Source organism: Triticum urartu, chromosome 1 (genome assembly GCF_003073215.2).
Source record: "Triticum urartu cultivar G1812 chromosome 1, Tu2.1, whole genome shotgun sequence".
Taxonomy (NCBI): Eukaryota; Viridiplantae; Streptophyta; class Magnoliopsida; order Poales; family Poaceae; genus Triticum; species Triticum urartu.
The window spans coordinates 505,482,861-505,554,393 of record NC_053022.1 but is presented as its reverse complement, the minus strand read 5'-3'; the positions used below and the strand labels follow the sequence as shown (position 1 = coordinate 505,554,393).

At 45.7% G+C, this 71,533-nt stretch overlaps 3 protein-coding genes across 4 annotated transcripts; 2 read left to right on the top strand and 1 right to left on the bottom strand.

Annotated features, from left to right (window-relative positions):
• The first annotated feature begins 27,871 nt into the window (after positions 1-27,871).
• On the top strand, positions 27,872-31,151 carry LOC125523245 (WEB family protein At2g38370-like). Its single transcript, XM_048688299.1, has 2 exons — positions 27,872-28,195; positions 29,502-31,151. Exons 1-2 carry the CDS (start codon positions 28,025-28,027, stop codon positions 30,981-30,983), a joined length of 1,653 nt encoding a protein of 550 aa, XP_048544256.1. The 5' UTR covers positions 27,872-28,024; the 3' UTR covers positions 30,984-31,151.
• Positions 31,152-32,943: 1,792 nt separating this feature from the next.
• On the top strand, positions 32,944-38,503 carry LOC125523218 (DNA replication licensing factor MCM3). The gene is made up of 16 exons (XM_048688274.1): positions 32,944-33,122; positions 33,218-33,330; positions 33,422-33,630; positions 34,203-34,333; positions 34,423-34,661; positions 34,750-34,986; positions 35,069-35,223; positions 35,296-35,504; positions 35,595-35,757; positions 35,852-36,057; positions 36,579-36,638; positions 36,711-36,803; positions 37,008-37,201; positions 37,806-37,877; positions 37,978-38,119; positions 38,215-38,503. The coding sequence occupies exons 1-16, from the start codon at positions 33,057-33,059 to the stop codon at positions 38,269-38,271; spliced, it is 2,346 nt and encodes a 781-aa protein (XP_048544231.1). The 5' UTR covers positions 32,944-33,056; the 3' UTR covers positions 38,272-38,503.
• A 292-nt stretch (positions 38,504-38,795) lies between these two features.
• Positions 38,796-42,742, bottom strand: LOC125523228 (CBL-interacting protein kinase 28-like). 2 transcript variants are annotated; one of them, XM_048688290.1, is made up of 3 exons: positions 42,170-42,384; positions 41,971-41,995; positions 38,796-41,722 (listed from the first exon to the last, which is right to left on the bottom strand). In XM_048688290.1, exons 1-3 carry the CDS (start codon positions 42,218-42,220, stop codon positions 40,305-40,307), a joined length of 1,494 nt encoding a protein of 497 aa, XP_048544247.1. In that variant the 5' UTR covers positions 42,221-42,384; the 3' UTR covers positions 38,796-40,304. The 2 variants fall into 2 exon arrangements, with proteins under 2 accessions (XP_048544247.1, XP_048544241.1); XM_048688284.1 differs by lacking the exon at positions 42,170-42,384 and adding an exon at positions 42,432-42,742 and having other exon boundaries at positions 38,796-41,995.
• Between the last annotated feature and the right edge of the window lie 28,791 nt (positions 42,743-71,533).

Below are 71,533 nucleotides of genomic sequence, written 5' to 3'. Positions count from 1 at the left end.
CAAGATGGTTATTTTGTTATTGTTGTCTGATAACTTATTTTGATGAACATTGATAACTCAACTTTACCCCCCTGATAATTTAGAGTTACCAATCTTTATAGGTGTATGTGCTTGTAACATTTGGTTATTTTTTCATTCAATGCACCTATGAAACAAGTTGCTGCTGCAAAGGGTTCACCAAGTGTATCAGGAAAAAGGTGTTCACATACCTTTCTAGTTTGCAGTTATTCAAAACTAATTGCTGGTTTTTTTGTTCATATCATTTGATAACTTTATATTTATAGTCCTTGATAACTCTGTAATTTTTTCCCTGGATGCTACTTATACATGAAGTATGTGACATCTTTTTTTGTTTGAAACATGTGGTAACTTAGGTTTGACAACATGTGTAATCTCACTACTACCCTTGTGTACCCATTTTTCAGTCGTTCAAAAGATAAAACTGCTGTGACAAAAGTGAAATTTGCCAAGACCAGATCCTCTCCACGACTAAGGGCAACATTGTCGCAGACAACGTCATCAGAGACAACAGAAGTTATCCATCTTGATGAATCACCCATGGCGACATCTCCGTCTGAAAAAGTAGCAGGATCTAGCAAGGGCGCATCTGATGCTGTTGCGGCGACATCGGCTGGTGTTTCTGATAATGCTGTTTTTCAGCTTGCTGCAGCGGCAACTGTTACTACTGTTGTTGAAGATATCGCCAGCGTGGCTGTGGCTGTTGAATGTCAAAATGAAGTCGTCCCAAATATAGTGCATGATGGAGGTGAAGCTATTTCTGTTAGCCATCGCCTTTGTTTTTTTGTTTCTTGTATTTTATGATGTTTTATGTTGACGATGTGTTGAATCTTTTTCCGCTGTAGCCGTTTGTGACACTGAGAAAGTTGTGGGAGGTACCCCAGTCAATATGCCTATTGATACGGCTACAGCTGGAGGTCAAGAGAATGATGCCCATAATCCTGTTGGCACAGGTTGGTAACTTAACTTTCTTATGTTGATAACTTGTCTATTTAATCCTTGATAACTCAAGTTAATGTTCTGGCACTAACAAATACAATGTCCTCTACATGTTGTCCTGATGCATTTTTTCCTTATTTGTGTGTTACTTGTGGTGTTTGAAGCAGTAGCTGACCCTACGTTGGAGTCGAGCACCCCTGGAGCTGGAGAATACGATGGTAATTTTACGCCATCCAGCTGCTCTATTGGGCTTGATGCCATCTTTGGTGCGAGTCCACAAGTGCCACCATCTACTGAAGCAACTCCAACGGCTCAAGCTGCACCAGCATTGGCTCAAGTACCACCTGCAGCACCACAAGCATCGGCGGCGGTGCCATCTGTTCAAGTACCATCTGCAGCACCAGAAGCACCTGCGGCGGCGCCATTTGCTCAAGTACCACCTGCAGCACCAGAAGCACCTGCGGCGGTGCCATCGGCTCAAGTACCATCTGCAGCATCAGAAGCACCTCCGGCGGCGCCATCAGCTCAAGTACCACCTGCAGCACCAGCTACTGGCCCTGTCGCCGTTCTAGGGCTCGCATCTCCTGTTGATGCTGGCTCGAAGGGCAAGGCAGTGGTGAAAGTTACCAAGGCGCAACCGGTTGCTTGGGCTCCGCCACCCAACTCTGGTAAGTGAAGACCTTGTGTCTTTGCTTTTATGCAGAGAGAGTGATGGATTGAGATATGTCAGCGTACATCGTATTGTTTGTGCCTTGGTGTGCTCTTTTTATTTATGTGTTTGGAACTTGCTATCATTCCGTGTGTATGGATGAATGTAATACCACTTCTATGCTTTTGTGTGATGTAATTTAACACCTGTGCTTTCAGTACCCGGAATGTATAATTCTGTTGTGCCCGCTACAATTTTTTGTACGATGCTAGCATAGACGATAACCTCATCCTCTTTCCCCCTGGTAACTTTGTCAGTTCCGAAAGCCGATGTTATCCGTTACTGACTTTTAGTAGGCGCGTGATACGTACATCTCCTATCATTGCCTATTTATTTTCCTTAATCGATTGTCATGCTTACAAAACAATACTGCACTTTTAGTAGCAGGTGTGTACTCTTATTCTGATAAGTCTATATGACACTATCTTGATAACTCAAATGTTCAAATCCTGACAATTTACGAACCATTGACACCATAACTCCAGCCACATATGCATTCTTTACCAATTATGGGCTATACAATTCTTTTTGGTCTTCTTTTTACATGTTATGATGATTTGTTGTGCCGGGGTACTGATCCACGGGCACCTATAGGACCGGCGGACCGGGTCCCTTTCGGTTCGGCGGGGGTGGAGGTCGCGCAAAGAGCAAATCGAGGCGATGCATGCGAGCGATTTACCCAGGTTCGGGCCGCACAGATGCGTAAAACCCTACTCCTGCTTTGTGGTTTGTATTGACTTCTTGTTCGGGAGCGTGGAGTGCTACAGTACACACCAGCAGCTAGCGAGGCCGAGCGTGAGTGTGTTTCGAACCCCCGTCTACGTTGCACACGGGCCTCCTTTTATATGCTCAAGGGGTCACCGACAGGTGGCAACGGAGGCAAAGGGTAAAAATGGAAAGGTGCTGTGGTAGGTACAGCTACCTGCTACAGTGTATCGTACCTAACCCTAACGGCAGGGGACAAGGGCTTTAAATGCCCGTTTGTGTCGCCTAAACAGTGTAAAAGGGACCGTCAGGGACGCCACCGCTCGCCACGATGGCAAACTTGTCAGCGCCGCTTGCCACCGCACGCCCCTGGCTGCACAGCCTTCCGCCACGTGCGCCTGGAAGGGCCCCAGAGCGACACGTTGGTGGATGTGCTGGAGCGCGGGCCCAGAGAGGTGGTTTGCCGCGGCAAGCGTCTTGCCGTTGTCGTTGTCTTGTCGCGTCCGGGAGCTTGTCGCTCACCGGGCCTTGCCGGGACGCGTGGTGCGCCGCGGCAAGTTCCTTGAAATGCCTTGGGTGGCCTTCCCGGCAAGCTCCTCTTGCCGGGGTCTTGGGATGCTTTTGTTAGCCTTCCCGGCAAGCTCCTCTTGCCGGGGTCTTGTCTTCTTGGCCTGGACACTTTGTTCTTGAATGGCTCCAGAGGAACCACGGAGGATCTTGGCGGTCACCCAGCAAGCCTTGCCGCGGGATGCTGCGACTGCCCGTGCACAAGTTCGTGATACTAGGGTACCCCTACTCTAGTACACCGACAGGAGCCCCCGGGCCTGGGCCATACACGGTGCCGAGCGCTGTTGGGCCAGGCCCAAAACAGGGTACGGGCACGCGCGGCCTAGGTTACGCCGTATCTCACTCCGTATCTACCGCGCCCTCCCTGAACGGCACGCGTTGAATGCGGCGTCGTGGGAGAGATCGTGGGTGGTTTCTTTATTCAGAAATGCGGAACGTCCGCTCCCTCCCTCTTTATAAGCAGGGGAAATAGGGGCAGTTCGCCCACTTGCCCGTTGCCGTTTCAATCTCAGAAATCTCCGCCGCTCCCTCGCCTTCCCAAAGCTGAGAGAGAGAGAGCAGCGCTCCACCCCCCATCGCCACCAGCACCACCAGCGCCGTCAACCTCCTCCACTGCTTCCGCCATGGCTCCGAAAGCCGACAAGGGGAAGGCCGTGAAGTCGACCGAGGCGCAGCGGCTCGCGGCGCTGCGGAAGGAGCGGTCCGTCTTCCCCCCCAAGCTTGGCGCAAAGGAGCTGAGGGAGAACTATTACCTGTTCTGGTCGGCGGAGACGCGCGCGCATCCGCGCACAAAGGTACTCCCCGCCGCCGCTTGGAAGAAGGCTCTGAATGGATACCCCTTTTTTGCTTTGTTCTTCTACTGCGGGCTCTGCCCGCCTTTCTCTGATTTCTTCTGCGACATCATGAACACCTACGGATTCCACCTCCTTGACTTCACCCCCAATGCTGTCCTGACAATGGCAGTTTTCGCACATCTCTGCGAAAACTTTGTTGGAGTCCTTCCCAACGTAGCCCTCTTCCGCCACTTCTTCATCCCCCGAGTAGAGAGAGGAGAGGCTCTATCCGGTGGAATCGCCTGGATCTCAAGGGCCAGCAAGAAGGAAACCTATCTGGAGGGAGAATTCCGCAGCAAGTGGGAGGAGTGGAGAGCTGATTGGTGCTGGATTGACGAGGAGAGCCCGCAGCCATTCACCACCCGGCGCCGAACCCCAGTAACCTGCGGCAGCGATTGGAGTGACGTGGCCCCGGAGGACAACAAGCTGAAGATTGCTGTCACCAGGATCTTGCGCCTCAGGCTTGCCGGGCTTACTGTTGGCGCTGTTGGCGCAGACTTCCTTCGCCGCCGCATCGCCCCCCTGCAGGAACAGGGGAGGCCCACTTGGGAGTTCAAGAACGCGGCAGATATCATGAGACTGCGGCCGGGCCTCAACTACAACTTCACAGTCCTGGAGCTCAACGCGATGCTGCAGGAACTGTTCAAGTATGACCCCCAACATCCCGAGGTGTTCAGGTTGCCGGGGGGCGTCGTGCCGTTGTGCAACAATTCCGTGCTCGACCGCATCCGTGCAATGATGCCGGAGTGCGACTCGCACGGGATTGTGCCAACTTGGCAGGAGCCTGCGGACGAGGTCGTGCAGCAGTTCTTCGACGACTTGATGGAAGTGCCGATCCGCGCCGACGAGAAGGACGGCCTCACCCGCGATACCACGGATGCGGAGATGGCGCTCATCGCCACTAGGCTGGAGGAGGCAGCGGCAGCCGCAGCTGCGGGTGAATTTGGGTTCACTATGGAGGAAGCAGATGCAGCGGAGGCGGCAAGCCGTGCCGAGCGAGGGGAGCCCGCCGGCAAGAAGGAGCTTGCCGGGCGTGGCGCCGAGCTGAGCGAGCCCGCCAAGGACACGAGCGGCTCGTTGGAAATCAACTCCTCTTCCACCTCATCTTCAGACAGCCCACCGCAAGCAGAGCCTCCATCCCCACCAAGAAGGCGTCTCCGCAAGGTCGGTGACGTGGCGGAGCGGCAAGCGGGTCAATAGTCGCCACGCCGCGTGACACGCTTCATGCTGCGACGGCAACTGGAGCGGAGTCTAGCCGGACCACCGCTTCAGTTCCTGCCGCTGCTCACGCCGCGCCGATAGCCGGAGCGGGGTCGTCTCAGACCGCCGCCACTACTCCCGCCAAGCGGCCAAGGGAAGCTTCTTCTCCGCCTCCTCGCGCCGGGCGCGCGCCGGGCTTCGACTTCTCCGCGTTAAGCTCTGACGAGGAAGAGGAAGAAGAGTAAGCTTCTCTTGCTGTACTTGTAGTTCTTCAATTCTTGCTGTTGGTCTTGTTTCTCACTTGCTTTTGTTCTGAACTTGTTCCTCTTTAGGACTCTGGCCCAGAGAGCGGCAAAGAGAGCCAAGGTCCCGGTGATCATCATCGAGGACGAGCCTACTGCGACAGCAGGTGGCGCGCCCGAGACAACCTTGCCGGACCCGGCGACTTTTCTCCAGGGCAGCCCCCAGCGTAAGTGTTTGATTTGCTTTCCGCTGCGAGGCGCGCATGGGTACTTGTCTTTGCTGATATCTGCTTGTTGACTTGTGTAGGAGCCTAGCAGCCCCACCAGGAGCCAAGGGAGAATTCCCCGACAAGGGAGAACTCTCCGGCAAGGGAGGGCTTCCCGGTAAGGGAGAAGTCTTCGGCAAGGGAGGGTTCTCCGGCAAGGGACAGCACCAGCGGCCCCCCGACGGCGGAGACCACTACTGCAGAGCCTGGTGCAGGTACTCCTCTTGCTTCAAAACTTCCCTTGGGTTCTTCTTCTTTTGATCTTCTTGAGTTTTTGCTAGATTTTGCTTAACTCTTCTCCCCTTGCCGGCTGTCAGACCCATCTGCTGCGGAGCGGATGGAGACAGAGGTCGCCGCCGAGGACGTAGCTGGCGCGGGTGATCCCGCCGGCGCCGAGGCCGCCAAGGCTGGCGCCGCGGCGACTGGCGAGGGATCTGGCGATCGTACTGACGGCCCAGAGGCCGTAGGAGCGCCAGACGCTACACCGACCGCCAACCCGTCCGCCGAAGCCGCAGCGCCAAGCACCGAGGAGCCCCTGCCGGGCGTTTACTTGAAGGCCGGCGAAGGCGTCTTCATCAACCTCCCCTGGGCGTCAAGCTCCAGGGCGCCGGTCGAGGGGGAGATCTTCGACGGAGAAGTGCTTGCCTCCGCGGGGTTGAAGCTGGTCGACGCGCCAAGCAGCAGCAACGAGCCCGAAGAAGAGCGGCTGCTGGGGAAGTTGATGTCGCTCTACCGCGCGCGGCAAGCCAAGCTGGAATCCCGCGAGGCGCTTGTCGCGAAGGCGGGAGCAGACATTGAAAAACGTGCGGAAGAGCTCGGGGGTTTCCACCGGGAAGCAGTCCGATCCCTAGCGGAGGAGCGGGAGCAGCTCGCTGAAGCGCAGAAGGCCTTCCTCCTTGAGAAGGCCGAAGTCGAAGAGCAGCAGCGACTTGCCGCTGCGAAGCTAGCCGCGGAGGAGGGCGAGCTGGCGCAGCGGAAGGTCAATCTCGACTCCCACGAGGAGGAGCTTGCCGCGCGTGAGGGAAAGTTCGGTGAAGCCCTCAAACAAGCAGAGGACGTCGCCGCCGCCGAGGCCGCCAAGGAGGAGTTCAAGACGAGGGTGGCGCAGCTAGAAGCCGATCTTGTCAAGAAGGGCAGAGAGCTTAGCGTCGCCAAGGTCTCCAACGTGGATCTTGAGTTAAAGCTAACCACTTTGACCAAGACTCTGGACAGCGCCAAGAAGCGAGAGGCGGCCTTGAAGGAGGAAATAAAGGCCGACAAGGCGCTGCTGGAGAGTGCTGCCGCCGCCCAGAACACCTTCAGGGAGACCGTGACGCACTGGACGGAGAGTCTGGTGAACGCCGCCACAGATATCGACAAGGAGCTGGCGCAGCTAGGGATGGAGGATCTTGGGTATCCCTCCGACGACAACCTCCAACCCAGCGCCAAGCTCGTCTTGTTCTTCAAGGGCGTGGCGACGGCCCTCCAGCAACTCCGGGAGAGGATCCCCAAGCAGCTGGCCGACGAATCACGCAAGATCTGCGCAGGAGCCCTCCAGAAGGTGTTGATGAAGGTGGCCTTCCGCAATCCGGGCCTCCGCCTCACCAACATCCTCAGGACCTTGCCGCCGGAGGCTGATCTAGAGGAGCTCAAGGCCCTTGTCGCACCCATTGTGGACAAGGTGAGCGGGATCAAGCGGGTCGAAGGCGATCGCGTAGATTAGGCCACCCATTTCTTCTTCCCTTGTCGCTGTTTATCATGTCATGAAAACAATCAGTTAGAGCTGCGACAAGCTATCTTTGTAATATAGCTTGGTTCTATGGAATGATTGCAATGTTATTCTCTTTACTTGATTCCTTCCTTTGTATGTTTTTGCCCTACGCTTTTAGGGAACTTCCTGGTGCAGGCACCTGAGCCGCGAGCACTGAGTGCGGAACGTCGGCAGCCTACTGGCGGTGCCGCTACCGGCAAGAAACCTTGTCGCAACTAGTTGCAGCTCACTTAAGTTGCTGAGCGGACTCGAAACAAAGTAAGGGCGCTAGCGGCTCACTTAAGTTGTTGAGCGGACTCGAAACAAAGTAAGGGCGCAACTAGCTACGAGTTGGTTCCTCCGCGCACAGGTTTTCCATACAAAGTGCGGTCGTTCAAGGGAGATAACTTAAAAATTCTAAAAAATTTGATTGCTCAAACTTTGGCAACTTAGCTTTTTCTGTTGTTTGCTTCCCGACAAGGCGAAACTCTTGAACGGCGCCTGGTCCATACCATCGTCTTCTCCTTTCCTCCCCGGCAAACTTGTGGGCGAGGGGAACCTTGCTTTCAAAAGAAAGAAGAGACAATACAGATATGCGCCTTTACGGCTCGTTATTGCTTACCGGGGTTTAGGTGATGCACAAAGTGTCAGATCATATATGCCAGAAAATAGAAAGCATAAAATCGACAAAATGTGCGGAGCACATGAGCTTTACTTATGCACGGGGTCTGCGCCCGGCTTTGTACAAAGGATTACATGCAACAGCGGCAAGACTCGTACAAAAGGTGGTTGCCGGAACAGGTTCCGACAACCGCGCCTTACGGGTAAAACTTACGAAGATGCTCAATGTTCCAGGAGTTGCTCACCGGAATGCCATCTTCGGTCTCAAGGCGGACAGCGCCAGGCCTAGTGACTCGTTTCACCCGGTAAGGGCCTTCCCACTTCGGCGTCAACTTGTTGGAATTCTTGGCGGACTGAACTCGCCGAAGAATAAGGTCGCCTTCCTCGAGACTTCTGGCGTTAACTTTGCGGCTATGGTAGCGGCGCAAAGCTTGCTGGTAGCGAGCAGCTCGCACAGCAGCCTGAAGACGATCTTCCTCAAGGAGCAGCGCGTCATCTTGTCACAGCTGCTCTTACTCAAGCTCATCATAAGCGAGCACTCGAGGTGACCCGTATACGAGTTCCGTGGGGGTAACTGCCTCTGCTCCATAGACTAGAGCGAAAGGTGTCTGTCCAGTGGCTCGATTTGGCGTCTTTCTGATCGACCAAAGAACCACCGGCAACTCCTCGATCCAGTTTCTTCCGCACTTGTGCAGCCTGTCGAAAGTTCTGGTCTTGAGTCCGCGCAGCACTTCAGCATTTTCCCTCTCCGCTTGACCGTTGCTTCTCGGGTGAGCAACAGAAGCGAAGTAGACCTTGGCGCCAAGATCTTGGACGTATTGCATGAAGGTGCGGCTCGTAAATTGTGTACCGTTGTCGGTGATTATCCTGTTAGGGATCCCGAAGCGGCAAACAATCGACCTGAAGAACTTGACTACTGACTGTGCTGTCACCTTCCTCACTGGTTCCACTTCCGGCCACTTTGTGAACTTGTCGATTGCAACGTACAAGTACTCAAAGCCTCCGGCAGCTCGGGGGAAGGGGCCGAGGATGTCGAGCCCCCAGACCGAAAATGGCCAGGATAAAGGGATCGTCTGGAGAGCTTGATCTGGCTGGTGTATCTGCTTGGAATGGAACTGGCACGCTTCACACTTGGTTACTTGTGCAGTTGCATCCTGGAGGGCTGTTGGCCAGAAGAAACCTTGCCGGAATGCTTTGCCGACAAGTGCTCTTGCGCTAATGTGGTGACCACATATGCCTCCATGTATCTCTGCCAACAGCTTTTGTCCATCTTCCCGGTGAATACACTTCAATTTCACGCCGTTGAGTCTTCTTCTGTACAGTGTCTTGTCGACAAACTGGTACATACTTGACTGCCGGGCTACTCTTTCCGCTTCTTCTTGCTCTTCGGGAAGCTCTCCTGTCTGAAGGAAACGGACAATCTGCTGCACCCATCCTGGAGCTTGTGGCTCGACAACAAGGACTAAAGGCAAATCTACGGCTGCGGGAACATCCGCTTCTACGGCAAGAACCCGTGGGTCTGCCGGAGCTTGACGTTCCCCGGCAAACTTGCCGGAGCAAAACTTGCCGAGAGCTTCTGCTTCAACGGAACAAACTCTACGGTTTGCCAGAGCAGACTGCTCCTCAGCGCTCTTGGTGTTGATCTTGGGGACTGCTGCGGGAACATCCGCTTCTACGGCAAGAACCTGCGGCTCTGCCGGAGCGTGACGTTCCCCAGCAAACTTGCCGGAGCAAAACTTGCCGGGAGCTTCTGCTTCAACAGAACAAACCCTAGGGCTTGCCAGAGCAGACTGCTCCGCAGTGCTCTTGGTGCTGATCTTGGGGACCTTCTTGGCGGCGGCTTCGGGAAGGTCTGCCGGCAAATAGTCACCAGAAACCAACTTCCTCTTCTTGCTCTGTCCTGTTGATGGCGTCACGGACGGTTGAGTCAGCTTGAGCACAAAGATCCCTGGTTCCACAGGTAACTTAAGTGCGGCGCACTTTGACAGGCCATCTGCAATGGCGTTTTGAGCTCTTGGAACATGCTCCATCTGCAGGCCGTCAAAGTTCTCTTCTAGCTTTCTCACTTCGTCGACGTAAGCTTCCATCAACGGACTCTGATAATTCTTGTTTACTTGGCGAACGACAAGCTGTGAGTCACCCCTGACAACGAGCTTCTTAATCCCAAGGTCTGCCGTGATCCGGAGACCGGCAAGCAAGCCTTCATACTCTGCAGTATTGTTTGTCGCTTGCTCCTTAGGAAAGTGCATCTGGACTACGTACTTGAGGTGCTCTCCGGTGGGTGCGACAAGCAGCACACCAGCGCCGGCGCCTTGCAGCGAAAAGGCACCATCAAAGTACATCAGCCACTCTTTGCTTGCTTCCTTGTCGGGGATGCTCGTTTCTGGAATTTCTTCATCTGGCGTTGGCGTCCATTCTGCTATGAATTCTGCCAATGCTCTGCTCTAGATAGTTGAAGTGCTCTCAAACTTGAGGCCAAAGCTTGACAGTTCCAGTGCCCACTCAACAATCCTGCCTGTCGCTTCTGGATTCTGCAGTATCCTCTTCAGCGGAAAGCGAGTGACAACTGTGATCTCATGTGCTTGGAAGTAATGGCGCAGCTTTCTTGAGGCCATGAGAAGGCCGAAAAGCAATTTCTGCATGCCAGAGTACCTTGACCTAGCCCCCTGCAGAAGGGAACTGACAAAGTAAACTGGGCGCTGCACCATCTTCTTCTGTATCTCGTCATGCATCTGCGCAGATCCATCTTTGTCGGGACCAGAGCTTGTCGGGGAAGCCTCCTGCTTGTCGCTGGATGCGCTTGCCGTGGTTGCTGGCTCATCATCTGCCTCCCTCTCTGCTACTAACGCAGCACTAACCACTTGATTGGTTGCCGCTATGTACAGCAGCAACTTCTCTTGTGGCTTAGGTGCGACAAGTATTGGAGGGGAGGACAGGTATCTCTTCAAGTCTTGCAGCGCAGCCTCCGCTTCCGGAGTCCATTTCATTGGACCTGCCTTTTTCAATAATTTGAAAAATGGCAGGGCGCGCTCAGCAGACCTAGAGATAAACCTGCTGAGAGCAGCCACGCAACCGGCAAGTCTTTGTACATCCTTGACGCGCTTGGGTGCTTCAATCTGCTCAATGGCCTTGATCTTGTCGGGATTGGCTTCAATTCCCCGCTGAGACACGAAGAATCCGAGAAGCTTGCCGGAGGGAACTCCAAACGCACACTTCTCTGGGTTGAGCTTGAGGCTGATCTTGCGCAGATTTGTAAAGGTCTCGTCTAAATCTTGTATCAGGGTTGCTCTGTCCTTGCTCTTGACCACTATATCATCCATGTATGCTTCCACATTTCTGTGTATTTGCGGCTCAAGAGCGACATGGACTACTCTTGCAAATGTTGAACCAGCATTTTTTAATCCGAAAGGCATCCGTATAAAGCAATACATGCCACATGGAGTAATAAATGCGGTCTTCTCCTCATCTTCTTCTGCCATGAAGATCTGATGATATCCTGAATATGCGTCAAGAAATGAAAGCAAATCACATCCGGCTGTGGAGTCAACAATCTGGTCAATGCGCGGCAAAGGAAATGGGTCTTTGGGACAAGCTTTGTTAACATCGGTAAAATCGATACAAAGTCTCCATTTCCCGTTTGCCTTGCGCATGACTACAGGATTGGCCAGCCACGTGGGATGGAGCACTCCTCTGACAAGGCCTGCTGCTTCCAGCTTCTTGATCTCTTCTGCCATGAACTCTTGGCGCTCCACTGCCTGCTTCCTGACCTTCTGCTTGACGGGCCGCGCATGAGGACAAACGGCAAGGTGGTGCTTAATTACTTTCCTGGGAACACCGGGGATGTCAGACGGTTGCCATGCGAACACGTCGACATTCGCTCGCAGGAAAGCAACGAGCGCGCTTTCCTATTTAGGGTCGAGAGTGGCACTAATGGTGAAGGTACCACCAGTGTCGTCCTCCTTGGCGGACACCTTTTTCGTCTCTGGCGGAGCTGCCATCGTCTTCTTGCACTTGCCGGTGGAGCTCGATGGTGCGTCCTCGATGGCAGCGCAGCACTCCGAAGAGGTGCGCTTGCCGGAGTGGGCATCAAAGCTCTTGCCGGACTTGGTCTTCTTCCCCCCGGGAGCTTCAGTGGCAAGTAACTTGTGATCTGCTGCGGCTACTGCTTCCCGGTAGATCTTGTCGGCGCAGATAAGAGCATCCTTCTTGTCGCCAGGGACAGAGATGACGCTTATCGGGCCTGGCATCTTCAGCATATTATATGCGTAATGAGAGGCTGCCATGAACTTGGCGAGCGCTGGACGGCCAAGTATCCCATTGTAAGACAATGGAATATCGGCAACGTCAAATGTGACCCTCTCAGTCCTGAAGTTCAGCTTGCTGCCAAATGTTACTGGCAGCGTGACTTTCCCCTTCGGCTTGCTCCTTCCCGTGTTGATTCCTTGGAATGTGCCGGTCTCTTCGAGCTCGCTGTCAGGGATTTGGAATTTCTGGAGTACAGCGGAGGAGATCAGGTTCAAGCCGGCCCCGCCGTCAACTAGCATCTTGGTGACCTTGAGGTTGCGGATAGTTGGTGAAACCAACATCGGCAAACACCCGACCGCAGTTGTGCGATCAGGATGGTCCTCAATGTCAAAGATAATAGGCGTGCTGGACCACTTCAGAAGTTTGCCCGATTCGATGGGTGGTTCTGCTGCATTGACTTCCCGCACCCACTGTTTGAGTTGGCGGTGCGAAGCATGCAGAGAAGCACCACCGTCAACGCACAAGACCTCTGTGGCTTTCTGAAACTCCTGCTCACTGGTCTCAACATCATCCATGTCTTCGTCGCCATCGTCGTCTTCATCATTGTCGCGGCCGCGGGGAGGTCTATCTCCTTGCCGCTGCTTGGCCTTGCCGCGGCGTCCTCCCCGGCCGGCGCGTTTCTTGCCAGATTCTGCAGCGCCACCTTGGGCTCTCTCCTTGTCTCGCCGCTCGTACTCAGCCTTTTGCTGCTGGACGAGCTGCTCGACCTTCTTGCAGCTCTGGAGGTCATGGCCCTTGGTGCGGTGAATCTTGCAATATTGTTTGTCGGAGCCATCCTGCTTGTCGGCGACCGCCACAGCCTGATAGTTGGTGCACGCGGCAACCTCCTTGCCGGAGCTACCAACTTTGGCCTTCTTGACGCCACCTTCATTGCCGGACTGCTCAACGACTAGCACCTCTTTGCCTTTCTTCTTCCTGTTGCGCCGCCGGTTTTTTTTTGCCGGGGCGGCATCCTCACTGTCAGATCCTTCTGCTCCTGCATTCTCTCCGGGGAGTCTCCTCCCTTCCTCAGCGCGTGCACATTTGTCGGCTAGGGCGTACAGCTCACTGACGTCTCTGATCCTGCACATCGCCATCTCCTCCCGCATCCTGCGGTTACGCACGTTCTGATGGAAGGCGCTGATGACCGCGGCGGGGTGGACGTCTGGGATGTTATACTGTACACGGCTGAACCTCTGAATGTACTTGCGCAGGGGCTCTCCTTCCTTCTGGGCGAGCAGATGAAGGTCGCTCTCTTGGCCATGGGGTTTGTGGCCGCCTGTAAAGGCACCGACAAACTGATGGCATAGATCAGCCCTGGAGGATATGGAGTTGTCCGGCAAGTGCATGAGCCAGGACCTGACGTTGGGCTTGAGCACCAACGGGAAGTAGTTGGCAAGGATCTTGTCGTCTCGCCCCCCGGCAGCCTGCACCGCGATGGTGTAGATGCTGAGGAACTCCGACGGATGCGTCTTGCCGTCGTACTTCTCTGGTACATCTGGTTTGAAATTCTTCGTACTGGGCCACTGGACTTGCCGTAGCTCACGAGTGAACGCAGGGCAACCTACCGCGTATGGCAAGTCGCCTGGTTCCCCTGGCGCATGCATGTCAACAGAGGGCCCAGCGCGCTGGTCTGATTGACGTCGCGCTTCTCTTCGGCGCTCGATGCGAGTACGAGCGTCTTCTTGTTGTCGTTCTTGGAGAACTTGGCGCTGATCGCGACGAGCTCGTGGATCTGACGACGTGGTGGAGTCGCTGTCGAGGTGGATCCGGCGAGTCGGCGATCTTGGCCTTCGGAGCGGAGAGTGCACAGTAGTTGCACCCCCACTAGTATTGTTGTCTCCGGCTCGTGCCTGGCTGGCTTGCCGCGGCTGCGACGTGCTCGGCTGCCGTGGCGTGTCGCCGTTGGCGAAGCCGATGAGACTCTGGATGGTGGCCCTCCAATCGTCGATCTTGTCCGCCGTTGGAGGGTAGTCTAGGAGCAGCTGAGCTCGCGCCAAAGCTTCTGCTTCAGTGGCGGGTGGCGGTGGCGAACGGTGCGAGGAGCGGGATATGCTCGGACTTCTAACCACGTTAGAAGGAGCAGTATCCCGTCCAGGCGACCGTGTCTCGCTCGTGCCGGCATGTTGACGTGCATGGTGGTCTTGAGCGCTCCGAGATCCACCAGCTCGATCTTGGTCTAGCAAACGCATGGTACTGTGAGTACCATGACGCTGCCGGTCCCGCGCCTCCTGAGACGGGCGCGGTGCATGTACGGACGCCGAGGCCTTGGAGTGCGCCCGGTCGTTGTGGGAGCCGGCTACGCCGCCGATGGGCAGCGCAGCCTTGTCCTTGGACCTGGCAGCACCGTGAGCTCCCTCGTCGACGCCCGTTCTTCCGCCGTCGCCCGCCCCACCAACCATTTGCTCCGGCGGTGGTTGGCTCGGCACGGACGGAGCAGCTGCTTCCGAAACCTTCTTCTTCGGCGGCATGTTGATGCAGATGATGAAGATCTAGCTCGCGAGAACGCCGGATCTAGTTCACACAACCTCTACGCCCCCTACCTAGCGCGCCAAAGATGCCGGGTACTGATCCACGGGCACCTATGGGACCGGCGGACCGGGTCCCTTTCGGTTCGGCGGGGGTGGAGGTCGCGCAAAGAGCAAATCGAGGCGATGCACGCGAGCGATTTACCCAGGTTCGGGCCGCACGGATGCGTAAAACCCTACTCCTGTTTTGTGGTTTGTATTGATTTCTTGCTCGGGAGCGTGGAGTGCTACAGTACACACCAGCAGCTAGCGAGGCCGAGCGTGAGTGTGTTTCGAACCCCCCTCTACGTTGCACACGGGCCTTCTTTTATATGCTCAAGGGGTCACCGACAGGTGGCAACGGAGGCAAAGGGTAAAAATGGAAAGGTGCTGTGGTAGGTACAGCTACCTGCTACAGTGTATCGTACCTAACCCTGACGGCAGGGGACAAGGGCTTTAAATGCCCGTTTGTGTCGCCTAAACAGTGTAAAAGGGACCGTCAGGGACGCCACCGCTCGCCACGATGGCAAACTTGTCAGCGCCGCTTGCCACCGCACGCCCCTGGCTGCACAGCCTTCCGCCACGTGCGCCTGGAAGGGCCCCAGAGCGACACGTTGGTGGATGTGCTGGAGCGCGGGCCCAGAGAGGTGGTTTGCCGCGGCAAGCGTCTTGCTGTTGTCGTTGTCTTGTCGCGTCCGGGAGCTTGTCGCTCACCGGGCCTTGCCGGGACGCGTGGTGCGCCGCGGCAAGTTCCTTGAAATGCCTTGGGTGGCCTTCCCGGCAAGCTCCTCTTGCCGGGGTCTTGGGATGCTTTTGTTAGCCTTCCGGGCAAGCTCCTCTTGCCGGGGTCTTGTCTTCTTGGCCTGGACACTTTGTTCTTGAATGGCTCCAGAGGAACCACGGAGGATCTTGGCGGTCACCCGGCAAGCCTTGCCGCGGGATGCTGCGACTGCCCGTGCACAAGTTCGTGATACTAGGGTACCCCTACTCTAGTACACCGACATGTTGATATCACAGTTGTTCCTCGTTGTGCATCAATGATATCTAATTTGTTCCTTAAAAGGCCCATACATGTGTGCTGGTAATCCACATTGAAATTACCTGGTACCTTCTATATTGTGTTCCTGATAACTTTGTGTATCTTGTCTCAATTTTCAATACTTGTTTTTTTGCAACAATTTATCTTGTTTATCACTACTGTTCATGTCCTCATCGCTCTTTTTTTTATTTAAGTAACACCGGAAGCTGGTCGTGTGCAAGTGTATGATGTTGAGATTGACGATGATGAGGTTCTCATATGGTGGGAAGAATTTGAGCATGACAATCCAGCATTAAAAGGGAAATCTAATGTTCAAATAGGTGTTTTTTTCTGCTCCATGAACATTGCAACCCTTGCACAAACCCCTTTCTTTGTTTTTCAACTATGGACCACCACTTGATAATCAAAACATGTGGCAGTTGATAAGCTTTGACCCATCACTTGATAATTCCTTGCCCCATCTGCTGATAACTCATGTTTTTCATTGTTTTTTTTACTTTTTGTTTTAGTCATGTGCTTGTTACATTATACAGCTTAGTTATGTTTTTTCTGTTTTTACCAGACAACCCTCAAAGTCCAACATTTGTTACACCAGAGTTACCACCTCACACAGAGCATTTAGTACGCAATTCAACCCCCAAATCCTTTATTCGGAAAGTTAGGGTCACCCACCCGTCCAAATACCTGCTCCCGCCTTTTGCCACCCTCACACCGAGCGAGGAGGAAGAGTATGTTTACAATCAAGTTATCAAGCATACTAATGATTCCAACTCTAAGATTAAAGAGTATGTTTCCATCCTTTTTCTCATTTTTTTAACATAAATCATTACTTGTGTGCCATTTTTTGAAATGTATTTTTTTTAATCTTTTTTTTGTTTTTTGTAGTGTTAGGGTTATCGACATTGATGGTAGGTGGGTCACCCTCGGTGAGCTTGCCAATTGTGTGAAGGGAGTTGGGCAACTATCAACCAGCACTGCCGAGTTACATGTTCGCATTCTCCAGTATAAGGAAACGCCAAACGGGCTCATCTTCCCTTGGCTGCTATCTGTGTATCTGTCGATAGGAGACTTCAAATCTAAGTGTGTATTGAAGTATTTTCGATGGAACAAGTCTTACATTATTAGTCACCAGGATCAGGAATATTATGTTTGCTGGATCTGGTAACTTTACAGTTAGTGTCTTTGTAACTTCTTGTTAATATCATGTAACTTATTGTTATCTGGGGATATTGTTTTGTTCTTCATGTCATGATAACCTCTTTCATGCACACTGGCAACTTTGACCTTTCTACCCTGATAATTTCTTTTTCTAGTTGCCTCCCATGTGAATTTCATGACCATTTGTTATCTTGGTAATTTTGTTTCTTTTCCAACTCCTTCTATGCTTACTGCCTTTTAATTTTTTGCAACTGCTATTCCCTGCTTTGCAAAAGTTGGGCCTCGGTCCAGATGACGGGCATTGGTATGTGTTGTCACTAAATCTTAGGGCGAGGCGGTTTGAAGTTCTAGATTCATTGCGTGAACAAGATAGTCCTTCTCTTCTCGAGCATGCGACAAAATACATGAACGCTATAAAGAAGGCTTGGTTGATAAATTACAAGGACTCGCATAAGCAGATTCAGGACTATGAACTTGTGTACATTGATGTGTTCAAACAGGATAATGGGTTAGTTGTGTATTATTCACTCTCTTTTTAACACCCCACTATATGTTTCTCATCCCTGTTTATTGACCTGGTCGCAAACTCCAATTAAACTGATTTTGTGTTGTTTTTTATCACAAATGTTTCAACATTGATTGCGGATTTTTTGCCTGCACGTACCTTGAGGTATGGGATGGCAAAAATGTTCCAGCCTTAACTCAGGAACAAATTCCAGCTCTCCGAAAAATTATGACATTCAGGTGGTTAGATCATTATCAAAACAAATGCAAACAGTGGCATTATCATCTGTTCGGCAGCGGGTGATGAGGTGATATTTTTTTACTACTGTGTGATAACTTCTACCAAAATGTGTTGATAACTTTTTTATATGAATCTGTCATCGACAATGCCATGGAGCAAAGGGTGATGAGGTGATATTTTTTTACTACTGTGTGATAACTTCTACCAAAATGTGTTGATAACTTTTTTATATGAATCTGTCATCGACAATGCCATGGAGCAAAGTGTTGACATGCTGTTTTACTATAGTATACACAGTCCGAAGTCACTGACTATATGATAAATTCACTACTGTGATTATATTTTGTTAATAAGCAATTTTTAGAAGTGCAAGCAGGCCTAATTTTTTGTTCATAAGTAATACAATGCAGTGCTGGTAGCCTTCAAAAAACGTAGATATAAAAATATTGGATTTACAAATCCATGTCAATTTCATCATACATTGCTGGTAACTGGCATAATAGGGTACTGATAGCTTGCTTAAATTATAGATATACACTTTTTGCATTACAAAGCAATTATAAATCCATGATAGAATGCTGATAACTGGAATGTTATTAGGGCTTGTAGCTTTCACATTATGGTTCATGAAAAAATTGTAGCCACCATCTTTCCTTTTAATAGCACCTTCTTCATTTTTATCTTGCTAGGGGAGATTTGCATGTGTGTTTGTCATGTTCCAGACTCCCGCACACACCACATTTCCTTTTTGGCTTGGGTTTTGCAATCTCAAAACCTGTCTGCTTTCTTTTTGACTTTGGCCGCCCCTTTGTTGTAGTCTTGGGAGGGTCTAGTATCAACTTTGTGTTTGAGGACGGAGCTGCATCAGGATGTGGGGGCTGGATGACAAAAGCATGATTGTTTTTGCTAGCATGTATCGTCACACGCACACTTTCTTGCTGTGTGGCAGGGTTACCCTCTCGCTGCACATTAGTAGCACTTTCTTGTTGTGTGGCGGGGTTCTCCTGTCGCTGCACATTAGTGGCACTTGTTTGTTGTGTGGCTGGTTTCTCTGGATGTCTTGCATGGGGGCGTTTTGATGCTGTGTGACGGGGTTGTCTTCATTCATCCACCCCACAGGTATCGAGCAGGGATCTGGCTGTCCTTGAAACGATCCTTTTGCTTCTTCCTTTTCCTTTCTTGCTTTTTAAAGTTGATTGTTCTTCAGGGTTTCAAGCTCCTCCTTGAAATTATACAGGTGTTTTCTTGCCAATCTGGTCCCGTCATCTGTTAGGCAAGCGTCTTTGGCCGATGCCTTAAATTCTTTAAGAATTGACGTGTATCGCATGACGCTTTTCCCCTCCTCTGGCATCGACTTCTTAACTGTTGGCTGTTCGAAATCAGGTTGAATAAGATCCTCCTCTGGATCCCAGGTCCACCTATTTAGGATGTACTTTTCAGGTATCTCGTATACCCCAATTTGGTCCATAACTCGTAGTACGTGCGCGCACAGTAGACCGTCACGATCAAACTTGCAGCAACTACACGAGTATGTCTCTTCAACCATGTTTGCTTGCACATGGTAGTCCCTGTCTGAGCTGACCTTGAAAGTACCATCATCCAATGCATCGCATCTGTATGCTAATTTCACCTTCATCTCCACCTGGAACTTGCAAAACAAGTTATGTGTGTACATCCCTCGCACCTGCATCTCCAGCGGGTTCATTGAGTACATTTTGGTTTCTTTGTACACTGTTTCCAATTGCTCTTTTGACACGCTAGCCATCACCTTATCCTGTATCGCAGTGTACTGTTGTGCGAATTCGACCAGTGAGTTGTTTGGGTTGACATACTTCTTGAGCACAGAGTTAAAACCCTCGCTTCTTGCCGTGGTCTGCAAGAATGGGAAAAATCGTGCATATAGTATACCGGGACCCAACACTTCTTGTTCTCCCACAACCATTGGAAATGCTCGTTGTCGGTCTGGCCATACGCTTCCATCATCACCCACCACTTGTGTTCAAACTCCTCAACTGCATTCATAACATAAACATGGTAACATCAAGTATTTGAAGGATGGTAACATTGGTTCAAACATATTTGGTAACTAGGGAACACCACTGTTGTTGATAATTCTGTCACACACACCTGGTTACTTTAGTTCAAGCATCATGGTAAGTACTTTGCACACAGGATACGTTTTTTTTCCAAAGCGATTACCACTCTGTGTGTGTAGTAGAAGCATCATTTTTAACTAGCAACAAAAAGATACTCATATCAATCAGCACTAGCTGGTGATTGAAAAGTTTTTGTTGTAAGTAGTGGGGTGAACAACTGAAATGTGTACATCAAACATGAACATGATAGGGGTAGTACAGAAAGCAATTAATGTAGGTAATTTTGCTATAATCCTCTGGTAACTTGTCACCTTGTTAGATGGTAACTGTTGTTATCATGCATCTAAACCCATTTTCTATGTGCCCATTTTTCTGTGTTTTAAGTTAGTGAGGGGTGGGAAGTAAAATACCAGCCAGGCTGTTGTCAACACAATCCTTGAATGCATTGTTTAGCGGCTCATTGTCAGCCATCAGCTTTCCAAGCTTCTCTTGTGCTTTTTTCATTATATGCCAGCGGCAATTCCTGTGTACTATCCCGATGAACACCTCATCAATAGCACTCCTCATTGCAAAATCTTGATCTGTTATTATGTTCTTTGGCGCAATTCCACCCATTGCATGCAAGAATGCATTAAACAGCCACACAAAGTTACCAGATAGTTCGTTTTGAACAAACCCACAACCAAATTGGATTGACTGCCCATGGTTATTAATGCCAATGAAGGGCGCACAGGGCATTTTGTACATGTTTGTCATGTATGTTGTGTCAAATGAGATGACATCATTGTATCTAGCATATGCCCTGCGCGACGCACCATCTATCCAGAATAAATTTTCCACTATGTCCTCATCATCAAGCTTTATTCTCCAATAGAAATCTGGATCTTGTGCCTTCATATCTTGGAAGTACGAGATTGTGCTCCCCACATCAGCATTGCGGTACTCCATCCGGAATTTAGCTCGCTGGTTTGCGATGTCCTTTGTTGTGTATGGTACATCTTTAGGATTCCGTAGAACCATTGCATTAGTTGCATCTGTCTTGCTGTCTCTATGTTGCATCCGTGCAATATCTTCAAGAAGTCCTGCTCATCTTTTGGAATGTTCCTATGTGTTGATAGGAACTTTGTCAAGGACGGCTTTCTTATTAGAGGGTGGTTGTGGTCGTCGTTGAAGCGTTTGACTCTCCACCACGCATCCGTGTGGGTGATGTAAAGGTGGGCCGGACATCCCGACCTCACAACCTTCCCTCTTTTCCTCTTCTTCACGATGCCTTTTGGGTCCTGCACATCCTCTGTCTCCTCCTTGTTTGCTTTTGGCTTGCCGTATTTCCCACAAACCAAGAGGACTCTGCTTGCAGTATTGTCTTTAATTGTTTTTCTGTATTCCAGTCTCATTCCAAACCCATGTCTCAGTGCATATTGCATGTAGTGTTCATAAGCTTCCTCAAAAGTATCAAACTTCATCATTTCATCAGGAGGTTTTGGTGTGGAGTATGCCTTGGTATTTTTGTCTCCCTGTTCAGCATTCTCTCCTCCTATTTTTGGACTCGCCGGCTCGCTGACTGAATGATCAAAGAAGCTTTCTCTCCCCCCTATGCTGCTAGTAGTCGGTTCTTTGCTTGTCTCTTGAACCACCGGGTTGCTTCTAGATGTAGCACCTGTAATGTGATTGAAAGTTGTTAATTTGTGTTATATTTTCTGCACGCCAAAACTAGTGTTATCTTGTACTCTGGTTGCTTGGTAAAGTTTGCATGCATTAAGATGTTTTTTGTAGCTGTAAAGTGAAAGCATGTAATTCCGATTGCAATACAGATTGCATGATAATTCGTATGCAGTAAGTGTGGTAATTGTACCTAAATTCATGGTAACCTGTGCGCATCAAGCTACGTGATTGATGAACTGTTTCATGGTGAATGTGATAGTTGTAAATAACATAGGGTGGTAGTTGCAATTCAAGTACGATGGTAACAAGTTTGTGTACAAAAATGTGGTGGCATGGTAAATATTTTACCTTCATCTGTTTTGGCAGAACCAAAGCTTGCCGTGTGTGCATATTCACACTGTTGGTTTGTCCCCACACCACTCATAATGATATCCACATTATCTCTGTTATCATGCGCCATTTTCTTGTGTTGCAGCACCTGCTAGCACATATGATTGCATCCTTTAATTTTCCACACTTACAAGCAATTTTGATTATTTTTTCACAACAACTATATTTTTTTTCCTTTTACTGCACTCATTACTTCTTTTTTATAACAAGTATCGTTTTGGCAGTAACCAGCATATGGGAGTATGACAGCAATAGTTTCTACCAACCTCATTTCATGAACATCATTTCTTATCAAAAAAGTCTGGTGGCAACAATGTAAATCAACACATGGTATTCTTGTAGTGTTTTTAGCACCTTTGGTTCTGAGTTTTCCTGGTAATTTGTAATGAATTAGCATGGTAACTTGTTCTGACATGGGTTTGTTCAATATAAAAAGGAAGAAAAGGATCTTTTTTTATGTTGAATAAATCTTAAAGGATGCTGATTACTCAATGCACACATTATGGTAATCTATATTCATTCGAGATGGTATGTCAGTTTTAATGAGAAAATTCATACATGTATTTCTAACATGCTCCAAAAAAGATAGCTTGACAGATTGATGATGATAACCTATATGTGTTTATGTTGGTAACTTAATGATGAGGTAAATCAATGATGTAATCTGTAGGTAGGAACATGGACCAATTTTACCAACTTTTTGGTTGTAAAAGAGGAAAATTTAGTCAATCTTTTTGTTTGGTAACCTGACTGAATTTGAGTGGTAACTCAAATTACAACCGAGGAATTTGATTTTATTGGTATGAAATGCAAATGCAGCAGGTGTATAGAGGTTGAATCACTTACCTCCTTTCTTTTTTGCCTGATTATGACGAGATTGAGACGAACTGATGTAACCCCTGTGATGTTGTTGTGGTAAACCGGGGCCCTCCCTCAAATCCTTGTGTTTTGGTGATGTTTTTCGCGGTTTCCTTTTTTTGGTGGATTAGATCTGGGGCGGAGGTCGCCAGCGATGGAGGCGCGTCGGGGAGAGAGGAGAGAACTGATCGGGGCAGGTGGATGTTTCTTGCGATGGAGGTAAGAAACTAGGTTTTGGGGGGGTAAGTCACGTGCAGGAGGGGGGAGGTGGGCCAAAGGGGCTGTGTTAACAGTCTTGGGCCTTAATGCGTTGCGCGCGGTGGGCCTCGCGAGAGAATGCTGGGTCGTGGGTGGCGCTGCCGAAGTGGGTCACGCGCGGGGAGGGACGCAGGTTTTTGATCGTGCGGATTTGTCGCTAACCACCAGTCGACTGGTGGTTAGTTGCATCCATTTATTATTGCAGTTCACATATTTTTTTTGGAAAAGGAGATTGAACCCCGGACCTCTACATTCAAGGATGCACATAATCATATTTATTATATTACTATATAATTATCTGTGTTACAACAGGAGCATAAACATTCTAATAGATTGACATGTGACTGCAGATCTATTATTACTTTGATGCGCTAAAATCTTATCAAGTTTTTTTATGCAATCATCATGATTGACTTGCAAGAAACATATTTTGGTAACTCAATAAGACGTAGGACAATTAAGTTGCTTTTAGTGGAAAGTGTGGGAGAAAAAAAAGTCATAAAAAGAAAGGGGCATATATAGAGAGGTTGGACGAAGGAAAGGGTGAAACGAGAACCATATGCTCTTTTGAAGTAAAATAAAATAGACATCTTTTTGAGTTGTTTGTATTGCTTACCACATGTGTCACGTGGTAAAATAGACATCTAGTAGAGCCTAACAAAACAAATACATTGATCAATCCAAAGCCTCTTTGCTGGCGACCTCTATCGCTACAACTATAAACTTGATGATGTGGCATGACCTCACACCAATATACACCATCTAAATCGGTGGTCTCGTCAAGTCGCCCCAGAGCGAGTGGATAACACCAACCGATCTAGCAAACACTCGCACACACACTGCATGTGCACGCTCTAGAATCCGCCATCACCATCTTTCGTCCTCCCATCTTTTGGAGGGCTCAACGCATTGACCTTATCAGGCCCAACTGTCGTCGACGTCAAATAGCGCCACCACCCCGCGTGCGTCCATCCACACACGTCCATCAACGAGACACCATTGTGCCACGCCACCGAGACCTGCCGTCATTGTTGTGGTAGATGCAACGCCGCTCCACCTCTTGGCCCTTCCAGCTGGCACCGGCTCCAAAATAGTGTCCTTAGGAGGGCGAACGACACCAAAGGCGCCGACATCATCAAATCCAGAAGACCCAAATGTAGGGTTTCCATCGGAGCAACCCCAGCGTTGTGACACAGACTACAACGACGATGCCTCGACAAGAAAATGTCGTCAAAGATGCCACCATCGTCTGCCATGACCGAAGTCAACACGACTTTCACCAGAACTCGCGCCACCCCGACTCCGCAACTGACTAGATTCGCGAGACTGCGTTGTGAAGATGCACGCAACCGCCTGTGACCTCCAGCCACCCCTCATTGACCCCTCCACTTGCCGCCAGCCGGCCAAGGGCCACACCACAACCGATCTGAGCAGGGATCAGATGCACGACCGCCGCCACCATTCATCGCCTGAGAGCACGCCAGAGGCCGACCTCCACTGACCCTTTGGCCATGGAGGCGATCACCGCCACCGCCTGACCAGGGAACTCCGCCCTGGGCGCCGCGCTCGGTGGTTCAACGACCGCCACCCGCCTCCCCAGAGAGGATTCCCCGTTGATGGCCCAAGAGACCGTTGGGGATCAGATCCCCGCCGCCCCCATCGCGGGCACCGCTCGCCCTTGTTCGACAGTGGCCTCCGGGAGAGGTGAGGAGAGAGCGAGAGATAGGGAGGAGGAGGGTTGCGGGAGCAGAAGGAGATCAGGACGGTGACAACAGTCGGTTAGGGTCGCGGGAAGAGGAGGGTTGCGGGAGCAAAAGGAGATCAGGACGGTGACAACGGTCGGTTAGGGTCGCGGGAGGAGGAGGGTTGTGGGAGGAACTCAGACTAGGTTGCCACAGTTCATAGATGACCACGCATTTTGCTAAATAATGGGCGCATAGATTGCCGTGTATAGCCATACAATAGCCACTGCAAGAATATATGCTATATACCCGTACTGGTGTGCACCTACGATTGATCTACCGAAAATGATTTCCCGAAGAGAAAATTGCACAAACCACCAATGGTGTTGATTTTGCACATAACACCTACCATACGACTTTGTTGCATAGAACATCATATATTGGTGCCTATTCACTGCAGATAGGTCTAATCTAGTGTGTAGATACATTGATGTGATTTCTGACATGTGGGTTCCACCGGTAAGTGCACGCGTGGTGCAGAAAACCACAGTAGTCGGTCAACTAATATGCCAATATCTCCAAAACCTTTGGTCCAACTGAGATGAATTTTCCTGGATTAGTATCGAGTACGTGTACGGTTTACTTTTTTAAAATGTTTTAGAAAATCATAAAATTTCAAACAAAAAATTGAATGAACGAACTAAAATTGTCAATATCTTCTAAACTTTTACTCCAATGAGTTCAGATTTTTCCCGATCAATGTCACATACATTTATGGTTTACTATACCTATAGGGTTTTTTTTCTGGAAAAGATGAATTTGAACCAAAATTTGAATTAAACAACTAAAACTCTCAATATCTTCCAAACTTCTACTCCCAATGAGTTGAGATTTCCCAGATCAACGTTGGATACATTTATGGTTTACTAGTTATAGTTTCTTTTCAAAATGTTGAATTTTGAACCAAAATTTTAATTAAACAACTAAAACTTTCAATATCTTCCAAACCTTTGGTCCGAATGAGCTAGATTTTTTTCAAGATAATACTGGGTATATGTTTGTGTTACTAGAATTTTATTTTGTAAGAAAATGTTGAATTTTGTGTTAGTTTTTTGAATAGGCCAATTAAAACTGCAATCTGAAGTCCTCGGTTTTGACCCATGTGCCCAGATTTCTTCGCCACACATGCACTTATGGGTGGGACCCACCCGTCAAAAATCACATCAATCTATCTAAACACCGGATTTGACCTATTTGCAACGAATGGCATCAACATGTGGTGTTTTGTGCAACAAAACGGTAAAGTAAGTATTATGTGCAAAATTGACACCAACTTTGATGGTTTGTGCAATTTCCTCGTTTTCCCGAAATACACGGTGCGGTCAAAACGTGGGCGCGCACGTGTTTTGCTAGACTTGATTAGGCCCAACTGTCATTTGGTTTTTGCTAGGCTTGATTGGGCCCAACTAAGTGCATACGACTAAAAATAGTAGTATACTATCTAGGCCCGACCCGTTTCCTGGCAGCCCATTTCTGGCCTTGAAAAATTTCCGCTTTGGATGCTGCTGCATTCGGCACGATCCATGGGCCCCCATCATCCAAGCCAGAAGACAAGACAGACCCCCGGTAAACACGGTGCCCCCGAGCGACAGAAAAATTACAGGAACGCGTATAGCAGCGTGCTTTGCTCAAAACAATAACAACAAGAAGAAGCATATACTACACCGCCCGTACATCGAACGGTGAGTAGATCTGCTTTTCATTTGCCATGATTCCACGGCACGCCTCTCTGTACTGCACAACGTAGTTTCTCTATTCCGACCGTCTCGAAATCTACACGGGAAGCACAAGGTCGGAGTTTAGGCATTGGTCCGAGTGAGCGGCTAACTGGCTTAAATATAAGTGTTTTTAGATATTTCAATACGGATCATATACGGAGCAAAATAAGTGAACTTATACTTTAAAATATGCCTATGTACATCCGTATGTAGTTAATATCAAGGGTGTAAGTGGGTGTTTCGTTATACTCTAAAATATGTCTTATACTCTAAAATATGCCTATATACTTAGTGTAAGTGGGTGTTTGGTTAGGGACGAATACAAACCGGGCTCCGAATCAGGCAGGATATACTAGCAATACTAGTACACTGTATAAACTAGGTCACAACGTCTATGTGGTTCTTACTTTTTACTAGTACAGTACAGTATACCGTTGTTTCGCTCTTATACTACACTATACCAAGGATAGGAGAGAGGAGGAAGAGGTTAGCGCTCAAATCACATGATGAACCTGCAAAGCCATAGTGGAAACTGCCAAACCCACAGAGCCCGAGCCTGCCACCGACATTGTACGTAAACATATGCATGGCACTAGATTCCAAGAACCCGGCCTCTGGCCCCTTCTCTCAATCATGTGGCGTTGTCTGTCGGGTGGGGCCTCGGCTTTCAGAGGTGCGCTGGGCCCCACCGTCAGGGTCTGGGCCTCATAGCAGCACCCGACTTTCCGATTATAAGTTGGGCGTAAGCACGCGGGCGTAGGAGATGAACGGCGTGCATGACACGTCCCTCTCACGAGAGCGCGCTGTTCAAACGGTGGATCTCATCATTTACATTAGCGGCGGCCGGCATGCAGCTTTATATTATCACGGAATCGGTCTAAAAATAATCCATCGACCTGCAGCCGTCAGTGTTAACCGGCCCGTAACACGTCGCGTTCACATCACAGCCAGAAGTAGAACCACTGTTTTACTACGCCGGGCAAGGCAGGAATCTCACGGAGGAGTGAGTTCAGATTGACAGATCACTGTGAAATGCTTAGGCCTCCTTTGGTTTAGAGAAATTTCATACGAATTCTAAAAAATAAAATTTTTATAGAATTTTTTTCTTTAGAGCTCTTTGGTTCATAGGAATGGATTCCTATTCTTACATAGGATTGGTTTCTATCCTCCACATTTCATAGGAAAATAAAAAAGAGCCTAGACTCAATGAAAAAATTCCTTTGATGTCAACCAAATGATATCTTGTTTCCTATTCCTACTCATAGAATTTGAGATACATGCCATCTCATTTCCTACAAGATTTCTATTCCTATGATAATCCTATCCATTGAACCAAAAGAGGCCTAAAGTGAGCGATACACAGGGATCTTCCTCCCGTGGGCGTGGGCCCTACCTGCATGTCGTACTCCGGCGTACACAACCGTAGCAGTGGCCGGCCGGCCCGGTGCCCCCACCGGCCCCATCCAACGATCTTTTCATCCCCGGCTCACCGGCGCAATTACTCGCGCACTACCACCGGCATCTGCTAATCACGCCTCCCCGTGCCGCGCTAAAAAGGCTTTATCCCATAGGCGCTACCGGACACAGCGAGCCAAAGGAAACACTGCCACAAAACCCGCGGCCGCGGGGTTCACGGGCGGGCACCCCCACGCCCTCATTCACACCAGAGTCTCCGCTCCACTCCACTCCCGCTGGGCTACCGTCTCACTCTCACCCACGGCCGCCTACCGCCGGGGCCATGGCGGAAGTAGCGGCGCACGCGCTGGCGGCAATGCGGGGGCGCGGCGAGGTGGACACGTCGTCCCAGTTCGAGTCCGTGCGCCAGGCCGTCGACCGCTTCGGCGGCGGCGCCGTCTCCCCGTGGCGCCAGCCGCCGTCGCCGCCGCCGCCGCTCCAGCTCCGGCCGGAGGTCAGTCTCGCCCACCCACCCTCCCACCTCCCCGCCCGCATCTATTATCCCGCCTTTCTCTTTCGCGCAGGTGGTGGCGACGCTCTGCTGGTGGCCGTCACATCTGCTTTCCCTCTCAAAGCGCTTTCTCATTTCTGTGTTTTATAACCCTCGCTTTCCTCGCGTTCCCCGGGCCATCTGCTTCGAAATCTCGCCGCCGCAAATCGCAATCTCAAACATACCCGGTCTCCTCTTCGGTTGAGTGATTCGAGCGAGCGGCGGTTGTTGCGGGAGACCGTGACATGACGCCGTGGGGGCTCCGGGGATCCATTTCATAATGGCGTTTAGCACCAGCAGGTAGCCTGGCCGGCCCGACACTGCAAATTTTGCATCTAGTACTAAAGCTCGACTATTGGATCTTGAGGCTGGTTGGTTACGGGCATCCGGTGGAATAGGTTGTCACTTTCCCTGTTGCGAAGTAAAATTACATTAATCCTGGAAGAAATTGAGGGATAGCTGAGCGGTGAGTAGCATTTCATGGTTGGTATGCTGCGGAGGAACTGCAAGATCATGCCAGTGATGCTAGCCTAGTGGTGTAATTGCTTGGGCATCACGAGGAGGATGCGTTGTGCACTGTAAGTATACATTAACAGAGCAAGTGAAGTACTACATTACTCTGCTAGTGTGTGTCCTTGACAGTCCTTCTATGTACATTTGTACGTGTTGGGCACTGATATTTCCCCAAAAATACCATGTATGGTGGATAGTATAGTGAGGACGCTTTGGTATGAAATTTGGCGACATTGTTTTTGGCTCGAAGTCTCGAACACTGTTCTCACAGCTAGTAAATGCTCCCTCCGTTCACAAATATAAGATGTTCTAACTTTTTTTGTGAATGGGATGTATATAGACATGTTTTAGTGTGTATGTTCACTCATTTCAGTCTGTATGTAGTCCATATTGAAATGTTCAAAACATCTTATACTCCCTCCGTATCAAAATATAAGACGTTCTTTGGTACAGAGGTAGTATTTGTGAATGGAGTAAACTAGTCACAAATACTAGCTTTGCAGCGGCTCATCCTGCCTTTTTGCTGCTTGATTGGTTATTGACTTCCTCACCATTTTAGAAAGAAGGCTCTTGAACTGCATATACACATCACATGTTCTTTTATTTGATAACCAGGTCATATTTTGTTGAAGATATTGTTCATGTTCCTTATTCCATTGTCGATTTCAGCTTAGGAGTTGAAGTCATGTTCCTGCTATAAATCTTTATTGTCGAATAAATAAATTGATTTTGTTTTCTATGGTGCCATTTCTTCCAGGAGGTAGAACTCATGAAAGTTGAGGAACAAACCGTGAAGGTCGAGATGGGGCTCTTTGTTAAGGAAAGCGAAACATTCAAGGTGCTGAAAGAGTTGGAGTCAACAAAGCAGGTTATTGATGACTTGAAGTTGCAGATAGAGAAGGCAACATCAAAGTGTGGAAATGCAGCAACAGATCATGCTGATACCATGAAGATACATCCACCTCCTGATATAGAACGGAAAGTGGACGACCATGCCGAGCCACTGATCCAGAGCATAAATGCCATACAGTCTCCACTAGCCACACTGATGAAGCTGAATCAGGCAAAAGCATTCCTGAACATGGACACTGTCAAGATGTTCAAGTGCCAGATAGAGGAGGAGAAAGCATCCCTCGAGAGAACCCGTGAGAGGGTGCAGTTGAATATAGAGAAAGCTTCAGCATTGGAAGCAGAGTTGAGCAAAACTGCCGCGCAGCTACAAGCAGCAAAAGACCCGAAACCTGTGCTGGAACCTTATGACATATGGCTGCAGATGAAGCAGTTGAATGCCGAAAAAGACAAGCACAGGAAGATGGTCGAGGACTCGAAGCTCGAGATTGGTGAATTGACTTCCACAATTGAGCACACAAGATCTAAGGCGAAGACTCTTCAGTTCAGGATCGTCATGGCCGATAAATTGAAGGAAGCCTCAAGGCGGGGAGAAGCTTTCGCCCTCGCGGCGATGGGAAAAAGAAGCAACGTGGAGGACCCGGAGAGCGCTACATCCGACGTCACACTTTCTGTTGAAGAACACTCCAAGCTCCTGCGCGAGGCGGAAGAATCAGAGGTTGCCTCTAGGAACAGAATAGACGCGGCAATGCAGGAGTTGGATCAGGCAAACCAGGGCAAGGTAGAACTTCTGGAAAGAGTGGACGAGGCAATGGCCGCCGTCGAGTCCAGCAGGAAGGTTCTGGAGGAGGCCCTGAAGAGGGAGGAGTCCGCAAACAAAGCTAAGCTCGCAGCCGAAGATGCTCTCCGGAGGCTGCGGTCCGACCAAATAATTCTGAACTGGCGACCGACCGGTAACAGTAACAGCAGAAATAATTCTGTGAAGTTCAAGACCTCGGCAACGCCAGCAACACCCCGAAAGGTGGGCACGGGGATCTATGACGTGAACGGCCTGAGCCTGGTGGCCACCACGCCGAAGAGCACCAAGGCCATGTCCATCGGGCAGATCCTGAGCATGAAGCTCGACTGTGAGTTTGAGACTGCCACTGGGAAGACTACTGGTAAGACGGCGAGTTCAGCGAAGAAGAAGAAGGTGTCTCTGGGGCAGATGCTCAGCCAGAAGTACGAGATGTACTCGCCGATGAGGATAGATCATGATGGCGCGTCCCGCAAGCAGTTCCAGCCCAGGCGGCGCAGGCTGGGGTTCGTGGTGTACGCGCTGCTCCTGGCCAGGCAGAAGCACAGGAAGAGGCAGCAAGCCCGGGCATCCTCCTGCACCAAGGTCGTGTAGCATAGTGTAGTTAGTATCTTTCCAGACCGTAGTACTTTACTAAGCTGTGTTTTTACAACCGGAATAAATGGTGCTCCTGGTTCAGCCCACAATTTACAACCGGAGTACTAGTAGTAGTACATGTGTAATTAGTTGGTATATGCTATATCAAGGTGGATGTTTAGCAGCTGTTCCTGGTTCCCAAAATTTTGGTGTGATAACCTGTAAATTTTCTCTACCGGGACTCACTGAGGGCATTTGGCATTTCTAACCGATCCCAATAACCGGTTAGAGGAGTAAAACCCGGTTAGTACAGAATAAATTATCCTCAGCCACACCGCCGCCGCCCCTATATTTACTCCACCGTCGATGGCCGAGTAAAAAAAAAATCCACTTCGCCTCCTCTTCCTCTTCTCCTCCCCATCCCCCGCCGCTGGCGACTCCTCCCAACCCCCGGGTCTTTCTCCATCGCCAGCGCTCCTCACCGTCGATCCACAGCGTGGATCCGTGCCGCCACGCTCGTGGTTCGTCTTCAAGCGGCGCGTCCTCAAGCAGCCGTCGCCCCTCTGATGCGGCCACCGCCCGCCGCATCGCCGACTTCCCCGAGCTCCTTCCGCCGCGGGAACCGTAGAGGAAATACCTTGGTGTCTGCCAGCGAGCGTGGGGGACTTGGGTTGCGGAGATCACCGACTGCGAGACCCACACCAAAAAGTGGACCGGGTCATTCTACACGGCGGAGCTCGTTGCGCTCGATACGACCGGTGGCAAGTTCAGCTCCATGGCGCGGCGGCGCGGCTCGACTTCCCGTTTGGGACGGCGCCGGTCCACCTCGTCTCGTCGGCGTCGGGTGTGGTGACCTCGGCGATGGCTCGGGAGGACCAGGAGGCGAGAAAGAACGTCGCGTCAGAGGCCGCCGATGAGGAATACATGGCAGACCTTCGCTGCTAGTCCCCCGAGCTCGTGGAGGCGGAGTGGGCCATCTTCGCGGAGCAGGCTGTCAACGGCGAGGTCATCGTCATATCTGACGACGAGGAGCAAGGCAGCGGCGACGACGATGGCACGGAGAAGGAGTTCGACGCCTAGGAGTGGCGGCGCATCTTCCCCGACTTCGGTGACGACAACATTGGCCTGAACCCAATGGGCGGTGGCATGTCGAGGCAAGACTGGCCTCTACAATGGCAAGGATGATGATGATGAATAGTCTAGATTAGGGTTTAGTGTAGTTTAAGTTTGAATTTATGTTTGAAGTTCGGTTGTCAAGACAATGTGTTCGACTAGGTTAAACTTATGTTTAAATTTATTCAAATTTCGGTCAAAACTAGGTTGAACTATGCATATTTGATTTTTACTCTGTTATATAGAGGATCGGTTAGGTCCGGCTAAATCTTACTGTTAAGAGTTTCCTCGGCCGGATCCTCGGTAGGATCAGTTAGAAATGCCCAGTACTTACCCAGGTTTATTTGTGGTTTGAAGCGTGGATGCGCCGCCGTGTTGCGTCCTCTTCCCTGCGTCGGTGGAGAGCCCTGGATCCCTCGCCGGTAATGGCCGTGGCGGCCTCGTTCCGAGTCGACGCCCTGGCCTCGCCTCTCCGGTACGTCGCTCAATCCTGGGAGTCTCGCAATACAACTCGCTCAATCCCGGCGCCGGCGTTGACAAATCTGGCCGGTTGGAGCTTGGCAGAGTTGGGGGGGATCGCCACTCTTCCAGGCCGTGGTGTTCTGGGCCGAATGTGGCAAACGGCTGTCGATGGGTCGCACCCGCAGCAAAATAGCAGCGGCCCAGATCCACGTGGCCCAAGTCCTGGCGAGCGAGAGAGGATCCGCCCAGTAGGGCAGTTACATTTCCGGCCCATGAATCGATCCGTGGGGCCCACACGTGGTCCAGTCGGTGGCCGCTGCAGAGCGCGCGAAAACGCACCCTTCCCGCCAACATCTCCCGCCTCCTCCCGCCTAAAACGCGCCCCCCTTTCGTCCCCAAATCCAAACCCACCCCCAGACCCCGCCGCCACATTCCCCACTCGCATCTCTCCCCCTCTCCCTCCCGCTCCCCCCTCCCACCCCGGAAGCACCGGCGGCGGCGGCGGCGGCGGCAGCCATGGACGTCAACGAGGAGGCCATGGCGGCCAACAAGCGCGCCTTCCTCGACTTCCTCGACCAAGACGTAAGCGCGCATCTCCCCTCCGCCCCTTGCCCCCTCCTCCCCCGGCCGCTCGCCCGGCTCCTGTATGACGTTTTGTCTCTCCGTCGCCTCCGCAGGTCGGGAAGGGAGTGTACATGCAGGCCGTGCGCGACATGGTGCAGAGCAAGCGCCACCGGCTCACCATCGGCATGGACGACCTCCGCAACCACAACCTCGACCTCGCCCGCAGGTCAGTCCCCTCCGCCTCCCTTTCTCCCCTATCACGCACCGCCGATTTGCCTGGTCGATTCGGTGGTTACCCCCTTTTGTTGCATCTGTAGGGTGATACGGAGCCCCGGGGAGTTCATGCAGCCGGCGTCGGACGCCGTGACGGAGGTGGCCAGGAACCTGGATCCCAAGTTCCTCAAGGAAGGGGAGCGCGTGCTCGTGGGCTTCACCGGCCCGTTCGGCTTCCACAGGGTCACGCCCAGGGACCTCATGTCCTCCTTCATCGGCACCATGGTCTGCGTCGAGGGCATCGTCACCAAATGTAATTGAATCCCTTTCTCCCCACCATAATCTTGTTTTATGCCGTTCGGTTTATGTGATTCATGATGTTAATCTTGTATTAGTATTACACTGGCCAGAAGTTATCTGAAAAGTTCCCGTCGTATACTAGTATTTCTCTTTCTCGCGGAGAATAGATCTAGTGTTGAAATCGTGGAACAGCCAAATAAATCAAAAAGAGATAAACTGTCGCCAGTATTTGGTTTAAGGCAGTACGGATATACCACCAAAACGAGAATATTAATCCTTTTAAGACACTTGATTAGCACATTAAACATCTACTCCCTTTTTATCAAAGTATAAGACACCTTTTGGCACTATCATAGTGTCAAAAAATGTCTTATATTTTGATACAGAGGGAATAGTTTTGCACTTGTGGTGTTAGTGCAGCCAATTTAGCTCTTGATACTGTGTGTAGCTAACTAGGTATGTCCTTGTCCTGGGCCAGCATCTGCATAATTCATGAGCATTTTATTTTTATGAAGATGCCATAATTTTTTTAGTGCCTTTTACTCCCTGAGGCTAATGTTCTTTTAATGTCTAAAAAAATTTCAGGCTCACTGGTGAGGCCGAAGGTTGTTAAGAGTGTGCACTACTGCCCTGCCACTGCGGCTTTTATGTCTCGTGAATACAGGGACATTACATCTTTTGTAGGCTTACCTACTGGTTCAGTTTATCCAACAAGGGTATGCTTTTATGTTCTATTTCCATTTATTATGATTCAAGGAAGCCTCTTCCATGTTATGCTTGCAATGCTAAAATCTGAATTGCTTAGGATGAAAATGGCAATTTGTTGGTCACCGAGTATGGGATGTGTCAATACAAGGATCACCAGACATTGTCCATGCAAGAGGTTCCTGAAAATGCTGCCCCTGGACAGCTCCCAAGAACCGTGGATGTTATTGTAGAAGATGATCTTGTAGATTGTTGCAAGCCAGGTGACCGTGTCTCAATTGTTGGTCTATACAAGGCTCTTCCAGGGAAAAGCAAGGGCAGTGTTAGTGGTGTCTTCAGGTTAGTCTATCTACTGCCTTCACAGAAGTCAAATTTAAAATATCTAGTTGGTGTGATCTGATGTGGTTTTGTATTTCTATACCTACAGGACTGTCCTTATTGCTAATAATGTTTCACTTCTGAACAAAGAGGCAAATGCGCCTGTCTATACTCGGGAAGATCTGAAGCGAATGAAAGAAATATCAAGGAGAAATGATACATTTGACTTGCTGGGGAATTCACTTGCTCCATCAATTTATGGCCATATCTGGATAAAGAAGGCAGTTGTACTCTTAATGCTTGGTGGTGTTGAGAAGAATTTGAAAAATGGAACTCACTTGAGAGGGTTAGTGTTTATACACCAGATAATTGCTGCTGCTATATGTTTTCATTGGTTGTAATGCTCATCATGTATCTTTCATATGCAGAGATATTAACATGATGATGGTGGGAGATCCTTCTGTTGCCAAGTCCCAGCTTCTGAGAGCTGTTATGAACATAGCCCCATTGGCTATATCAACAACTGGAAGGGGTTCATCTGGTGTTGGTTTGACTGCTGCTGTCACTTCTGACCAAGAGACTGGTAAGTTGCTGCAGTTGTCCATACACTTGTGTTTGGTTTTTGTACAAGTGCTAACCAAATGCCTGTGTCCAGGGGAAAGAAGGCTTGAGGCTGGTGCCATGGTTCTTGCTGATCGTGGCGTCGTCTGCATTGATGAATTTGATAAGATGAATGATCAAGACCGAGTTGCTATACATGAAGTTATGGAACAGCAAACTGTGACCATTGCCAAGGCAGGAATACATGCATCGCTAAATGCAAGATGTAGTGTAATTGCTGCAGCAAATCCAATATATGGATCTGTAAGTTCTTGCAGTTTCTTTTCTGTGCTGTTAATGGCATTCTACTGGTAAAATTTATGTTTCTGATGATAATTTCTGGTGGCATAACAGTATGATCGTTCAATAACACCAACAAAGAACATTGGGCTTCCAGATTCACTGCTCTCTCGTTTTGATTTGCTTTTTATTGTTCTGGATCAAATGGATGCTGAGATCGATCGCCAGATTTCAGAACATGTTGCACGGATGCATAGATACTGTGCTGATGATGGAGGTAATTTTGTGGTTTACACGGCAATGAGATTTATTTCAGGGGATTCCATTTCTTTCCAAGTGCTTAATTGAATAAAATAAACTGTTAACTGCAGGAGCAAGGTCTTTTGATAAAGCAGGATATGCTGAAGAAGAAGATGGTGATGCCAATGCAGCCATATTTGTTAAATATGATAGAATGCTCCATGGGCAGGATAGAAGGCGGGGCAAGAAGGCCAAACAGGACAGGCTGACTATCAAATTCCTGAAGAAATATATACATTATGCGAAGAACCTTATTCAGCCTAGACTCACTGATGAGGTAACTTTGCATATGAGATGAGATATTCTTCTAGTCTATCAGCTCCATTTGTTTTACTAATGTGTATAACTAGTAGTAGTACCCACTGCCTCCATCATTGAGTACAATCTCTGATTACAATTATGCTGTGTAGAATACTACTTTCTGTTTTTGGCATTGTCGGTAGCCTTTAACATTGCATGTGAACAATTTTTTCATGTGTTAACATAATACACCCATCATTCCATAAGATAAGGAATGTAAGTTTATGGTATTTATGAAAGCGTAAGGATTTAGCATGTAAGAATGGGTATTGTTCTATTTATCCTGCAAAACACTTTGAGTGTCGGTTTTTCACTTATTTCTTAAGCATTTTATAAGTTAAATTTTAGTCAATGTCCTGCATTGGAAACTGTTAAGTCAACTGTGCCTTATATTTTGAAATCTGGAGAGTCGCCTGCCATAGGATATAAGGAAAACAATAATGTGTGTAGAAAAATGATTCATTAGCTATAGAATCTGAACGTTTTGTGCTCTTCCAGGCATCTGACCACATTGCAACTACATATGCTGAGCTCAGAGATGGTAGTGCAAATGCAAAGGTGAGCATGGGTCCTTTCTTGTTTATGGTATGTGTTTATAGTTGTCAGTGCCTCATACTTATGTTTTTATAGGCTGGTGGAGGTACCCTTCCCATTACTGCAAGGACACTGGAAACAATAATTCGTCTATCTACTGCCCATGCAAAGATGAAACTGAGACATGAGGTATTTTGCTCCATACAGATCCAATTACCAAAGCAAGTTACCTGCAACAACTATCTAGACAAGCAAGTGCTTGTGATGCTTGTTTATAAAATTATGCTACCATTCTATTTTTGGAAATAGCTTCATTCATTATTTTGAAGGATAGCAGGCACAGGATATTTTTCCTTGAAAAAGTATAATGACATCACATGTATCTTGTTGCAGGTTCTTAAAACTGATGTCGAGGCTGCACTGCAAGTTCTGAATTTTGCAATATTCCATAAGGAATTGACTGACATGGAAGACCGTGAGCAGAGGGAGACTGAAAAACAACAAGCTGAACAAGATGCAGGTGCAGGTGGTGATAATGTAGATGGGCCTGGAGGTGCAAGCGGTGGCAATGCAGACGTGCATGGAAGGTGAGTTTACAGCTTTATGCAGTGTCAAGTGTTCTACTCCCTCCATCCCAAAATAAGGTTCTCAACTTTAGTACAAAAGTTGAGACTTATTAATTAAGAACTAAGTCATCCTTTTTAACATTGAAATGGCCCCTCTTGGTTGGTCTTTCCCAGAAAATAGCCTGTCTCTATTTAACTGTTGTCCTGAGAATGAGTTATTTTGTTACAGAATCTAACTCCATCCAGCCCCTTTATGTTAAATGGAGATAAGAAATGCTGCCTATTAGGATTTTTTTTCGTTGACATGCAATCCAATCAGAACATAGAAGATAGAACATGAACTCCACTTTACAGAGCTATAGTTTTCACTGAAGTACTCTACTTTTTGATAAAGAGAGCTTTATTGAATACTCAGAAGCAGTAAACAATCATGGCTAACCATTGTCTTCACACAAATTGGTATGCCAAAACACTGCACTTCCCACATATAACACATTTAGCTAGGCGTGCAAGCTCATGAAAACAATTTACTGTTTTGCTGCAAATTGAAATGACCACAAATAATTGTTTGCAATTTTAGATACTATATCCTCATGTGTTTTTTCTGTACTCTTCCTCTTCCCAGCTCTGACGACCCAATGGATGTGGATGGAGGCTCAGGCAATGCATCAAATGATCAGGATGTTTCTTCACAGAGGTCACTGCTTTGCCTGAAATTTACAAAATTTGAACCTTCTTGTTTGATTCTTCTTTGTGGCTGAATTGTTTTGTTTCCGTTGTGAATTTGTAATGTGCAGAATGGAAGCATTTGAGGCGATTCTTGGACAGCATGTGCTGGCAAACCATGTTGATCAAATGTCCATTGATGAAGTTGAGCAAACAGTCAACAGAGATGCAGCTGTTGCTTACACTAGGGGCCAAGTAGAGTTCATCCTGGAGGTATGGTTTCATTCAGGGTTTTCTTCAGTGAGATACCTATACACTTTGCTTCTTTAGATCTGGTGTATTAAAATTCATTTCTCTGCGTTTTTCAGAGGATGCAAGATGCAAACAGGATAATGATAAGGGATGGCGTTGTTCGCATCATCTAATCACAACATGGATTGGCGTTGGACAAGCTGATTGTGGCATGCGTTGTCCTGATCTGTTCTCCGCTTTCTCTGAATTCCTGGAGAGGCTTTGCTGAAACTCTGCATTTGTGGCCGAGCTGTCTGTTGATGTACTTTGTATCTTGATTTTTATCAGTGAGGTTTAAATTGATGGTACTATTTATTCATGTAATGTACTGTCTGACCTAGTGCTATTTAGTCTCTGATTATGTCTGGTCTGCATGGTTAAATGCATTTAAACTATTTGCACCGGGCATATATGACAGCCATTGTCACAAGAAATGGCTTGATCTGTTGGTGCCCAAATTTGCCCTACCAATAGTGCTATAATACTTTGGCTTTCGCTTGCTTGTTTGCCAAAATCTTGTTGCCTGTGTAATCTTGCCAGCGTCTCACAATCCTTGCACAGATCTTGCCATTTTATTACTGAAAAAGGCTTTCCTTGAATTTGAAAAGGAGGGCCAAGTGGATATTAAAATTTCTATGATTTTTTTTGAAAGTGACACTAAAGGAAAAAATTCTACAGTTTTCTCTTCTCCATTTCTTTGAATGAAATACATGAATAGTAGCATCATATGAAACTTTACAATTCTTGTCCGGGTACAAACGCATGCACCCACAACACACATAGGTGTTGAGCGCGGCAACACCATCCCTAGCACTGCAAGAGCGGGAAAAGGACCTGCCTTTTTCGCACCCCTAGGCGCCCCCTAGTGTTGAGACCCAATAGGCCGGCTGAAACTGGCCTCCATCGACCCGTCCTGTGACATCGGGCGTGAGACGAGCATGGTCTTGCTGTCTGCGAGACGAGCTCGGTCCTGCCATCAGACACGAGGCAAGGTCAGTCCTGCTAGATGCGAGACGAGCGATGGACCGCAGCCGGGAGATGGCCGACCCTTCGACGAAAGTAGCGCACAGGCGACGAGGAAAAGGGTCGAAGGCCGACATGAACCGCCGCGCCTACAAACGAGCCGATGCTGGAAGAAGCCAACCGCCGCCACAGCACCAATGCCTCCACGCCCTGGCTAGATCCGTCCGGAGCAACGCCACTCTGCACCGGAGCAGCGAGAACACCAGCAGCATCACCACCACCACATCAGGGCCGCCGGCCACCCCTGCCATCGCCTACCATCACCATCCACCGGATTTGGGCAGGGATGCCCAGATCCGTTGCCCCCGCCAACCACCACCATCCAGGACAGAGCAGGAGGCCAGATCCGCCGCCAGCCGACCCCTAGGTACTGGAGCCCCTAGACGCGCTGGAGGGAGGGGAGGAGGCGGCGCCGGCAGCCACAGGATGCCGGTAGGAGGGAGAGGGCCGGAGCAGGGCCGACCCGACGCCACCAAGAAAAGGGGGCGATGCCACCAGCTACGCACGGGAGGGAGCCGCCCTGCCGCCGCCAACGCCACGCGGCCTTAGGCCGGCGACGCCCCCGGCGCGGCGAGGGAGGGGGGCGGAGAGGCAACGCTAGGGTTTCCTCCTGGGGATGCCCTCGGGAGCGCCTCGGGAAGGGAGGGGGAAGCGTTTTCTTGCCATTTTATTTCCTCTAGCCAATTTTGTTTGGCTGGTTAATGGTTCATGAAAAATGGTAGGGCATGAGTCAAAGGCCAACATCTTACTGTTTCCTCCTGGTTGCCACAGAGCATGCTAACAAACGCTGATAGTTTCTTAAGTATCAGTTCACAAATCGCAACAGTCATATATTATCAGAAGGAGATGTATTTCTCAAATAATAAAACAACCCAATAGGAGAATCCTACAGAACTTAAATGCAACCATCATTATACGCCAAAATTACAAATCACTGTTTTCTGCAGCGATAACAATCTGAAGAGGCACCATTTCTGTATATTCAAAAACAATTTTACAGAAATGGGGAAAAGCCGAGCCTTCATTTCCAACAATGGTAGACATCTACGTGAGAACTGCAAGCACATTTACTAATCTAATAGGCAAATATGGTTCTGGGTCTCACCATGAAATATGTGTGTGTTCGATAGTGATTTCAGTTAGATTATTGTGGCGGTGGGGCATTTGCAGCTAAATGTTCTAACCGCTGTGGTGGGAGCGGCGGCGGCCACTGTCGATCCTGAGGTTGCTGTGCCTGCTGCGGTGGTGGCCACTGTGGATCCTGAGGTAGCTGTGCCTGCTGCTGAACATCGCCATGCCATGACCAAACAATGTCCTTGAGTGACGGCCTAATGTCTTCTTTCAACAGTTTCTGGTACTCCATAGTGTCACCATTGGTCTTCTTCAACTCGACTAAGAGAAAAGACGACGCGAGCTCATAGATCTCTGCTTCAAACTCAAGAGTACCCTTCTTTCCTTCCCTCGGCGCGGCCAATTTCATCGCTCCATTGTCTTTCTTTGTAACTTTAAGCTTCATGCGTTGGGCAAGTTCCTCCAGCTTCACAAATACAGCTGCTGGCGGCTCATTGGAAGCAAATCGTGCCTCCCTTTGGCTATATCTTTCATCGAACAAACCAGATAGATCGAACCCAGGAGTGAGGGAAATGATATTAAATGCATTCATGCTCGCCGGTCCATCGGAACTCTTGCGACATGGAAGGCCAGACGCAGCAGCTTCGCTCGCATAAGTCTTGTCTTTTCTCAGTGGTGTTCTCTCAACCGGCTTCCTATACCAAGGACTTCTCTTTATCCTTGCGATGGACATTCTAGTATTAGGATCTGGATCAAGGATCCCACTAAGGAGCTCCTTCAGCTCAGTGGAAAAATAACGAGGGCATCTGTACTCAGCCTTAGCAATCTTTCTATACAACTCCATAAGGTTTCTTTCATGGAAAGGAAGATAACCGGCAACAAGAACAAACAGAATCACTCCACAAGACCATACATCTGCCTTTGCACCGTTGTAGCCTTTCCTGCTGAGCACTTCCGGAGCAACATAAGCCGGAGTTCCACATGCGGTGTGGAGCAGACCATCTCGCCACTTTGACTTGGTTAGCGCACTTAAACCAAAATCAGAGACCCTAAGGGTCCCATACTCATCCACTAGTAGATTTTCAGGCTTCAAGTCACGATGGTAAACACCTCTACTGTGGCAATAATCTATAGCAGAGATCAACTGGTGAAAATATGTCCTTGCCCCCTCCTCACTAAGCTTCCCCTTGGCTAATTTGTTGAAAAGCTCACCGCCTTTAGCGTACTCCAGAACGAAGTAAATCTTGCTCCTGGTAGCCATTACCTCAAAAAGCTGCAGAACATTCGGATGCCTTACAATTCTCATTATCGAGATCTCCCTCTTTATCTGATCCACCAGACCAACCTTCAAGATCTTGTCCTTATCGAGTATTTTTATGGCAACAGACTGACCATTTGCTAGATTGCGAGCATAGTATACCTTTGCAAAGGTGCCTTGTCCTAATTGCCTCCCGATTTCATAACGCTGGGTCAAAACACTCCTCTCTTCCATTATATAAGCACAAAGCCTGAATCTTTATGATGGTCTATCTACAGACTGGTTCAGACTTCAGAGAGGAATGTTAGAGAAGACAGAGTCCTTCTCTCCATCAGGCTTCGGAAATCGGAACACAGAGGAGTGGAATGAAACCAGTCTGCAACCCACCACTCTCATCAGAACCGAGCAAATGAACCTGGGACGACGCAGTGGTGACTTTGTCACTAGACAATTGCCTCTTCCAACACGAGCTCAAGTGAATCACTCACCAGCCTGACAAATTCTACCTGCGAAAAATAATAAACTAGATTAGAATACACGTGCAAGTGTATGACACATACATCAGGGAATGAAGGTGGCATTTTTACAGCATCTATTTATTTGTGATGAATCGAACATCCAACCCACATTTCCATAAGAACAACGCAGAAATATATTATCTAGGGATCCCATATGTCTACCAGGGCAAATTCTGAGATCTGAAATGGTAAAATTGGGACATTAAACAGCATGACCAATATTCCACAAAACTGGGTGTCCTCTGCAAGATTTACTACAAGTGTAATAATTCCAACATTGTGCAATCGGATTACCGAACAGGAGCGTTAAACTCCTAGAATTGAGGCGACAAACTAAAGAAAGCAAAATTGCTCGCAGATTCCAATCAGATCGAGCGAAACCAAGAACCGCACCCCAATTCAGGGGCCAGGCTATTAACCTCACCTGATCTGAAGACGAATGGAATTCCCAAGTCCCACAAACGGATGGATTCGATTGGATTATACCGCGACGCAGACGGAGGTTGGCACCTTCGGGACATTCGTGATTCCTATTGCGGCATTGCACGGCAGCTCGCTGGCGGCGAGGAGGCTGGCTGGGCTTCTCCGGCTCCCTTCCTCCTACGTGTGGTGGAGCGGTCGACACGGTGCGTTAGGCAGGCGGTGGGCGGCGATGTGGGGACCGAAGTTATTTTTTTCCTGTTTTTGCCCTTGGTTCTTGCGAGTTTCTGTGGGACGGACGGTCAGCGGGCTCACCTGCACTGGCCAAACGGCGATAACATTATCTATTTTTTTAGGGAATAACATTACTTTTTTTTCTTGCGGGCATAACATTACCTATTATACCGTTATAAAGAACATCTAATAATACAGTGTTTTTTAAAATATATATACTACTCCTACTTTTGTACACTGATACCTGGATTATATTTTTATGCAAGAATAACAAAGATCAAGGATTCCACAGCAAATCTGACGCCAAATTTTTAACCATGACAAATAGAATATTTTTTATGGCAAATTATGTTCTCCGAGGATGGAAAATTTAGTTGGCGAGCATAGCAAGCCCGTCACAGTTCATTTTTGTCTGAAAATTGCCGTGCTTTCAAACTAAATTTGTCATAATCACCCAAATATACATTGCCATAAAAAATGTTAGATTTGCCATGCCTAAAAATTTGACGTCAAGATTTTTAGTATTTCCGAAGATCATATATTAAAGTTGACCAGCCCTTACAACTCCATTTGTACAAAATTAACAAATTACACACCGGCCATTGGGGAAACTCCTCTCAACTCGCTATCGGCGCATCATGAGGGAAGCTCGATGCCACCTCCGAACCATTGAAACACTGTCAGAGCCAAGGAAACTTTGTTTATGCAGCGGCCGAGAAGTCCAGTTATAGTTAGAAGATACCGACGACAACGGTCTGGAAAATAGATTGTCACCCTGAAGAAGGCGACAACGAAGGGGGTGGGATGAGCAACCTAGATACAACCAGATAAACCTAGGGTGACATAACCTCACAAGCCTTCCCGTGGATGCCGAAGCTGGTCTAAAGTCGTAAGTCACGACAGGAACTAGAGTACGAGATACGAAGCGACGGTATCTACTCCGTCTAAAGACACCTTCGACGATCACCTGCATAACAATAGAAATAACTAGATCCAGCACTCCAGAAGAGATTTCCCGACCTCCTCTACGACGCTGATGAGCTGGCAAAAAGCCATTGAAACCTTACTTATTAAAACAAAGGAGTAGTATTCAAGCAAGCATATCAGATTTCATATATATCATGCATTGCCACCTTTTTTAGAAAAGTGGGAAAGACCCTCAGCCTCTTAATCGAGTAGTATCAAGTTGCCGCCTAGGATCACTCGTGAAGAGGTTGCGTAAAATCAACAAAAACATCGACAATATTCGTTTTAGAATAGCTTTATAACTCAAAACTAATGGCTTGTTTCCCGCAAAAAATCTAATGGGCCCTTTAATTCAAAGGAATTTTGGAGGAATATAATCTGTAGGATTTTCCCCTAAATTGTTTGTTTGATTCATATGATTGAATCATGTGGGCATTTTTCCTAATTAAGGATTCTTTTGCACTACATTTCATAGTAAATTTAGAATCCACTCCAACCTTTTGGAAATAATTCTTCATTTTTTTCTATGATACAATAAAATATATGAGAATCTTGCAGGATTCAAACGGCATTACATTATAATCCTATGTTTTTCCATCCGCCAAAAAATCCTATGTTTTTCTATTCATATGTTTTTAGAATCCCGCGAATCAAAGAAACCATTTTAGTAGAGCTCATTCGGCCAGCTAGTCTAGAATTATTCTCATGATATGTAAACGGAAGTGTTATTTGCTTATTGTGGGAAACTAAGGTCTCCTTTGGTTCATAGGATATGAATATTGTAGGAATAGAAACTTCATAGGAAGTGAGATAACATGCATCTCAATTCCTATAAACACGTCTGAAACACGTCTCCAACAGATCAATAATTTATGAAGTATTCATGCTATATTTAAATAAGTTCAAATAGTTTTGTTGCACCTTTATATTATTTTTATGGGCTAACATATTAATCCAGTGCTCAGTACCGATTGTTGCTTTCTGCTTATTTTTGGTTTTTACAGAAAAACCATACCTTCATGGTAGATAGGCCATTTTGTGAAGGTTTTTTTCAAACTTGTTTTACTACAAGTATATGATTTTTCCCAGTAACTAGTTCACACAAAAGGGCTCCATGCACAAGGATTTCATTTTTTGAGGCTTTTTCATTTTCTTTGATTTTTTCAAAATGTGGTCAAACTTGCAAGGTTGACGAATCCTAGCAGATGGTTGGGAATTTCAATTTTGGTAGTGCCCAGTGCCTACACCACCAATTCACAAGCTAAACATGATTTTTTTTCATTTTTCAGGACTAAGATACATGACACTTGTAATTCAAATCTGACCAATTTCTGATAAATCTCTAGAAATTCAGTAAATGGATGAAAGATAGAAATAAAATTAGATAATTCATGAAACTTGGGCAGTGTGCATCCAATGTGGTCTAGTTTGGATGAAAAATGGCTAGACCCAATTTCATAACTTATTTCTGGCACTTACTTCACAGAAAAAACACTTGAAAATGGAAAAATAAGTTTCTCTTCCAAAAAAATATAATTGCCATGCAAACATTGTCCGCCATGGTAACAACCATGGGTGTGCCAAATTTGGACATGTAATTATGAACTATGCCATGGATGTGGCCATGACCATGGGCATATGCCTTAAAATCCATACAAGTTCATAGTAGATAGGCCATTTTGTGAAGTTTTTTTCAAACTTTTTCACTGCAAGTATATGATTTTTTTACCAGTAACTAGTTCACACCAAAGGGCTCCATGCACAAAGATTTCATTTTTTGAGGCTTTTTCATTTTTCTTTGATTTTTTATATTATGGTCAAACGTGCAATGTTGACCAATCATGGCAGATGGTTGGGAATTTCAACTTTGGTTGTGCCTAGTGCCTACACCACCAATTCAAAAGGTAAAAATGATTTTTTTTCCAATTTTCAGGACCAAGATACATGACACCGTGAGTTCAAATTTGACCAAGTTCCCATAAATCTCTAGAAATTCAGTAAATGGATGACATATAGAAATAAAACAAGATAATTCATGAAATTGGGCAGTGTGCATCCAATGTGGTCTAATTAGAATGAAAAATGGCAAGACCCAATTTTATAACTTATTTCAGGCACTTACTTCACAAAAAAGTCATTTCGAGCACTAGAAAAATGGAAAAGTAAGTTTTTATTCCAAAAAATATATTTGCTATGCAAACATTGTCCACCATGATAACACCCATGGGTGGGCCAAGTTTGGCCATGCCATTATGAACTATGCCATGAATGTGGCCATGACCACGGGCATATGCCTTGAAATCCATACAAATTCATGGTAGATAGGCTATTTTTTGAAAGTTTTTCTTTCAAACTTGTTTTACTGCAAGCCTACGATTTTTCCTAGTAACTAGTTCACACAAAGGGGCTCCATGCACATGGATTTCATTTTTTGAGTTTTTTCATTTTCTTTGTTTTTTTTCAAAATGTGGTCAAACTTACAAGGTTGACCAATCCTAGAAGAAGGTTGGGAATTTCAAATTTTGTTGTGCCCTGTGCTTACACCAAAATTCAAAAGCTAAACATCATTGTTTTCCAATTTTCAGGACCAAGATACATGATACCTGTAGTTCAAATCTGACCAAGTTCTGATAAATCTCTAGAAATTCAGGAAATGGATGAAATGTAGAAATAAAACTAGATAATTCATGAAACCTGGCCAGTGTGCTGTTGGAAATATGCCCTAGAGGCAATAATAAATTGGTTATTATTATATTTCATTGTTCATGATAACCGTTTATTATCCATGCTAGAATTGTATTGATAGGAAACTCAGATACATGTGTGGATACACAGACAACACCATGTCCCTAGTAAGCCTCTAGTTGACTAGCTCATTGATCAATAAGATGGTTACGGTTTCCTGACCATGGACATTGGATGTCGTTGATAACGGGATCACATCATTAGGAGAATGATGTGATGGACAAGACCCAATCCTAAGCCTAGCACAAAGATCGTGTAGTTCGTATGCTAAAGCTTTTCTAATGTCAAGTATCATTTCCTTAGACCATGAGATTGTGCAACTCCCGGATACCGTAGGAGTGCTTTGGGTGTGCCAAACGTCACAACGTAACTGGGTGGCTATAAAGGTTCACTACAGGTATCTCCGAAAGTGTCTGTTGGGTTGGCACGAATCGAGACTGGGATTTGTCACTCCGTGTAACGGAGAGGTATCTCTGGGCCCACTCGGTAGGACATCATCATAATGTGCACAATGTTACCAAGGAGTTGATCATGGGATGATGTGTTATGGAACGAGTAAAGAGACTTGCCGGTAACGAGATTGAACAAGGTATCGGGATACCGACGATCGAATCTCGGGCAAGTACAATACTGCTGGACAAAGGGAATTGAATACGGGATTGATTGAATCCTCGACATCGTGGTTCATCCGATGAGATCATCGTGGAACATGTGGGAGCCAACATGGGTATCCATATCCCGCTGTTGGTTATTGGCCAGAGAGTTGTCTCGGTCATGTCTGCATGGTTCCCGAACCCGTAGGGTCTACACACTTAAGGTTCGATGACGCTAGGGTTATTAGGAAGACTTGTATGTGATTACCGAATGTTGTTCGGAGTCCCAGATGAGATCCAGGACGTCACGAGGAGTTCCGGAATGGTCCGGAGGTAAAGATTTATATATGGAAAGTTGTTGTTCGGGTTCCGGGAAAAGTTCGATTTTTTCCGGTATTGTACCGGGAAGCTTCCGGAAGGTTCCGGAGGATTCCGGAGGGGTCCGGAGGTCCGGAAAATGTTCCACCACGTCCAATACAGCAGCATGGGCTGTAGGGGGGGGGCTCCCTAACCTTAATGGGCCAAGGGCACCAGCCCCCCCCCCAAGGCCCATGCGCATGGGAGAGGGGAAACCCTAAGGGGGAGGGCCTCCACTTGACTTGGGAGGCACTCCTCCCCCCTTGGCCGCCGCCCCCAACCCTAGGTGGGATCTAGGGGGGCCGGCCCCCTCTCTCCCCACCTATAAATAGTGGAGGGGTGGGAGGGCGGCCACACGCTTGAACCTGGCGCAGCCCCTCCCCTCCAATACCTCTACTCCTCCGCGTGAGCTTGGCGAAGCCCTGCCAGAGAACTGCCACTCCATCACCACCACGCCGTCGTGCTGCTGTTGGATTCTCTTCCTCAACCTCTCCCTCGTCCTTGCTGGATCAAGGAGTGGGAGACGTCTCCATTCCGTACATGTGTTGAACGCGGAGGTGCCGTCCGTTCGGCGCTAGGATCATCGGTGATTTGGATCACGACGAGTACGACTCCATCAACCCCGTTCACTTGAACGCTTCTGCTAAGCGATCTACAAGGGTATGTAGATGCACTCTCCTTCCCCTCATTGCTAGATTACTCCATAGATTGATCTTGGTGATGCATAGAAAATTTTTAAATTTCTGCTATGATCCCCAACATGTGCATCCAATGTGGTCTACTTTGGATGAAAAATGTCAAGACCCAATTTTATAACTTATTTCAGACACTAACTTCACAAAAAAGACATCTCTAACATCTGAAAAATGGAAAAAATAGGTTTTTATTCCAAAAATATATAATTGCTATGCAAAAGTTGATTTTCCATCGTGGTAACACCCACGGGTGTGCCAAATTTGGACATGTTATTATGAACTATGCCATGGAAGTGGCCATGACCATGGGCGCCTTGAAATCCATACAAGTTCATGGTAGATATGCCATTTTGTGATTTTTTCAAACTTGTTTTATTGCAAGTCTATGAACTTTCCTAGTAACTAGTTCACACAAAAGGGCTCCATGCAGAAGGATTTCATTTTTTGAGGCTTTTTTCATTGTCTTTGTTTTTTTAAATATGGTCAAACTTGCAGGGTTGACGAATCCTAGCAGATGGTTGGGAATTTCAACTTTGGTTGTGCCTAGTGCCTACACCACAAATTCACAAGCTAAACATGTTTTTTCTTTCAATTTTCAAGACTAAAATACATGACACCTATAGTTTAAATTTGACCAAGTTTTGATAAATCTCTAGAAATTCAGTAAATGTATGAAATTTAGAAATAAAACTAGATAATTCATGAAACTTGGGCAGTGTGCATCCAATGTGGTCTAATTTGGATGAAAAATGCCAAGATCCAATTTTATAACTTATTTCTGCACTTACTTCACAGAAAAAGACATTTCTAGCACTTGAAAAAAGGAAAAATAATTTTTTATTCCAAAAAATATACAATTTCTTTGCAAACATTGTCTGCCATGGTAGCACCGATGGGTGTGCCAAATTTGGACATGTTATTATGAACTATGCCATGGATGTGGCCATTGATACGTCTCCAACGTATCTACTTTTCCTAACGCTTTTCGTCTTGTTTTGGACTCTAATTTGCATGATTGAATGAAACTAACCCCAGACTGACACTGCTTTCAGCAGAACTACCATGGTGTTGTTTTTGTGCAGAAATAAAAGTTCTCGGAATGGAACAAAACTTTGCGAGGAATTTCTAAGCCAAGACCTACCGGAGAGGGGCACCTGGGTGGGCACAACCCACCAGGGCGCGCCCCCTCTCCTGGCACGCCCAGGTGGGTTGTCCCCACTTGGTGGCCCCATAGACCCTGATTCCGACGCTATAAAATCCTATTTTTCTAGAAAAAATCAGAGAGAAATAATTATCGCGATCCACGAGACAGAGCCGCCGTCACCCCCTGTTCTTCATCGGGAGGCTAGATCTGGAGTCTGTTTGGGGCTCCGGAGAGGGGGATCTTCGTTCTTCATCATCACCAACCCTTCTCCATCGCCAATTCCATGATGCTCCCCACCAGGAGTGAATAATTCCTTCATAGGCTCGCTGGTCAGTGAGGAGTTGGATGAGATTCATCATGTAATCGAGTTAGCTTTGTTAGGGCCTGGTCCCTAGTATCCACTATGTTCTGAGATTGATGTTGCTATGACTTTGCCATGCTTAATGCTTGTCACTTTGGGCCCGGGTGCCATGATTTCATATCTGAACCGTTTATGTTATCACCATTATATCCATGTTCTAGATCAGATCTTGCAAGTTATAGTCACCTACTACGTGTTATGACCCGGCAACCCCGGAGTGACAATATTCGGGACCACTCCCGGTGATGATCGTAGTTTGAGGAGTTCATGTATTGACCGTGTGTTAATGCTTTGTTCCAGTTCTCTATTAAAAGGAGGCCTTAATATCCCTTAGTTTCCAATTGGACCCCGCTGCCACAGGAGGGTAGGACAAAAGATGTCATGCAAGTTCTTTCCATAAGCACGTATGACTATTTACGGAATACATGCCTACATTATATTTAATAAACTGGAGCTAGTGTCGTATCGCCCTAGGTTATGACTGTCTCATGATGAATATCATCCAACGGATTACCGATCTAGTGCCTACGAATTTCTCTTATATTGTTTCTGCTAAGTTACTACTTCTATCGTTACTGCTGCACTTGCTACCAATCTACTTCTATCACTGTTACCGTTACTATTACTGTTGTCACTATTATCAACACTATCATAGTACTTTGCTACTAATCACTTTGCTGCAGATAATTAATGTCTAGGTGTGGTTGAATTGACAACTCAGCTGCTAATACTTGCAAATATTCTTTGGCTCCCCTTGTGCGGAATCCATAAATTTGGGTTGAATACTCTACCCTCGAAAACTGTTACGATCCCATATACTTGTGGGTTATCAAGACCTTTTTCTGGCATCGTTGCCGGGGAGCATAGCTATATTTGTTGAGTCACTTGGGATTATTACCAATTTATCACTATGAAGAACCTGAAGGATGCTAAGACTAAGATTTTTCCCTCTAAGATGAGGGGAGGTAAGGAACTGCCATCTAGCTCTGCTTTAGATTCACCTTCTGTTATAAGTAAACTCGCAACACCACCACATGCTATTAATCCTGATATGCCGCAAGTTATTGATGATGCTACTTTAGCTATGAATGATGCTTATGATGATACTAGTACCTTGCATGATGATGATGTGCCACTAGGTAATTTTTTTGATGAACAAATTGCTAGAGTAAGACAACATGATATTGTTGAAACTGATAATGAGCTTGAAACTGAAAATCTCGAAACACCTACTAGAACTAGCTCTCCTAGATATGAATTGCCAAAAGTACCGGAAGGTTATGTTATGAATGAGGAGACAACCAGAGATATTCTTGCTTGTAAGGATAGAGACGATCTAGAGAAATTATTATGCAAGTATAAAGAAAAATCTCTGAATGGTAGAATGGAATATGATCCTAAGCTTGCTACTTCACCTATCTTTATTGATGATAAGGATTATGAATTCTCTATCGACCCATAGTTAATTACTTTGGTTGAATCTGATCCCTTCCATGGTTATGAAACTGAAACTGTTGTGGCACATCTTACTAAGTTAAATGACATAGCCACCCTCTTTGCTCATGATGATAAAACTCGCTATTACTATATCCTCCAATTATTTCCGTTCTCATTAAAGGGTGATGCTAAAGCTTGGTACAATGCTCTTACTCCTGGTTGTGTGCATAGTCCCCAGGATATGATTTATTACTTCTCTGAAAAATATTTCCCCGCTCATAAGAAACAAGCTGCCTTACAGGAAATATTTAACTTTGTGCAAATTAAAGAATAGAGTCTCCCACAAGCTTGGGGGAGGCTTTGCCAATTGCTTAATGCTTTGCCTGATCATCCTCTTAAGAAAAATAAAATACTTGATATCTTCTATAACGGACTAAGCGATGCTTCTAGGGAATTCCTAGATAGTTGTGCTGGTTGTGTTTTTAGGGAACGGACTATTGGGAAAGCTGAAGAATTATTGAGTAACATATTGAAAAATTATGATGATTGGACTCTTCCTGAACCACCTACTAAACCCACTCCAAAGAAGAGGGGTATCTTATATCTCAGTCATGAAGATATGCAATAGGCAAATAAATCTATGAAGGAAAAATGTATTAAAGCTGAGGATGTCAAAAATTTACCTCCTATTGAAGAAATACATGGGCTTAATACACCACCACCTAAGGTGGCAGAGGTAAATTCTCTAATGAAATTCAATGATAATGATAATCATAACATGCACCCTAGCCAATGCCTTTATGAGTTTGAGAATTACATTAGAAAAAAAGATCATTTCAATGCAAATGTTATGAAACAATTAAAATACAATTCGGATATGATTGCTCGCTTGAGTGACTTGTTATTTAGAATCTCAAATGATGTTAGAGGTGTGGGAAAGCATGCTTCTATTGTTCAAACTCAGTTAGAACAAGTTGCTAAATCTCAAAGAGAGTTGCTAGATGAAATGAACAATAACATACATGACTTTGTTGTTAGAGTAGCAACCAAAGGAGGTAAAATGACTCAGGAACCACTTTATCCTGAGGGACACCCAAAAATAATTGAACAAGACTCTTAAAGAGCTAACACTGAAGCACGTAGTCCTTCTAAAAAGAAAAAGAAGAAGAAAAATGATAGGACTATGCTTGCCTCTAGTGAACCTGAAGTAGAAAAACCTCCTCGTAATGATAATGAAGTCTCTATCTCTGATGTTGAAACACAACCTGGTAGTGAGCACTCACCTTCTAATAATGAAAAAGATAATGATGAGGTTCATGAAGACACTAAACCGAATAATAAAGAACCAAAGAATGGTGTTGAGATAGAACCATCAGTTGATCTTGATAACCCACAACCCAATAATACACGATATGATAAAAGAGACTTTATTGCTAGAAAACATGGTAAAGAAAGAGAACCGTGGGTTCAAAAACCAATGCCCTTTCCTCCTAAGTCAACTAAAAAGAAAGATGATGAAGAATTTGAACGCTTTGCTGAAATGCCGAGGCCAGTCTTTTTTGCGTACTCGCTTGACTGGTATCTTTAAAATGCCTCCTTATGCAAAGTATATGAAAGACATCATCACCAATAAGAGGAAAATACCCGAAGCTGAAATCTCCACCATGCTTGCTAATTATACTTTTAAAGATGGAGTACCTAAAAACTTGGAGATCTAGGAATACCAACTATACCTTGCTCCATAAAAAGAAATTATGTGAAAACTGCTTTGTGTGATTTGGGAGCTGGTGTTAGTGTTATGCCTTTCTCTTTATATAAAAGACTTGATTTGAATAAACTCACACCTACTAAAATATGTTTGCAAATGGCTGATAAATCAACTGCCATACATATCGGTATTTGTGAGGATGCGCCCGTTGTTGTTGCTAATGTTACTATTTTGTCTGACTTTGTTATACTTGAGATGCCCGAGGACGACAACATGTCAATTATCCTTGGTAGACCCTTCTTGAATACTACATGGGCTGTTATTGATTGCAATAAAAGCAAGCTCACTTTTTATATCAACGGTAATGAGCATATGGTGCACTTTCCAAAGAAACAATTCCAAGTGAATGGTATTAATGTTATTGAAAAATCTCCGACAATCACTATTGGAAGTTTTCAAATACCTCTACCTATTGTCAAAAAGAAATATGAAATGCATATCCCCATTGAGGTAACTTAGTGATTTATGAAAGTTCTTCGGTTTCATGCTAATCAAAAGTGGTTGTTAATAAGACTTGATCAACCTTATTAATGGATCATTTCTGAGAGGTATGAAGTTGATGAATTTAGTGAGCACTACCTTTTGTCCCTACCTTTCGTTTTTTGTTTTATTATTAAATAAAATAAATGCCATGTGTTGCCTGTTTTCTGAATTTCCTGTGGAATAAAAAATGACCTAAAAATAAAAGTTCTCAGAATGCTCTGAATATTTAATACGTTTTTTCCTGATTATTTAAGAATTTTTGGTGCAAATAACATCAGAGAGAGGTGCACCAGGTGGGCACAACCCACCTGGGCGCGCCAGGACCCCCAGGCGCGCCCTGGTGGGTTGTGGTCCCCATGTGGCCCCCCTCACTTATCTCTTCATACCACTTCATCACCTACCTCCAGAAAAAATCACCATTGCTCTCTCTCTCTCTCTCCCTCTCTCTCTTTCTCTCGTGTTCTTGCTCTCAAACCCGCGGATTTCGATCTCTTTGCTCGAAGCTCCATTTTCGAAACTATTTTGGGGGATTGTTGCTTGGTATGTTACTCCTCCATTTGTCTAATTAGTTTTTGTTTTAGTGGTTTATATTTTAAATAATTAGCTACTCTTGGTGCTGCTATAGATGAGCTTGCATGTTGAATTCTTAGAGTTCTAAGTAGTTTGAATGCTTGCTATGGCCTCTATGTATCCCTATGAGTAGTTGCTACCAATATTGTAAAGTTTTGTTGAGAAAATTTTGTGGACTAAAAATTTCAGAATTTTTGTTCATAGGAAAAACATGAGTATCTTTAGGGAGTTTGCTTCCAAGAAGAACTCCAAGGGAGTGATTGGGGAGTCATCTGATAGTGATCTCCACACCCGGAGATTGGTGGAACTACGACCGTGCGAATGGCCGCATACCCCGTTCATGGAAGGGGTCGGAATCCTTCAAGAGTTTGCACAATATGCTGCTAATGCCGGCCTCACCGACTTCATCACAGCTGAATGCGAACAGTATCATCTCCTCAAAAATTCCTTTGTGCAAATTTTTAATTTTCTTCCTAGGAATAATCCCCCTGAGGTGCATTTTAATCTATATGCTGAACCCCATCAGATACCGCTTACTGGATTTGGTGAAATATGCTTGCTTCCTTCTGATGGTAGTTTGGTAGAGCCTAGGCCCGCAGAGTTTGAAAGCTTTTATCATCTCTAATAGTAGGTGATGAGAGGGGGGTGTCGAGTATCACCGCTGCTGGCTTGCATTTTCCCGCTGTTCATTATTTTACTCTTTTCATTGCAAAATGCTTGCTTGCTAGAGAGAAGGTGGGTGCACTCAGTTCCCCAAACCTTGCTGTTTTACGTCGTGCACTAGAGGGCGAAAACACTTATAGCTTGGGAGCTACTGTGGCACATGGCCTCCACATTAATAAGTCCAAGGGTAAAATACATGGAGGTATTTACGCCACTCGTTTGGCGGCCCGCTTTAATGTTCAAATACGCCTGCATGATTATCCTTTGCCCAAGGTTTACCTAGAATGCACGGCCATGGATTACCACCAGTTTACTACTGTCGGTTATCCTAACATTCCTATTCCGTATAACCTGGGTTTTAGTGTGAGAACTCATGATATTATTCTATTGTATGCACCTGCTTTGTTTGATCCTATTGCCAGGTGTGGGTACAGGATTATGCCTGCGGATATCATCGCCTACCGGAACAACCATGCTGCAGTAGAGGAGGAGCCTCAACAGTGGTATCCACAGGTGCCCGCTCCTCAACAGTTCGACATGGGACCCCATGGTTTCTCCGACTACTGACTGATTACCAAGTTAGGCCAGAAGCCTAAGCTTGGGGGAGTACTTGTTTCTCACCGACATTACATTCATTTTCACACATTTCATTCCATTTGTCGGTGTTCACACTTTTTCATTGTATTATCCATGCTTAAATTATTTTCTTGTTTTCTTCTTATGTGTTTGAAAAACTTTGAGAAAATACAAAAATATTTCCTGCTTCTTTTTGTTTTTTCTTTCTAGAATAGTTAGCTGTAGCACTAAAAAGAAAACCCCAAAAAGATTTCCTTGTTCTTCTTTTGCTTGTTGGGAGCTTTCTTGTGTAAATAGTTTTTCTCATTTTTTTGCTTTTCCCGTTTTATTTGCTTGTTCAAGAAAACCAAAAACTCAAAAAAATATTTCAGTGTGTTTCTCTGAATTTCTTTTTTTATTGAGTCATATCGAGGAGAAGGCCACGCTGAAAATGTTGAGTGGCTCTCATATGCATAATTGTTGATCTAACAAAGAGCCCATATTACCTTGTCTTCTCCTGCTGAATAAAATGTTTGCAGATTCCAGCTTAGTCCACGACACTCTTGCAATATTATTATTTTCACATCGTTCGGTCGTGCAAGTGAAAGGAAATAATGACGACATTTGATGAACTGGCTGTGGCAGAGAGAAACGGGTATGAACTCGACTTGTTCTGTTTTTGTAAATATGTTTAACCCAGTATCCATGATTCAGCTCATTATGATTAAACATGTTTGCAATGACAATTAGAGATTATAGTTTCTCATGCCATGCATAAGTAGCTAGGAGTGGATAATGATTTATCTTGGATGTCAACATTGCATTAAAATGATTGTGATGTAGTATGATGATATGGTATCCTCCTCCGAATGTTCGAGTGGCTTGACTTGGCACATGTTCATGCATGTAGTTAAATCAAAACCAACATAGCCTCTATGATATTTATGTTCATGGTGTTCATATCCTACTCATGCTAGTGTCCAATGTTACTTATGCATAATGCATGTTCATGACCGTTGTTGCTCTCTAGATGGCCGCTTCTCAATCTATTTGCTAGCCTTCGCATGTACTAAGTGGGAACTCCGCTTGTACATCCAAAACCTGAAACCCAAGTTATTCCAGATGAGTCCACCATACCTACCTATATGCGGTATTACCCTGCCGTCCTGAATAAATTCGCATGTGCCATCTCTAAAAAAACTTCAAATAAATATCCTTTTTGTGTGCCTGGATTGTTCATGGAACGATAAGAGGTAGTCGGTATCTTCCATGCTAAGTGGGTTATTCTCAGGATGAGTGTTTATTCACTCACCATTGCACGAGAAAAGGGCGGTAATAGGGATGCCTAGTCCCAAACTGCAAAAAGAATTGATCTTTCAAATAATCAAACAAAAACTCCTACGGAGTCAAAACCTTTACTTTATCGCTTGGGAATCGCCACTAGCGTGTTTAGCATGGAAGATATTGATAAATGATAGTCGTGAAGTAAACAAGAAGGGTGCATTTCTCAAAATATCATTTACCTCTGTTTTAAAACTTGATCTCCGGCACCTCTGCAAATCACCGCTTCCCTCTGCGAAGGGACTATCTATTTACTTTTATGTTGTGTCATCACCTTCTAAAATAAGCGCTAGAACCTGAGAGCACTGTTGTCATGTTGATGCATTGCGTGTAGCTAATGTTGGGTGCATCATGACTTGTAGGATCGAAAGTATGTATAGAGGGGGAGGGGTGATTAGACTAGTTGACCAAATAAAAATCTAGCCTTTTCCCAATTTTAAGTCTTGGCAGATTTTAGCAACTTAGCACAAGTCAAGCAATCAACCTACACATGCAAGTTTAAGAGTATAGTAGCGAAATGTAAAACATTGCACATGAAGGTAAAGGGAGGACTTTGGAGGGAGCAAACACAATGTAGACATGGAGATTTTTGGCATGGTTCCGATAGGTGGTGCTATCGTACAACCACGTTAATGGAGACTTCAACCCACGAAGGGTAACGGTTGTGGGAGTCCACGGAGGGCTCCACCCACGAAGGGTCCACAAAGAAGCAACCTTGTCTATCCCACCATGGCCATCGCCCACGAAGGACTTGCCTCACTAGGGTAGATCTTCATGAAGTAGGCGATCTCCTTGCCCGTACAAACTCCTTGGTTCAACTCCACAATCTTGACGGAGGCTCCCAAGTGACACCTAACCAATCTAGGAGACACCACTCTCCAAAAGGTAATAGATGGTGTGTTGATGATGAACTCCTTGCTCTTGTGCTTTAAATGATAGTCTCCCCAACACTCAACTCTCTCTCATGGATTTGGATTTGGTGGAAAGATGATTTGAGTGGAAAGCAACTTGGGGAAGGCTAGAGATCAAGATTCATATGGTTGGAATGGAATATCTTGGTCTCAACACATAAGTAGGTGGTTATCTCTCAGAAAATGTATACTGGAAGTGTAGGCACGTTCTGATGGATCCCTTCACGAATGAAGAGTGGGTGGAGGGGTATATATAGCCTCCACACAAAATCTAACTGTTACACACAATTTACCAAACTCGGTTAGACCAATTCAGTTCAAAATGTGATCGTTAGGCTTTTCGGTGGGACTGACATGTCAACTCGGTGAAACCAATTTCATTAGGGTTAGGGCATAACGTAATCTCGGTGAGACTGATTACACAAACTCGGTAGGACCGACTTTGGCAATAAGCTAATCAGAGAGTTGGTCAGGCAAACTCGGTGGGACCGATTTGCTCATTTCGGTGAGACCGAATTGTTACGAAAGGGAAACAGAGAGTTTGCATTGCGAACTCGGTGGGACCGATCGCTCATCTCGGTTGGACCAAAACGTTACGAAGGGAAACAGAGGGTTTGCAATCCCATCTCGGTGAGACCGAGATCCCTATCGGTGAGACCAAAGTGACTAGGGTTTCTGGCAGTGGCTATGTCAAGTGAACTCGGTGGCGCCGGATAGAACATTTCGGTGGGGCCGAGTTTGACTTTTGGTTTGGGACATATGTGGATATGAGAAAGTGGTTGAGGGTTTTTGGAGCATATCACTAAGCATTTTGAGCAAGCAAGCCATTAAGCAACACCTCATCCCCTTTTAATAGTATTGGCTTTTCCTATGGACTCAATGTGATCTTGGATCACTAAAATGAAAATGTAGAGTCTTGAGCTTGAGCCAATATGTGTCCTTAGCATTTTGAGGGGTCCACATTCATAATCCATGCCATGCCAATCATTGAACTTTCTAAAACGATCATCTTGAAATAGCACTAGTTCAATGAGCTATATGTTGTTAGTAATTACCAAAACCACCCAGGGATAGTTGCACTTTCAATCTCCCCCCTTTTTGGTAATTGATGACAACATATAGATCAAAGCTTCGACAAATGATAATAAGATCTAAAGTACATCGCCGCTTTGAGAAGTATGTGATGAGCAGGAGCTCCCCCTAAATTTGTGCATTATTTAAAATTTGCTTTTGAATGCAAATGCACAATCGATTAGGATCATGGGTTACTCTTCCATGTCACATACATCTTGGTGGAGCGCTCAAAATGATAGAAATTAAAACATGCACTCATCACCAAGCAAAGTGAATGATCATATAGGGATATAAGAGATAATATTACCCAAGCAAACATTAAAGTATGATATGATAAAACACATGATCATACAAGTATCACACATAGACATAAAGTATCAAACGAGCACACACAAAAGTTCGACCAAAATAGCAAGAGAGACAAAAACAGCAACACTCTCGCTCGAAGCCTAGCTATGATCTATACATTTATCCCCCTTTGGCAACAAGTTACCAAGAAGTTCAAAAATGCATAGTGCTATGCGTCTCTCAGGCTTGGTCTTCGGGAGGTGGTGTAGTGAGAACTCCAAGGACGAAGGCATCGGTAAATGTTGTTGGAGCTGGTGGAGTAGGTGCTGGAGCTGGCACTGAAGCTGTTGCTACTGGTGCAGAAGTAGTCGCTCTTGTATCTGGCACTGGCACTACAGCTGACCTCTGACCTCTTGGCACTCACTGAAAAGCATCTATGGTAGCCTTTCCTTTCTCCTCCTCTGCTTCCTCCTGGAGCTGCTCAACAACTGTCTGTATCTCAGTTACTTTCAGATCAAGATCATAAAACTTGGTCTCAATAATCCTCTCCAAGCTCTCCTGATTCTGAGTCAGGGTGGTCAAGCCCTTCTCAATCCTCAGAGTTGCCTGAATCAGATAAGCTAGCTGATCTTGTTTGCTCTTTAAGAACACCTGAGATGCCTCCTCAACACTTGGCATCTTTGCAGCCTTTTCTGCCTTTGCCTTTGCTCTCTTCTCTTGAGCTTGCACTGATGAAGGATCATCCTCATTCATCACAACTGTGTTATCCTCAAATTCTGGGTGCAGAGGTAAATGATCCTTGTCCAACAAGTAGGTGCATGTGCCCATCTTCGAGTTGACGAGCACCTGAATGTGTGGAGCATACCCACAAGATCTTTTCTGATCTGCAACAGTCCTCTTGATTCTCTCAACAATTAGACTCATGGCATTGTATTTTTGAGGGACATCAAATATCTACAGCAGGTTGATTGAGTGGCCTTTGATCATCTTGTGATCTCCAGATTTGGATAACAGAGTATGCCTCAAGATTGTGTTGATTGTAGGCAGACCAGACAACAAATAATGCACATATCCAAACTTGTGTGTCTCCAAAGCTTTGTCTGGGATCTCCTTGTACATGTTTGCCATAGAGTTGTGGTCTTTCTTCTTGGCATACACATCCAAATCATCCTCATGCTCTTCTGGAGCATTGATCAATTTGGCCCACTCATCAATAGTTGACTGGTACCTGATAACCCACAAGTATAGGGGATCGCAACAGTTTTCGAGGGTAGAGTATTCAACCCAAATTTATTGATTCGACACAAGGGGAGCCAAAGAATACTCTCAAGTATTAGCAGCTGAGTTGTCAATTCAACCACACCTGGAAACTTAATATCTGCAGCAAAGTGTTTAGTAGCAAAGTAATATGATAGTAGTGATAACGGTAGCAAAAGGTAATGATAGCAAACGTAATGTTTTTGGTATTTTGTAGTGATGATAGCAATAGCAACGAAAAAGTAAATAAGCGAGGAACAATATATGGAAAGCTCGTAGGCAATGGATCAGTGATGGAGAATTATGCCGGATGCGGTTCATCATGTAAGAGTCATAACCTAGGGTGACACGGAACTAGCTCCAGTTCATCAATGTAATGTAGGCATGTATTCCGAATATAGTCATACATGCTTATGGAAAAGAACTTGCATGATATCTTTTGTCCTACCCTCCCGTGGTAGCGGGGTCCTTACGGAAACTAAGGGATATTAAGGCCTCCTTTTAATAGAGTACCGGAACAAAGCATTAACACATAGTGAATACATGAACTCCTCAAACTACGGTCATCACCGGTAAGTATCCCGATTATTGTCACTTCGGGGTTAATGGATCATAACACATAATAGGTGACTATAGACTTGCAAGATAGGATCAAGAACTCTCATATATTGATGAAAACATAATAGGTTCAAATCTGAAATCATGGCACTCGGGCCCTAGTGACAAGCATTAAGCATAGCAAAGTCATAGCAACATCAATCTCAGAACATAGTGGATACTAGGGACCAAACCCTAACAAAATTAACTCGATTACATGATAGATCCCATCCAACCCATCACCGTCCAGCAAGCCTACAATAGGATTACTCACGCACGGCAGTGAGCATCATGAAATTGGTGATGGAGGATGGTTGATGATGACGATGGCGACGGATTCCCCTCTCCGGAGCCCCGAACAGACTCTAGATCAGCCCTCCCGAGAGGTTTTAGGGCTTGGCGGCGGCTCCGTATCGTAAAACACGATGGATCCTTCTTTCTGATTTTTCTCTCCCCGAAACACAATATATAGAGTTGGAGTTGGAGTCGGAGGAGCTCCAGGGGGCCCATGAGGTAGGGGGGCGTGTCCCCACCCTCGTGGATAGGTGGTGGGCCCCCTGGCCTTCATCTTTTGCAGGTATTTTTTATATTTTCCAAAAAGTTGCTCCGTGAAGTTTCAGGTCATTCCAAGAACTTTTGTTTCTGCACATAAATAACATCATGGTAATTCTGCTGAAAACAGCGTCAGTCCGGGTTAGTTCCATTCAAATCATGCAAGTTAGAGTCCAAAACAAGGGCAAAAGTGTTTGGAAAAGTAGATACGCCGGAGACATATCGGTACTTTGTACCTTCAGACATCTAAACAATTCTACCATCTGGATAGAAATGAGCTGTAGAATAGAACTGCATAATGAGCTCATCATTCCATTTGGTAAGCTTCTGTCCCATAAACTCATCAACTCCACAAGCTTTGAAGCTTTCATGTACTCCTGGAAAATAGTCTTCATTCTCATCAATGAATTCCCAATCAACCCATTTCATATCATAGACTATAGGCTTCTTGTCAAGCAAAATGGTTTCATAAAAGTCTTGTTGTTCTTTGGTGTGGAACCTATAGTCCACTGCAGTCTTCCTCCTCACAGCATATGGATCAGACTGTCTCCAAAGTCTCAGTTTTGCATCCTTCCTGATGTTCATATCCTCAGGCACTGGGTGAGTGTCATTGTGTTCTAGAATCTTTGGTTTCAGTTTCCTCAGCACTTGGGCTTCAGCATCTTCTTCTTCAACTTCAGGCACTGGGGCCTTGTTGTTCTCTTCAGCTGGGATGTTCCTGGTGCTTCTCTTGGGCTTAGAAGGCTTCTGAGCTTAAGCAGCAACCTTGGGGGCAGTCTTGGGATTTGAAGTGGCAGCCCCTGACTTGATAGAATCCCCCATAAGCTTCTAGGATTTGGGTGCTGGTGCAGCATCCTCTTCCTCTTCATCTTCTTCTGGGTCTCTCATTATAAAGGATCTATCAATGACTCTGGCAGTGGTCTTTTTGACACTCTCTTTCCTTTTCGTTCCCTCTCTAGCGGCCTCTTCAGTTGGTTTAGAAGTTTCAGCAGTTGAGGCCCTGACCTTTAAGGTTGGCACTGTCGTGGATTTGTCACGTCAGATGTCCTCATGTGGGGACTTAGTCGTGGATCCATCGCACTAGGTTAGCTTAAAGGGGTTAAATGAGACAAAGGACACATAAGTTTATACTGGTTCGGCCCCTTGCGATGAAGGTAAAGTCCTAATCCAGTTTGAGGTGGTATTGCTTATGTCTCGATTGCCAGGGAGCGAATAGCTTGACCTAGCTTTCGATCTGTTGTATCTTTCCCTAAACCGCCGCTGGGTCGTCCCTTTATATACACAGGTTGACGCCCTGCGGCTTACAGAGTCCCGGTCGGCTCATAACAACGTGTCCGGCTCGGTGACCAAATATACACGCCTTACAATATAAGTCATACATACATGGCGGTTTACACTCATGGGCTTCTAGCCGCCTATGGGCCCTGGGCCTTTAAACGAGTCTTCATAGTGAACCGCCATCTTGAACAGCTTTATGGGCTTCATCTTGATAAACCGCCATGGCTTAACCCGGCCACTCCTGGGCGGGTTAACCCAACAGTTATCTCCCCAACATTAGGCCCCAGGTTGATTTGAACTTGTTCATGTCAATCTTCGGTACTTAGAAAAAAAATCCTTCTTCATCTTTTTGTGAGATATTGTAACCCGCCATAATGTCATCTCCTGAGATTGCGATAATCCTCCATGACGTCACCTGTTATTAATACTAGGTGATACCCCGCGCGTTGCTGCGGGACCTCTTCGCTGGAATTGAAGTAATGTAATGATTTGAATAAAAACCTAAATGTGCTAAAAATCCAAAATAAAAAATGTAATAGAAAAGAGAATAGGCTCTCCGTTGGTAGTAGATTGGGTCTTGTGGATGCATGGATAGACTATAGATATCAACATTTGAGCCCACTGGATTACTGATGCTTTCTTACCAAGAGATTACATCGATTATCTAAGTGTGTCAATATTATTTATGTGAATTGCACTGAAAGAGTGTATCATAACGTCAAAGCATGGCACGGTGCCTTGATACTAAGAAATACTTGTTCAAGTTTTTCTCTCTTTGAATGATGAGAGTAGACTTTCAGTTCACATTGATTAAGAAGAACCACCTGTCTAGTACCATAGCCTTTCACAGTACAGATTCGAGCATATTGAACTTAATCTGAATCAATGAATTAAATATGCACCAACAATGGTGACTAAAATAGCTGTCTAGAATTAAACGTGCTCACACACATAACCTCTATGGAAATCAAAATCTTAACAGGGTGAATGACTATAAATTTCTAAAGATATTAGACAAAAGAGAAAAGGAAATTACATCTATTCGATGCTTGCATACGTCCATTGTTTTCCATCAAGTACAATGGCTCTTCTTTTTTCCAGGGTATGGTGCAGTAGATTTTGGAATGGAAACTACTAGATTAGGCACTGGTTGCGAACATAACTCCTATAATATATTTCACAAAACCGACAAATATATATCTCACCGACTGGAAAATATCAATTCTTATCTAATCTGCAAAGGAATACTCAACATCGTTACTAATTGCAGGTAAACGCACCAAATATTCGCTGGGCATACAACCAGAGATCATGATATAGCGGTATAACTATTGTAGATAAAAAGATATTGAACTGTGCAGCCATTAGCTTGCTCCATCTAGCCCCATAGAACATAATATGCTCTCTTAAAAAATGTAGTGAACATACCTCATACTTTGGTCAACTTTATCTGCAACTAATGCCTGTGTACAAACAACTACATGTGCCATAAACATTCATATGGTCAAACAATTAGGATATCAGTATCATGCCCAAGCCACTACAACAATAAAATTACGAAGAGAAGATGTGGGGAACAAACATGGTGATTTAGTTTGGCTGGATCTGTAACAATTGCTTCCCTACAAACCACACCTGAAGAGCATCCAGTTCCATGCAAGTCTAGTTACCTGAACAACAGATCAAGATGACTGAGAGGGATGGGTCATGCATAATTCCAAACGTCATTCCAAAATCTCTATCATTCACTATGCCGTCTGAAGGAAGATGATGAGCATCAGTCTTCAAATTGTGGCAACAATAAAAATCAATCTTGTCTGATGTCATAGTCAATTATGTGTGGACAGAAAAAAAACTGATCACTTCCTCCTAGTAAACAAAAAGACCTTCGATGCAAACAATTGAATCTGGTACATATAACAATTGAACTGGTAGGCAGTAATAATCTATGAATTGATCCAAAGGAATCCAACGATGATACCTCTTTGTTGAGGATGGGATAGCCATAGATAACACTGCAGGGCTTCATGGTCAGTCTCCCCGCGTACAACAAGCTCCTTATGGACGAGCTCGGCGGCCAGGTTTCATGGGTGGAGCTTCTTCTAGTGACTTCTTGTAGGGTGAGATAATGCGTGGTGATAGATGGTGTCGTTTCATTGCATTAGTGGCTGCATTTAGGGCCGGGATATCTCCCCCTTATACTGATGGCGAGAAGAAGAGAAAGCGGCAGAGATAACTCGTAGCAAGCGAGGTAATGGGAGCGGATGAATTAATGATGCCGTTTCATTGCATTAGTGGCTGCACTTTTGGCCGGAGGATCTCATCGGTCATGGCCGCTGCGAACAAAAGAGAAAGCAGCGGAAATTACTCCCCTAGCAGAGAAGATGAACCTAATTTATATGGGCTATCAAATAAGCCAGCTATATATAGGCCTGCGTTTATTACATGGGCCACCACCATGGGCTGTCACCAACGAACAATGCCCTGACTCACTTGCCTTCACTGTGGGAGGATTAGCGATGATGTAGTCGTGCGATCAACGACGGGGGGATTAGCAATGATGTGGCCTCACGAGAAGCCAGGAAAATCAGGTAGTGGGGGCAGCTATTTAGATATAGAAGATTATATATGACCCAAGTCTTAATAAATATTTTCTTTTAACGAACCTCCAAAAATCGAGGCGCTCACGCCGTCACATATCCATTTTCTTGTCTCCTCGATTCCCACGCTTTCCACTTATCCTTTCAGCCTTATAAATAGGGCCACGGGTCCTCTTTTCACTCTCCCCCCTTTGCCTTCTCGCATTCATCTTCTTCCTCGCAACGTTCCAGCGCGCCCGATCTCCGCCCCCGTCGACATTCGTCCACTGCTTCAACTCCGGCCGCTGCATTGATACGTCTCCAACGTATCTACTTTTCCAAACACTTTTGCCCTTGTTTTGGACTCTAACTTGCATGATTTGAATAGAACTAACCCGGACTGACACTGTTTTCAGCAGAATTGCCATGGTGTTATTTTTGTGCAGAAATAAAAGTTCTCAGAATGACCTAAAACTTAACGAAGAATATTTTTGGAATATATAAAAAATACTGGCGAAAGAATCAAGACTAGGGGGCCCACACCCTGTCCACGAGGGTGGGGGGCGCGCCTACCCCCTGGGCGCGCTCCCTGCCTCATGGGCCCCTGAAGCTCCACCGACCTCAACTCCAACTCTATATATTCACGTTCGAGGAGAAAAAAACCAAAGAGAAGAATTCATCGCGTTTTACGATACGGAGCCACCGCCAAACCCTAATCTCTCTCGGGAGGGCTGATCTAGAGTCCATTCGGGGCTCCGGAGAGGGGAATCCGTCGCCATCGTCATCATCAACCTTCCTCCATCACTAATTTATGATGCTCACCGCCGTGCATGAGTAATTCCATCATAGGCTTGCTGGACGGTGATGGGTTGGATGAGATTTATCATGTAATCGAGTTAGTTTTGTTAGGGTTTGATCCCTAGTATCCATTATGTTCTGAGATTGATGTTGCTATGACTTTGCTATGCTTAATGCTTGTCACTAGGGCCCGAGTGCCATGATTTCAGATCTGAACCTATTATGTTTTCATGAATATATGTGAGTTCTTGATCCTACCTTGCAAGTCTATAGTCACCTATTATGTGTTATGATCTGTTAACCCCGAAGTGACAATAATCGGGATACTTACTGGTGATGACCGTAGATTGAGGAGTTCATGTATTCACTAAGTGTTAATGCTTTGTTACGGTACTCTATTAAAAGGAGGCCTCAATATCCCTTAGTTTCCAATAGGACCCCGCTGCTACGGGAGGGTAGGACAAAAGATGTCATGCAAGTTCTTTTCCATAAGCACGTATGACTATATTCGGAATACATGCCTACATTACATTGATGAACTGGAGCTAGTTCTGTGTCACCCTATGTTATAACTGTTGCACGAGCTTTTCACATATTGATCTTTGCTTATTTACTTTTCTGTTGCTACTGTTACAATCACTACAAAACCAATACTGTTACTTTTGCCACCGTTACCATTACTTCCATATTACTTTGCTACTAAATACTTTGCTGCAGATATTAAGTCTTTCAGGTGCGGTTGAATTGACAACTCAACTGTTAATACTTGAGATCAATAAATTTGGGTTGAATACTCTACCCTCGAAAACTGTTGCGATCCCCTATACTTGTGGGTTATCAAGACTATTTTCTGGTGCCATTGCCGGGGAGCATAGCTCTATTCTTTGAGTCACTTGGGATTTATATCTGTTGATCACTATGAGGAACTTGAAAGATGAAAGAACCAATATTTTTCCCTCAACTACGAGGGGAGGTAAGGAACTGCCATCTAGCTTTGCACTTGATTCACCTTCTGTTATGAGTAAACTTGTGACACCTACTCCTGCTATTCATTCTGATATGTCGCATGTTATTAATGATGCCACTTCTACTATGCATGATGCTTATGATGAAACTACTTCTATGCTTGATAATATTGTGCCACTAGGTGAATTTCTTGATGAACAACTTGCTAGGGTTAGAGAGAATGAAATTATTGGAACCGATAATATTGATGAAAGTGATGATGAAGATTCTCCCCCTAGATATGAATTGCCTGTTGTGCCTGAAGGTTATGTTATGGATGAAGAAACTGCTGGAGACTTTTTAGCTTGCAATGATAGATATGGCCTTAAGAGACCATTAGCTAAGGTGAAAGAAAAATCCTTGAATGCTAGAATGAAACATGACCCTGCTTTTGCTACTTCACCTATCTGCATTTCCGATAAGGATTATGATTTCTCTGTCGATCCCGAGTTAATTACTTTGGTTGAATCTGATCCTTTTTATGGCTATGAATCTGAAACTGTTGTGGCACATCTTACTAAATTAAATGATATAGCCACCCTGTTCACTAATGATGAGAAACTCGCTATTACTTTATACTTAAGTTGTTTCCGTTCTCATTAAAGGGTGATGCTAAAACATGGTTTAATTCTCTTGATCCTGGTTGTGTGCGTAGTCCCTAGGATATGATTTATTACTTCTCTGCTAAATATTTCCCTGCTCATAAGAAACAAGCTGCCTTAAGGAAAATATATAATTTTGTGCAAATTGAACAAGAGAGTCTGCCACAAGTTTGGGGGAGGCTTCTACGATTACTTAATGCTTTGCCTGATCATCCTCTCAATAAAAATGTCATACTTGATATTTTTTATAATGGACTAATCGAGGCTTCCAGAGACCACCTGGATAGTTGTGCTGGTTGTGTTTTCAGGGAAAGAACTATTGAGCAAGCTGAATTGCTATTGAATAATATGTTGAGTAATGAAAATGATTGGACACTTCCTGGACCAATTCCTAAGCCAAATCCGAAGAAAAGGGGTATTCTATTTCTCAGTCCTGAAGATATGCAAGAGGCAAAGAAATCTATGAAAGAAAAAGGTATTAAAGCTGAAGATGTTAAGAATTTACCACCTATTGAAGAAATACATGGTCTTGATAACCCGACATAGGTAGTAAAGGTAAATTCTCTCTATAGATTAGATGAAGGTGATATTCCTTGTTATAAGTCTGCTAGCCAATGCTTAGATGAGTTTGGTAATTTTATTGTTAAACAAGAAAACTTCAATGCTTATGTTGGTAGACAATTGAAACGTAATGCTTATATGATTGAACACTTGAGTGATTATATGTCTAGGGTTAAAGGTGAACTTAAACTTATTAGTAAACATGCTTCTATGGTTACCACTCAAGTAGAACAAGTGCTTAAAGCTCAGAATGATTTGCTCAATGAATTGAATAATAAGAAAAATGATAATGTTGTTAGAGTTGTGACTAGAGGGGGTAAAATGACTCAGGAACCTTTGTATCCTGAGGGCCACCCTAAGAGAATTGAGCAAGATTCTCAGAGAACTAATGTTGATGCACCTAGTTCTTCTAAGAAGAAGAAAAATAAAAATGATAGGGCTTTGCATGCTTCTAGTGAACCTGTTGTTGACACACCTGAGAATCCCAATGATATTTCTATTTCCGATGCTGAAACACAATCTGGTAATGAATATGAACCTAGTGATAATGTTAATGATGATGTTCATGTTGATGCTCAACCTAGCAATAACAATGTTGTAGAGATTGAACCTGCTCTTGATCTTGATAACCCACAATCAAAGAATCAACATTATGATAAGAGAGACTTTGTTGCTAGGAAGCACGGTAAAGAAAGAGAACCATGGGTTCAGAAACCCATGCCCTTTCCTCCTAAACCATCCAAGAAAAAGGATGATGAGGATTTTGAGCGCTTTGCTGAAATGATTAGACCCATCTTTTTGCGTATGCGTTTGACTGATATGCTTAAAATGAATCCTTACGCTAAGTACATGAAAGATATTGTTACTAATAAAAGAAACATACTGGAAGCTAGAATTTCCACCATGCTTGCTAATTATACTTTTAAGGGTGGAATACCAAAGAAACTTGGAGATCCAGGAGTACCAACTATACCATGCTCCATTAAAAGAAACTATGTTAAAACTACTTTATGTGATCTTGGAGCCGGTGTTAGTGTTATGCCTCTCTATTTATATCGTAGACTTGATTTGAATAAGTTGACACCTACTGAAATATCTTTGCAAATGGATGATAAATCAACTGCTATACCTGTCGGTATTTGTGAGGATGTGCTTGTTGTGGTTGCAAACGTTACTATTTTAACAGACTTTGTTATTCTTGATATTCCTGAGGACGATGGTATGTCGATTATCCTTGGCAGACCCTTTTTGAATACTGTAGGGTCTGTTATTGATTGCAACAAAGGCAATGTCACTTTTCATGTTAATGGTAATGAGCACACGGTACACTTTTCAAGGAAACAACCTCAAGTCCACAATATAAATTCTATTGGAAAAACTTCGACAATTACTATTGGAGGTTTTGAATTTCCTCTTCCTACTATCAAGAAGAAATGTGATATTCTTATTGTTGGGGACATGCATATCCCCGTTGAGGTAACCTAGTGTTATTTGAAAACTCTCCAGTTTCATGTTATTCGAAAAGAGTTTGTTAACAAGACTTGATCAACCTTGTTATTGCATTCCTTTTTTGATGAGCATGAGATGGATGAAGTTAGAAAGCACAACTCTCTGTACCCTCTTTTTACTTTCTGTTATTTAGACTAAATAAAGCAACAATAGTATTTTCTATCTGTTTTCTGAATTATCCTTGCAATAAGAAAAAATACCCCAAAAATAAAAGTTCTCCAAATGTCCTGAAAATTTAATATGATTTTTTCTAGAATATTTAAGAATATTTGGCACTAAGAACACACCACGGGGACCCACCATGTGCCCACGAGGGTGGAGGGAGCGCCCACCCCCCTGGGGCGCGCCCCCTGCCTCGTGGACCCCATGAGGGCCCCCTCCACTTATTCTTGCACACACACACTCCGCCTTCCTCTAGAAAAAATCATCCACCAGCTCAAACCAGAGTCCCAGCTCATCTTGCTGCCGTTTTCGATCTCCTTGCTCAAAGCTCCATTTACAAAACTGCTTTGGGGGATTGTTCCTCGGTATGTGACTCCTCCAATGGTCCAATTAGTTTTTGTTCTAGTGCTTTATTTATTGCAATTTTTTGCTGCTTAGGTGACCCTGTTCTTGAGCTTGCATGTCAAATTTATGTGGTCAAAAGTAGTTTTAATGCATGATATGGCCTCTAGGCACTTGTAGGAGTAGTTGCTATCAATCTTGTTGAGTTTGGTTCACTTTTATTTTGACTCACTAAAAATTTCAGAGAAAGAAAATGATGAAAAGATTGTTGAGGGGCTCTTCGAGCCGAAGCTCGAAGGATATTTAAAGTGAAGAAAATAAGAAGCCCAAATATAATCTCCCTCGCACTGCGGAAGTTTGGCCATGTGAATGGCCTTGTGATGAGTTCTTCAGAGAAGCCGAGATTTATGAAGATTTTTATTATTTGTCTGAGAATGCAGGCCTCGTCGACTTCCTCCACGACCAGCGCGAACAATATCTCCTCCTCACTAATATTTTCATGCAAATTTGTTACTTTCATGCTAAGAAATCACCATCTTTGGTGGAACTTCACTTATATGATGAGGTTAAGGAGATGTCACTATATGAGTTTTGTCGGGTCTGTAAGATACCCTTTGCGGGTAGCATAGAGGAACCACATCGTAATGATGTGGAGGGATTTATTTAGATGATTGTTGTAGGGGAAACGAGGAAAGTTTCCGATGCAAGAATCACTAGCATACATTTTCCTGTTCTATGTTACTTTGCAATATTTGCTTGTAGATGCTTAATTGGTCGCGGGAACAGTGGAAACCTTAGTGCCCCTGATATTGTTATTTTGCGCCATGCCTTGTTTCGTGACAGAACTTTCAGTTTAGCTGCTATGGTTGCTAAACGGTTGAGTCTAAACCGTACAAAGGGCCCCATTTTTGGAGGTATGTTTGCTTCGCGTCTTGCTAAACATTTTGAGATACCTATTAGACTATGAGAAAGAAGAAAAGGTGCTGTCCCCTATTTTCTTAGACTATAAAAGTATGGTAGCACATGATTTTATTTGCGATGATAAGGAGAAGAGACTCATTTATAACCTGGTATTCAGTGAAAAGACTTGTCAGATTATTACCCTGCCTGCACCTTCTTTGTTTAACATTTATTCAGGCACATACATCATCCTGCCCGATGACATTTATGCATATTGGGAGCGAACATGATCCCTAGAGCCAGAGCCAGAGCCATCTCCTGACCCTTATCGGCAGTCTGTTTATCAGTGGGATCCAGAGGAGATCGCCAACCAGTGGCACCCCGAGGATCCTCCTCAGTACACTGGAGGGGACCACTTTGATCCATGGGCATAGACCAACTTAGGCCAAAATCCTAAGCTTGGGGGAGTACGTATTTCTCACCGACATTACATTCATGTTCACACACTCATGCCAGTTGTCGGTGCTCATACTTTTTCATTGTACTATCCATGCTAGTTTAATTTATTTTCTAGCATTCTTCTTGTGTGTTTGAAAAACCTTAAGAAAAACAAAAAAAAATTAGTTGTAGCTTTTAGCTAGTTTACTTCCATGCCTGTAGTAGTAGTAACTAAAAGAAAACCCAAAAAGACTTCTCGTTCTTCTTTTGCTTGTCGGGAGCTTTCCCGTGTAAATAGTTTTGTTTCTTTTCTTTTCTTTGGGGTTCGAGAGGAGAAGACC

Bases quoted from the DNA above. Each gene is read 5' to 3' on its own strand.
- LOC125523228 (XM_048688290.1), bottom strand. From the start codon at position 42,220: ATGCTGTTTAATGTCCCAATTTTACCATTTCAGATCTCAGAATTTGCC. The intron at 41,996-42,169 runs GTAGACATATGG...TATTTTTCGCAG, and splicing joins AGATCTCAGAATTTGCCCTG to GTAGAATTTGTCAGGCTGGT. The intron at 41,723-41,970 runs ATTCACTTGAGC...GTGCTTATATAA, and splicing joins ATTTGTCAGGCTGGTGAGTG to TGGAAGAGAGGAGTGTTTTG.
- LOC125523245 (XM_048688299.1), top strand. From the start codon at position 28,025: ATGGCGGAAGTAGCGGCGCACGCGCTGGCGGCAATGCGGGGGCGCGGC. The intron at 28,196-29,501 runs GTCAGTCTCGCC...CATTTCTTCCAG, and splicing joins CGCTCCAGCTCCGGCCGGAG to GAGGTAGAACTCATGAAAGT.
- LOC125523218 (XM_048688274.1), top strand. From the start codon at position 33,057: ATGGACGTCAACGAGGAGGCCATGGCGGCCAACAAGCGCGCCTTCCTC. The intron at 34,334-34,422 runs GTATGCTTTTAT...TGAATTGCTTAG, and splicing joins GTTCAGTTTATCCAACAAGG to GATGAAAATGGCAATTTGTT. The intron at 35,224-35,295 runs GTAAGTTGCTGC...GCCTGTGTCCAG, and splicing joins CACTTCTGACCAAGAGACTG to GGGAAAGAAGGCTTGAGGCT.